General features: G+C 35.0%; 4 protein-coding genes and 1 long non-coding RNA gene across 10 annotated transcripts in view; 3 read left to right on the top strand and 2 right to left on the bottom strand.

The window, feature by feature from the left end:
- Positions 1–2161, top strand: part of LOC143445776 (uncharacterized) — a 20514-nt gene extending 18353 nt beyond the window's left edge. For both annotated transcript variants that reach the window (XM_076945091.1, XM_076945090.1), the window contains one exon: positions 1–2161. This exon is cut by the window's left edge and continues 222 nt beyond it. The gene's annotated coding sequence lies outside the window, so the exon portion shown is untranslated.
- Positions 2162–16921: 14760 nt separating this feature from the next.
- On the top strand, positions 16922–30082 carry LOC143446066 (uncharacterized). The gene is made up of 19 exons (XM_076945530.1): positions 16922–17054; positions 17240–17608; positions 18153–18332; positions 19829–20200; positions 22746–22931; positions 23305–23676; positions 25257–25442; positions 25806–26180; positions 26362–26550; positions 26670–26812; positions 27028–27157; positions 27421–27537; positions 27727–27806; positions 27985–28213; positions 28430–28468; positions 28636–28679; positions 28797–28845; positions 29102–29148; positions 29388–30082. Exons 1-19 carry the CDS (start codon positions 17006–17008, stop codon positions 29460–29462), a joined length of 3231 nt encoding a protein of 1076 aa, XP_076801645.1. The 5' UTR covers positions 16922–17005; the 3' UTR covers positions 29463–30082.
- Positions 30083–32901: 2819 nt separating this feature from the next.
- On the bottom strand, positions 32902–60471 carry LOC143446603 (uncharacterized). Its single transcript, XM_076946318.1, has 26 exons — positions 60449–60471; positions 60212–60296; positions 59049–59155; positions 54524–54889; positions 51209–51397; positions 50816–50958; positions 50358–50487; positions 46978–47277; positions 46590–46859; positions 45386–45691; positions 45005–45280; positions 44085–44201; positions 43260–43345; positions 41727–41961; positions 41448–41513; positions 41008–41052; positions 39712–39792; positions 39515–39610; positions 39326–39436; positions 39127–39240; positions 38038–38154; positions 37802–37906; positions 37605–37727; positions 37422–37523; positions 36901–36950; positions 32902–36377 (listed from the first exon to the last, which is right to left on the bottom strand). Exons 2-26 carry the CDS (start codon positions 60214–60216, stop codon positions 36357–36359), a joined length of 3561 nt encoding a protein of 1186 aa, XP_076802433.1. The 5' UTR covers positions 60217–60296; positions 60449–60471; the 3' UTR covers positions 32902–36356.
- Positions 60472–62438: 1967 nt separating this feature from the next.
- Positions 62439–72089, top strand: part of LOC143446609 (uncharacterized) — a 31196-nt gene continuing 21545 nt past the window's right edge. The window contains exons 1-2 of the long non-coding RNA XR_013113961.1: positions 62439–62669; positions 62785–62852. This is a non-coding gene — a long non-coding RNA (uncharacterized LOC143446609). The remainder of the gene's footprint in view (positions 62670–62784; positions 62853–72089) is intronic.
- The window catches only part of LOC143446604 (uncharacterized), a 31633-nt gene continuing 25955 nt past the window's right edge, over positions 66412–72089 (bottom strand). For 2 of the 5 annotated variants that reach the window (XM_076946319.1, XM_076946323.1), the window contains 11 exons: positions 71761–71841; positions 71516–71620; positions 71330–71437; positions 71144–71257; positions 70241–70360; positions 70005–70109; positions 69808–69930; positions 69596–69694; positions 69387–69482; positions 69076–69125; positions 66412–68518 (listed from right to left, as the gene is read on the bottom strand). In XM_076946319.1, coding sequence (XP_076802434.1) covers positions 68453–68518; positions 69076–69125; positions 69387–69482; positions 69596–69694; positions 69808–69930; positions 70005–70109; positions 70241–70360; positions 71144–71257; positions 71330–71437; positions 71516–71620; positions 71761–71841 — 1067 coding nt within the window. In that variant the 3' untranslated portion in view covers positions 66412–68452. The remainder of the gene's footprint in view (positions 68519–69075; positions 69126–69386; positions 69483–69595; positions 69695–69807; positions 69931–70004; positions 70110–70240; positions 70361–71143; positions 71258–71329; positions 71438–71515; positions 71621–71760; positions 71842–72089) is intronic. The other 3 variants (XM_076946320.1, XM_076946321.1, XM_076946322.1) reach the window with 3 other exon arrangements.

Genomic DNA, 72089 nt, shown 5'->3' with positions numbered 1-72089 from the left:
GCTGCATTAATTGTTTTTTCTTTTACCCCTTTATCTTTCATTGTTTGGTTTTTAAATTACTACAGTGCAGTTGTGGACTATGAAGTTCATCCTGTGAACTGTTTCTGTTTTATCCTGAATGTTTTCAATCAGCGAGTACTTTTATGTTCAACATAGTTTGTACTCGCGTTATGCAGAATACTTCATGCATTTCACCTCATGCATTTTTACTCAAATATTATTGTCAAAACATGAAAATCTTATTTTGCTTAAACAAATCGTAGAAATTTTGTAACAGCGATTATTTCTAATATTGGCATCTTTCCGAATCCACTCTTAAACGCCAGGTCGGAAACCGCTATCTTACTTGGCCTGGTACCATCAATGTATTGTGATGTAATAGATAAAGAATGCAGAAATACGTTTTTAAACTTAACATTCCAACGTGCATACGACGCATAGACACCTTAAATAGATATTTAATAAATACTCTATTTAAGGTGTCTATGATACGACGTGTGATTCAATCTGATCATAAATCGATCACACTACCTATTTATCACCCCAATCTTTAATATTCCCAATTAATTGATCGATTATTAATTATCGATTATTTAATATTCCCAATATTTATCACCCCAATCGATCACAACAAAATGATTGCCAAATAAGGAGATAGCACTTACATTGTATTTTGGACGTTTTTTTACTGGTGTTGTGAAATCTTGCGCCACATGTGGGCAGGTTATTTCATTTTATCTTTTCCGTGTTTGTAGCGGTCGCGTTTATCGCTATAGCGCCATTGTACTTAACAACTTTTTCCATTTTTCCGTCTGTTAATTAGTAATTAATAGTTTGAGTTTTATATTGTGATGTAAGACCGTTTAGAATTATGCTTTTGTTTATGCTCTCTATGATTAATATCGAAGTAATGGCCGATGCAGTTTTCATCAACATAATTTCATTTTAATATTCAAGTATTACGTGCAATCAGGGTTTTTTTTAAGGTTTGGTTTGGGTGACCGCTAAGTAGTTTTAAGAGACCGCAAGTGTTTCATTTAAATACCAAAAAATAGCCTGTAGTTGCAAGTCCAAATTTTGGGAAACCGCTGGAGAAATTTGGGGGACCGTTTCGGTCCCCCAAAACACTGCGTGCAATCATTGCATAAAGAGATTAATTTTTATGAATTAAAGCTATAAATCACTTTTAATTGAACTTAGTTTGATTGCTTTTATGTCAGTAAGTTCATTCATTCAGTAAGTTTTTTCATTATTGATTGTTTAAATTGCTGCGAAATTATCTTCTGAAGAATTTAAGTTGTGACGCAATAAGGTTTTGCAAAAATAAGGTTAGTCCTAGACCTAAGTGGCGACCTTGTTTAAATAACATATACCGAAGAGTTCGTCCACTTTGTCAAGTTTTTGAATAGTTTAAGTCGTATGTAATAAAGCATTTAAGAGTTTTTTTCTAAATGGTTGAATCTAAATGCCGCTGGTTGAAAGCTGCAAGATCAGTCAATGTACGACTTTTCACAACCTTCGAAGTATGAGTCGACCACATCCTTCTGCTATAAGCCTATAACCAACCAGCGGCAGACAGAGTCATGTGGCGTTCGGACAATTTCATAATTGCAATAATTATATATATTGGCATTGCATAAAGTTTGATTTTTCTCCAGGCAGATAATAATGTGCAAAGCTTGTAGCGTGCTGACGGTAGTTGCAGTATTTCAAGTAGCGTTGTTTTACGGCGTAAAGTTTGAAGTGTTTCAAGTACCTTGTTTTCGTGGTGTAATATGCGACACGTGGTTTATGGTAGCAGGTATTGTTCTAGTATCTTTAATCACAAGCGTAGTTTCAAACCAATATGTGATATAGTAAGTGTGTCAAGTGGTTTTTTTTGTAATGGTGTAAAGCGGTTTGAATGCTTTGTGAGAAAAAGGCTTAAATTGGAACACACGTGATTATGGGCTGATTGGCTAAAAGCTCATTGGTCAATATTTTAGGATATAAAACAAGTGTTGGATTTAAATCGCTCTCTTGGGAAATTCTCTCTTCTCTGAGTTATTTCCCTTGTTCTGTAAAATTGAAGTTATTACTGAATTATTAAGAAAGTGGGATCATGGTGTAAATATTGCTAATTCGATACAACTGATTCGGACAATATAACAACTAAATTTTATGAAGTTGGTGTTGATTTAAGAAGCAAATGAGACAGTAAAACGCAACGGAGTCAAAGACAATCATAGGAGTCAGACAATAAAACTGAAAGACTGGGTTTGGCTTAGGCCATCCCAAAACCATTACCACACCATAAATCCCATAAATGGTGACCCCGACTTTCTTCTACAACAAGGAGAAGAAAACGCACCTCTGACGAGCAAGCAGCAAGACGAGAAGTTCAAGGCCACAACGAACTCGGATTATTACTACTCTGCGACGTTGGCTGTACTTGGGATATATATATCGAATTGCTTAACTTCACGGTAATGTCTTTCTTATTATTCTTTCATTACCGTAGTAATTTTCTATTCATTTATTGTTAGTTTATGGCATCGTTTCTACCAATTTTCAGCTCTAAGTATAATTTGCGCTCGACTAAAAACAAACCTACGTTATCGCCTATCTTTAATAGGACAACGCGACCGACGCCTACCCAAAATTTTGTAAAGTCGCTTATAGAAACAAGTCCTACATCTAGAACCAGTATAATGTCTAACCCTACAACGGAAACTTTCGCTACTGTAACCTCCCAAGTAACTGTACCCGATAGTAGTATAAGTCGGTTGCCGGATTCAAATGTCGTTACTTCGGTTTTGAGTGAACTGACAGTTTCTCCATCGACATCGAGCAGACAAAACCCCGTCATGTCGACGTTCGTAGTCCCGCCACGTGGTAGCTTCGCTTCCGATGGATTACCAGTCGATAGAGGTGTACGCGCCTCAGGATCGTCGCTGAATATACCTAAGCTTTGGCCTAAGAATATTTTTGCCTGGGTGTCTGTGGTTGAAAACATCTTTGTCGAACATAACATTATATCCGAACGTTCAAAATTCTTACATGTTATTTCGGCTTTGGATTCTGGGCATATAGATCGTGTCAACCATGTAATTTTGCAACCAAACGCCGAAGCACCGTATCAACATCTGAAACATGAGTTAATCAAGCAGTTTATGGCCAGTGAAGCTTTGCGCTTGAACAAGTTATTGTCTGATACGGACATAAACAGCACGACTAGGCGTCCTAGTGATTTGCTGCGCGATATGCGAAATACACTTAATCAACATGGTCAAATTGATCCGATGGTGGAAACGCTTCTCAAAAAGCTTTTACTCGATAGACTTCCAGCGGATGTTCGCAAAATTTTAGCGGCTTCACCAGAATTAACTTTGAGTGAATTGGCGGATAGAGCAGATAACATTTTGCAAGTATCTAACCCACACATGTTTGCGGAAACGACAGAAGGCAAATTAGACGCTAAAACAAGGGTTCATCAACCTCCACGGGCGGATGCTACGCAAATGCTTATTAATGACAATTTTGAACAACGTATTACTCAACTTACTACTGCTCTAAATCAAAGACAAAACGATACAAGAGGTTCAGCAGCAGATAACGTGTACCGTTCAAATCCGTCTTATCGTGCACCACAAAGATATCGACATACGCAGGACCATGCAGGTCATACAAATTTTCGTCAGAGAGTTCCGTTTGCGCACCAAGCAACATTTCGTCCAGCTTTTCGTCCTGCCCAGGACGGACGTAGGGCTGGAAGTAGTCACTTCAACAGACCAGTTGCGCAACAGCATAACCAACCACCTGTATGCTATTATCATGCTATGTTCGGCCGAAATGCTTACAAATGCAAGGAACCATGTGTCTACCATGCCAGATTTGCAAAAAACGGCCAAGGTTCTCCTCCCGGCCCTTATTAAATTCGGTGGAGGAGAACAGAAGTCAAAGAGCTACCTTTTATGTATATGATTGTAATTCTGCCCTTTCATTTTTAGTAGATTCCGGTAGCGATGTCAGTGTCTTACCCAGTAGTTTTAAAGGCACGGGAGCCCGACATCCAATCACGATGCAAGGCCCCACTGTACACTCCAGCATCCGTTGTTCTGCGACAACCAAGCTCAAGTTGGATTTAGGTTTTTCTTTCTGCTGTCCATGGTCGTTTTATATTTGTGATAAATTACGCCAGCCAATTTTGGGAGCTGACTTCTTACGCCATTACGGTCTTTTGGTAGATGTTAAGCACAGACGTTTACTCCATCCATATTCTCATGAACAGGTTTCCGCCCAGTATTGCGGAGGAATCAGGAAGAAAATTGGCATATCTAGCACTGCTCTGGATCATATTATCAGTGACGATGACGTGGGCATATGTGGACCACTTCAAGCTTCAGCGGCGAATACGTCACGTTGCGACCGAAGCACTTCAGAAGATAAGGACCCTTCGGCGACACAACCCGTTCTGGACGCGAACAACAGCGATTCTAAGCCACCTTTGGCGCTCCTGGAGGAGTTTCCAGAGATTACTGCACCCTTACGGCTAAAATTAAACCCTAAACATAACATTAAACATTATATCAATACAACAGGACCGCCTGTTTTCAGCCGCTGCCGACGTATGTCACCGGAACTGGCTCGCGTACTACGAAAGGAGCTGGACAAGCTGCTGGAAGCTGGAATCATCACACCCGTTTCACAGGAATCCCAATGGGCATCACCCATTGTTCTCGTCAAAAAGAAAACCGGTTCATATCGTCTTTGTACAGACTTTCGTCAGGCGAACCTTCAAATTCCGAGAGACACATACCCCTTACCTCATCTGCAAGATTTTCTCAACGAACTCGATGGTAGTACCATATTTTCGGTTTGCGATTTAAAGGCGGCATTTCATCAAATCCCCGTAAACCCTGCAGATGTCATTAAAACTACTTTTACTACGATTTTTGGGAATTATTCCTATAATTCGCTTCCATTCGGGATCAAAAACGCGTCACAGACTTGTCAGCGCTTAATGAATCATGTTTTTCAAGGTGTTTCCAACGTGGCAACCTTCATTGATGATATTTTGATCTTCTCCAAATCGCCGGAAGAGCATAGGGAGCATTTACGCACTGTATTTGAACGACTTTCCAGATTCGGACTGGTGATTAACAGAGAGAAATCCATTTTCTTCCAGGAGGAAATTAAGTTTCTGGGTCATATGGTGAGCAAAAACGGGATTCTTCCCTTACGAGACCGCGTAGCTGTTATTCGGAAATACCCATTGCCCGACACGGTAAAGGAGCTTCGCCGATTTTTGGGTATGTTTGGATTTTATAGACGCTTCATTAAGCATTGTGCTGCCTTACTCATTCCCCTTAATTCGATGTTGTGTAAAGTCAAACGGCCCAGTCAGAAATTGGCATGGTCTGAAGAAGCTCAGCAAGCTTTTCAGGACTGTAAAGAACGTTTAGCTTCAGCGACGGAGCTCTGTTTTCCAAAAATCAATGCAAATTATGTTTTGTCATGCGATGCTTCGGGAAAAGCAGTTGGTGCTGTGTTAGCTCAATGCATTGACAATAAATGGCAGCCTTTGGCATTCTTTTCAAAAGCGCTCAACTCAGCACAAAGAAACTATAGCACCTTTGATAGAGAACTAACTGCTTTGTTTTTGGCCACCCGGCACTTTGCAGATATTCTGATTGGCAGGTCACTTACCCTGGTGACCGATCATCGCCCCATAACACAGGCTTTCCAAAAAGCCGGCACATCAATGTCCCCGAGACAAACCCGTCAGTTCAGTTACTTATCTCAGTTTACCGACAAGCTCATTTACCAAAGTGGACTTAGTAATGTTATAGCGGACAGTTTGTCCCGTATAGAAATCAATACTTTTCAGTTACAGGACTATACTATCGACTATGAACAATTCGCTCAAGATCAAATGGCTGACGCATCTGTAACAGCACTGCTGACCGACCAAACTGGCCTGAAATTGGAACGCCGTAAACTCCCGGATTCGGACCTCTCGATTCTGGGTGACATTTCACAGAAGAGATTTCGACCGATCGTGCCGACCACGTATCGTGACGTCATTTTTCACAACATTCACTCGCTCTCACACAGTGGATACAAGAGCACACTCCAACAGATTGGCGAACGCTTTGTATGGAGTGGTATGAAAACGGATGTCAAAAATTTTTGTCGCACATGTTTGCCATGTCAACAAAGTAAAGTTAGCAGACATAACAAAACACCTTTACAGCCGCACAGTGAACCCACAGAACGATTTCGGTTTATTTTGGCAGATATTGTTGGACCATTGGTGGAAAGTGACAATTGTCGTTACATTTTAACATTTGCTGACAGGTTCACGAAATGGGTTGAAGCGATTCCTATACCAGACGCCACTGCAGCAACCATTGCCAGAAATTTCCTGCTGCACATTGTTGGACGCTACGGAGTACCTGAGCAACTTCACACCGATCGTGGTCAGGTGTTTATGAGCAAACTTTTCACAGGCGTATGCAGGACCCTTGGAGTCAAGCTTGTTCATTCCCTGTCATTCCGGCCTTCCTGTCTTGGATTTTTGGAACGCACCCACCGAACGTTGAAAGGTGCCTTGAGAGCGTGTGAATTTCCGCAGAATTGGACGGCCAACTTGGGACTAGTTCTTCTAGGTTTACGGACATCGCTGAAGGAGCATGTAAATTGTTCCCCAGCTGAGCTTGTGTATGGCTCTACCTTACGAGTTCCCGGGCAGTTTTTCGAAGCCCTGGACGATGACACGCCTTCACCTTCTCAATATGTGCAACATTTAACGGACTTTATGGCTACCTTGCGGTGCACACCGCCAGTACATCACGATACTCCGCCAGTGTACATAGACAAAAGTCTTGCGGACTGTACGCATGTGTTCGTTCGCGTTGACGCTTCTAGGCCTAGCTTATCTCCTCCGTATGCAGGACCTTATAAAGTTTTGGCCAAATATGACAAGTATTTCACCTTAGCTATTGTAGGACAGCATCCTAATGTGTCAGTAGACCGTCTTAAAGTAGCTCATTTGCCTGTTTTTGATTCTGTAGATATAAGCATTCCGCCAATGAAAGAGACGGATATAGTTGATGAAGTGGTTCGTGATACTAAGCATTTGCCTGTTTTTGATTCTGTAGATATAAGCATTCCGCCAATGAAAGAGACGGATATAGTTGATGAAATGGTTCGTGATACTAATGATATCTCTATCGCTGCAGATTCTAACGTTGAGTTGAGTGGGCTTCCGACCTCTCCAGTAGACACTGCGGAAGACATTGCAGTCGACGACATATATCGGGACGCCTTAACCGACATTCCACCTTTACGCACCACAAGCCGAGGACGTCAAATTCATTTGCCGAAGCGTTTTCAAGACTAAGCATGTACGTGCCACTTGCCTTGTACTTGATTTGCATAGTTGTGGTCTCCCAACCGACAATTGGCCTACAAACCTTTAACCTGTGTCAACCACATTACAAAAAGGGAGAATATTTTATACCTCCGCCGGAACCATGTTTGCATAAGAAACATACTGCAATTCACCAATGCACAGCCAAAATTTATGATCCTAGTCACCGCCTAATCGACATCGAGGTTTTTGTATGCCGTACGTTTATAACTACCTCAATAGCAACCCATTATTTCTTTGGATCCAAAAGTCACGATGATAGTACAGTCGCAGGACCTGCACCTAACCCGGATGCTTGCGATCTTTGGAGAAGAACTTTTCAAGCACCAAATGTTGGAGAGTTGAAGCAGCAAAACGAATTCACATGGGCGACCAGAAACAAAGTCAAACGCAGTTACAGCTGGCCCTCTACTACCACTACACGAACAATCAATGGCATCCTGAACAAATCGATTTTAAAGTATGATCCGGTAACGCAGAAACTGATGTCGAGTATTGCCACTTTATCGAAGTGCCAAGTGTCTTCGGGTTCCTGTATTGTGGGAGCCAGAACATTTATATGGAAATTTAAACAATCGTTTCAATGTCCTCAGACTGTTCCTCAGGGAGTCCATAAACTGTTACTACATTACCACAAAGAGCATTTATACCGAGTGCAAATCAAAGCTCTTGGGATCAGTGTGCATCATCGTGCAAAGTGTGCTGAAAAGACATTTCAATGCTACAGCCGAAACGCTATTTGCACGCCTACAGGACTGATTCTGGTTCCGCAAAATTGTTCGGAGCTTGCAGCTTTAGACTTTTACAAACCCGCGACAATCAAACAGCAATCCAACGACGTACATAGCCGCTCGTCCAGTTCGGAAGCCGGTGCCCTTGCAAGATTCATGACGGAAAGCAATGACAATATGGCTGACCATGTGTCTAATCTAGTGGACGATATACATTACCTAGAGTGTCAAGTTGAAACACTCGTCTCATCTCTTTATGCGCTGGTCGCACGTCAATACCCCGGGGAAACTTTAACCGCAATTAGCGGACAGAAAAAAGCAGCCGTCACCATAGGTGATCTTATAACAGAAATTCAATGTTACCCAGTATCGGGAACCGTATTACGAAGTCTGGTATATAAGGGTCAGTTTTCTGCTAGGCCCTTAGTTGAATTCTTCTATAATAATGGTACCAAATCGCTCGGTCAAATCTACCGAGACGGAAATCTTTATAGAGGAGTTCGATATGTGGAATCCTATGTTCCTGGTCGCATATTCTCATTTAACATTGGTAACCAATTCTATCAATTTGAGAATTACTCTCTGAGTCAAATAGACTCGGATGTGCAAGCTTTACGGCCGTCTTTCGTACCAGTGAACTTTACAGAACCAGACATTGATTTTGAAACCTTTATCGATGATTATCCTTCAGAAGAAGACCAAGGATTTGAAGACATCCAAAATATGTTAGTGTCGATGAGCCATTTCAAGCTCGCACATGATAAATTTTACCATTTTCTAGATGCCAATACTGATCAAACTAGGGATTACGATTTCTCTAGCGTCAGACACACAATCGAGAATACCTTCTCCAATGTATTTTTGAGTGTTTTATCTTCTATCACAAATCCTGTTTTAGGCGGGATATTGGTTATTTTACTATTCATGGCAATGTTTTGGGGCTTTGTCTTAACTATTTGGGCAATTAAGTTTTACAGAGGACATGTAGTCGATTTGGCACGATCTCTCATCTCTCGTGTCCGTCGCATCCGTCAGCCTGCCATGGAAGAAAACGTCCCTCCCGACGATGCTCCAGAAAACAGAGAGGACTTAGTTGTAACGCAAGAGGTCCGGCATACCGATGAAAACCCCAATGAACCGCTATACCCCAATTTACGTCAGCATTAGGCCTTGTCGCGGCGTTGTCCTATACGGTTATGACGTAGGTACAGCGCGAACGTTTATTTCGAACGAATTACCTTTACATTTGCGTTTCCTCTGGTTCACATAGCTGATTCATACCTTGTGTTTGTGTGTTATTTTTTATATGTAGGTGTCTACTTATATGTAGTGTGGTATTAGGTTTTGTGTGAAATTACAATTACGATTCTTTTATGTTACTTTGGTTTGTGGTAAAAGCTATATATAAAAAAAAAAAAAAATAAAAACATAAAAAAAAAAAAAAATATATCAAAATATTAAAAAACCCTTCTATATAACATAGTATTAGTGAAGAATGTTTACTGCTATTTTTTTTCTATTGCATGTATCAATTCGTGTGACCTGTGATGACTGCACAAATATGACTGGAGGGAAAACAAATTCTGCATTCACATTGCAAGCTGCCAACAACAATCTTGCAACCTGCCAACGCCAGTATCCCTACCTCGAAGCTTTTTGGGTTGGGGGAGTTAATTGTGGCGTTCGGACAATTTCATAATTGCAATAATTATATATATTGGCATTGCATAAAGTTTGATTTTTCTCCAGGCAGATAATAATGTGCAAAGCTTGTAGCGTGCTGACGGTAGTTGCAGTATTTCAAGTAGCGTTGTTTTACGGCGTAAAGTTTGAAGTGTTTCAAGTACCTTGTTTTCGTGGTGTAATATGCGACACGTGGTTTATGGTAGCAGGTATTGTTCTAGTATCTTTAATCACAAGCGTAGTTTCAAACCAATATGTGATATAGTAAGTGTGTCAAGTGGTTTTTTTTGTAATGGTGTAAAGCGGTTTGAATGCTTTGTGAGAAAAAGGCTTAAATTGGAACACACGTGATTATGGGCTGATTGGCTAAAAGCTCATTGGTCAATATTTTAGGATATAAAACAAGTGTTGGATTTAAATCGCTCTCTTGGGAAATTCTCTCTTCTCTGAGTTATTTCCCTTGTTCTGTAAAATTGAAGTTATTACTGAATTATTAAGAAAGTGGGATCATGGTGTAAATATTGCTAATTCGATACAACTGATTCGGACAATATAACAACTAAATTTTATGAAGTTGGTGTTGATTTAAGAAGCAAATGAGACAGTAAAACGCAACGGAGTCAAAGACAATCATAGGAGTCAGACAATAAAACTGAAAGACTGGGTTTGGCTTAGGCCATCCCAAAACCATTACCACACCATAAATCCCATAGTCACATGACCATCAACTAATTATTACTACAATATTCATTGAAAAAAATATCCTGTGACGAACTTTTCAACCCACAATTTCCTTACAAAAAATTTTAAAACTTGGTGTTGTTACTTGGTGGTGTTCTTGTTGTTAAGAACTTGGTAAAGAAACCAGGGCTAAAGCTCAAGGAATCATCGAGTTTAAGTTGTGCCAAAGAGTTTTATTTTGTGCTCGGGGGCGCCCCATCATACGATGTTCAGAATTCATTTTCAAAAGTGATAATTTGTAACTCCTGTACTCCGAACTCCCGGAGAAAGTTGCAAACTGTTTCGAAATTTGCGTTTAGATAAAGAAACGATAACACAACTTTTTAGAACAGTTTGAAAAGAAATATTTGCAACACATTTGACTTAAGACATATATTTTTGATTGAATTTTTGAATTTCAACAAAAAATTAAATATAAAATTAAACGTTAAATTATAATAAAAAGTTTAGTTAAAAATGCTAAAAAAATATTAATTGTAAACACAAACAAATTAAATTTACTTTAAAATTTGTTGTATATTTCCTTTAAAATCAACCTCCGGAAAACACTAAGTGCAATCGTGTACAGGAATAATCTCTTATTTTTATAATAAATCAACATTGTTTAGAAGAAAATGCTTAATGAGTGCATCTGTGTTTGTCCGGACCCGGCCTTTTACAAGAATATACGGGGTCTTAAGAAAAAGTGAAATACCTGGATAGAACATAAAATCTTTGTTCTATTATAAGGTGAAATTACTAAAGAGGAGCAATTGATCGAAAAACAGATCTATCGCCTATATTTCGAGCAAGACCTATTAGCAAGACACTTATGACATCGCTTTGATAAAATGTTTTGAAGCCGGTTTTCCCTAAGACGCTTTTCGATCGTCAGCTCTGACTCACGTCACGTCTATTCCTTTTTTGAGCATGAGCATCTATATGATGACGCAGAACTACTGGCGAAACTGCAACTGGTAGATGACGTATGTGTGGGTTACTAATGTAAGTGTAGGTATAACCGCGTAGGTGGAAAACAACAGTATTATACACGGAAGTAGTCACATGCAAATATCGAGTAACTTATGTCAAAACTAAAGCGCTAAGCAGCTAACTGACTTAACTAGTCAAGTTACCAATTCGTTGAAAAAGAAAGATAAGAAAGATGTTAACAACTTGGTAAAAATACTTGATTTAAATCTGTTGGCAGCATCTGTAGTAGCTTTAGAAAAATCAAAAATTGTTCCGCAGTTGTTTACTACTGATAATAAGTGTATACCTGCCATGACGCAGGAGACGTAGTTAGGTCGCTATTCTAGATTATTAGTGTTTTAAACTAAATTTGTTGACGGCAAAGGACAGCAAACAACAACCTTCTTGGTCGGGTACCAAACCCAGATTAAAAGCTTATAAAACGTGAAATACTAAAATTATTTAAAAAATACTGAACGTTGCATAAGGTGTTACATCTATTATATCGGCAACGCGGTGTTACATTACCTTTAATGTTACGTGGACAATAATGTTACGTGGACAATAATGTTACCAATACAAAAGGTGAAAATAATCAGGTAACCAGGTGAAAATACTTTATGGACAAGTGGGGTATAGACAATAAAGTAACACACAGTTTGAAGTAGATTTAATGTGGTCATAGAAACCAGCAGAAGTGGGCAGTCGGTACTTTGAAAGCATCGTAAGTAACGGTACCAGTACTTTGCAAAAATGTACCGACGGTTCCGATATTGGGTACTATTTTAAAAAAGTAGTTCGGTACTTTGTCGGTACTCGGTACCGGTACTCTTTGGGTAAAATATGTTGCTGCAAATGCAATATTTACCCCTATTACGCCCCCGGTAAAGGTTACTCCAGGTCAGAACATATGTGACGTTAATCGCTTGCATTTTTACTTGACATTTCTAGATTTTAAAAAAATCAACAGATGCTAAAGTTAGTATTAAGGATTAATTAACATGTGTTTTTGAAAACATCCTTGTTAAAATTTTGAAAGTATCACGTGAAAAGTTCCGAGTACCGGGACCGACTGAACGTTCTTGATAAAAGTAATTCGGTACAGAAATCCGATACTTTTTAAAGTACCGGCGGTACCGCTATCGGTACTATAGTACCGCGGTACTGCCCACCTATGCATATCTGACAAAGTAAGTTCGTTAGTGCAACATTACGTTACAATTGTATTTACAATATTAGCTGCTCATGCGAATGCTGAAGTTTTGTTTGCCCAGGAAGGTTTAACTTTAGGTCACATATGTTTGATTAGCAAACATTATCCATCGCCTCAGCATTTAAACCGAAAGTAATTTGCAGGAGGTTGCTGGATTCTAAATATGTAATAAATGTTGAGAATACAGAGGAGCTAAAAATTAAGAATGTGTTTCATTTTTAAAACAAAGATATGAAAGACGAAGAGTTTTATGTCGTTGCAGTTACTTTGATTGCTTTCCTTTGTAAATAAGTGGTTAGCAGGGTTTAGCAAATGTAACAAATGTGACTATATTTAGTCTATGTTTGAGCAATAGTTTGAATTTTTTGCACCTCTTGAGTTATCGTTTGTCCATTTGTCTTATGTGGTTTATCAATTGGTTTGTTTGTTTGTTTTAAGTTCTTTTTACTCAAAAAGGGTTTGTTTTTTCAATATAAAATGATTGTTTTGTGTTTATATTGTTGTCCTGGAGCTTTGCATTATTATATTTGGTTTATTTTGCCGCGTGTAGCTGATGTGTTTGCTTTTAGTTTTACAGTAACGGGGTTTAACACGGTTAAAATTTGTTCTTGTCGCTTTTGTTGCCCGCACCAGTGGTACCGCCGGCTTCCCCCGCTAATTACAAAATTTTTGCTAATATGTTCAAAGTACATGCGTCAGTTCGGTTTCGAGTGTTAAGTCGCGAGGAGGGTTTTGAAGTAGTAGTAGTTCGTTTTATTGCCGTGAGTGTTCATCCCTTTTGTGAATTGTTTGTAAATTCATCAAACAACACTCAAGTGTGTCTCTGGTGTGGGGGTTCACCGCAAAAGGAGCTGCTATTCCTGGTTTAAATTGCGTTTTACGTAACATAAATGCTGCATTGTCCTGATATTATAAAGGTTTCTGCGCAAATAATTTACAAGTTGACAAATACAAATACTTGCAAGTATTTTGCTGTTCGGCAAAGAATACCGTGAAATACGATGCGCTTCATTGTATGTGTTTGTTGTGCTTCTGCCATATGTCGGCCTGTGAGTGTGACGCTGAGAAAAACATCGAAGTCCATGATTGTCACGTCTGACTTTGATCATGTCACGTCATTTCCTGTCTGTCATGTCTGATTTCTGATTTCTTTATTTCCAGCGGTCTAGTAACTCAGAACTAAAATGCCTAGAAGTTAACCCAAAAGAAAGATGAAGCAAATCTGGTAGAAATACTTGAGTTAATTTGTTAACAACATCTTTAGGTAATTTTGGATAAATTAAGAACTTTCTCATAGCTTGTCACTGTGCCTGGTTACAGTATTGTGCCAAGTACTCGCCATACGACTGGAAGCAGATTTCACTCGGTAGGTTATTTTAGCTCAACGTGTTTTGTTTGATTTTTGGTTTGATCGATATTTAAACATAACTATTTTATCGTGAAATACCAAGTACCCGGTTCTATAGTTTTATTGCGCTGTGACATAATTGCGTTATAATAAATGTTTGATGTTAGCTGCTTATCACAATGCTGAAACCTTGTTTACACAAAACGTATGTTCAAATCACATATTTGATCAGCAAACAACATCACTTTAGGGTTTAAAATAATAAAAGGTTGCCACTAGTTGCTATTTCATGTACGCAGTCACTGCTAACTGTTGAAGCCTCATAGTGAGTTAAGTTAAATATTTATCTTTTGGTTGTTGCACGGAGATATGAAAGACTCCAAATTTGACCCCAAAAGACCAAAAAGAGCAGTTGTAAGTAAATTAATTGGTGAAAGGATTTTTAGTATTATGTAGTGGTTACGTAGGCCTAGTTATTGTCAGAATGGTATTGCAAAGTTGGTTTCCTATTATGACGAAGACAGCGATAATTATGACGTCACAATGAAAAACGACATACCGGAAGACTGAGATTTGAATTAGGGATGATAGTAGCGGCTACTAGTAGTAGTGGCTAGCTACCGCGTTTTGGATGGAATACGTCTCCATCGGTAGGTGATTAGTAGCAGGTAAAGAATTTGCGTTTTTTTGCCACTTATTTATATGCAATAACTACTTAACCATAATTTATTAGTACAAATTCTTTCACCACTATATTTACTGACAACTACATACACAGTACCAACTATATTATATCTCAAGCCGACTTGTTTTTGGACTTGTCCCTCACTTTAAACGTAACTTTAACTTTGTTTGTGCATTTCATTACAGATATGTGGCGTTGAAATCAAAACCATAGCCAAATTTTCAAACTAACTTTTATTACCTTTTATTGTTTTTGCTTTTTATGAAACATTAATTTAGCAGAATTGTGTAATCTTTTACGAATAACATTAGAATTTAATAATTGCAAAACTCCCACGTTCTTATGACGTCGCAGGGCTAAGGTGGCGGAGTAAAACCTTCCGCTGAAAAACCTAACCTTATATTCTCACTAAGACATTCTTGAATTGTGGAACGATTCAAAATGAGAAAAATTCATAATTTAATTTAGTAAGGTGATTAAATAGTGAATGAATGAATAAATGAACGTTAGCTTAACATTTCGGTTTATTTGCAAAACACAATGTATCAAGAGTGTGATCTGTTTACTTTATGTGCAAGTTGTTTCTTAAAAACGGTATAAGTACTACAAGTATTACAAGCTAGTTTAAGGACGAAGTTAATATTACGAAGTACTTCGTAAGTAATCCAGTACATACTCTATGAATGTATTAACGTATTAACGTAATTTATATGAATAATTACGTAGGCCTACGTATTAACTAAGTGAGTACTACTGTACAGTAAGTGATTCATTTCTCAACAATTATTTTACTTTGTTCTTATTTTTCCATCTTTATCAGTCTAATCTAATAATATACCAAATGTAATGTAGTAATGTAAATAAGGTAAGTGGGTGACCGGTGAGAGTGTTTTATTGAGTCGATTCACTTTGTGCTGACAAGATACATTTGACTATTTTTGGTTAAGCTCGAATCATTCAGACAGTGTATTAGAGATACTGTGTATATACATCGCTCAATAGCAACGAGTATTAGTAGAAACGTAATTTGTATATTACCAGCATCGTATACATCATATTTTACTTTTAATTTTAATGCAGTATTTTGTCACAATCTGTTATTTTTTTAATGTTATGTTACGATGCTCGTTATTATAAAAGATGAACATGATATGAGTGATTTATTAGAATGCTAAAGTATTGTTTGCACACGAGAAACTACTCAACTAATGTTTGTTTGATCAACTCATAATGTAGAGTGTAGAATTATAATTTCAATTTGCAAAGTGAAAGTAAAGTATACTTAGCTACTAGCTTTTGTACAGTAAATTGTAATTTAAAATTTGAAATTACAGTTTGAAATATCGTCTTACTTTGCAGCACTTCCAAGAGTTGCAGCAGTACCACGATTCCATACAAGTTAAAGAAAAGCTCTTAATAAACACACATTTTGCAAAGTAACAATTGTAGAAGTGCCATCAGCAGATAGTTGATTGTAGTGGAACGGTATAAATATAATACCAACATATATATATTAACCTAACTCGACACAAATTAGAACAATGTTTACATGAAAAGTGTTTCTCATCATTATGGTTTTGAGTACTATTGACAGTTGGTTTGGTGATATTGACATTTTAATGAACACAGCTGGAGGACCACGTGACTGACGGCAGACAAAAAGGGTTTACCGACAGTTAATCATTAAACTATTAAACACACAGTCACTTCAACCCTCGGACTTTTTATCACCAGACGTCGGTGATTAAGTATCGCGTGATTAAATGTCTGTACATTGTCAAAAAGACCCTAATTTATATAACCTCATTTTGATGGACTCAATCACACAGTTTGTATTCCAAACCTATATATTGTACTTAGGAGTACATGTATAAGAACAAAAGTTTATCAAATTGGTTTACATCATTTAATGATTAACACTTGACGAAGAGCAAGCGGGAACAGAACTCTTTTTGCAATCAAGTTGTCATTCAAAATTGCCATACACATGCCCTTCATTGTCATTTTTAAAGGGTAAAGATAAATTAAAACTCGAAAATCAATTTGTGATTGAATAAAATAAGTTTAGTTACCATTACTACAGCAGGTTGTACTGCACATACATGTCTGTTTGTGATATATTTTCAATAAATTAACTTAATTTCATTTTGCTATTGATAAACGTTAATAGATGAAGTAATAGTAAGGTATAGAAGTTTTACTTTTAAAAACAATTAAATCTGTTTTAAAAAAACAAACGATGAAGTTGAAGATTGAAACGTTTGCAATTATCCTACTGGCTGTGAAAGGTAAATATAGTTTTCAAATATTATACAAATAAAGTATTTCCCTATTTTTTCCTGAATTTTATTTCCAGTTAAAAGTTCCTTGTCGGACATGCCTTATGTTTGTCAAGAAATGTGTAAAAATCTTCAATTCAAAGAGACATGATCTTTAATACTAGTGGGTAGCTGTTTACCAGTAGTTGTTCTAGGAGCGGCAGCAACCACAACAATCAGCACTGATCCTCCGTACAATCCATTGGCAACTGGTTTCAACAATCTCATTGTAACTGCTCAGTTTCCAACACCAACATCAAATACTGATTCATGCGCTTGGTTCTATGGAGGAGAGCTGGACAGTGGAAGTGGTACTTATTTTTACAGTGCCATATTTGGTGGATGTGACCCTCCAGCTCCAGGCACATATGACAGCATCACTTGCACTGAACAAACAATTGATGGCACAAATCACACAGTAACAACATTGACAATCATTCAACCACTTGTTGCTGGGAATTTAAACATTGAAGTGAGATGTTCGTTAGCAACCACACCTGGTCCTATCACTAGAACAGTGCAAAGTAAGCGGAGATATTTATATAAATAGTTCATGAATATTTCAGATTACTGTTAAAGTTGTATATGGAACAATATTTGCAAATATCATAAAGAAGCAAATGCAATTAAAACAGTTTAATCAACTTTAAAAAAATAAAGAATCCGTACATAAAAACACATGTTTGATACACACAGCATCAAAAATTTATTTGTTTTGCGAAGATGAAATCTTCTCTAATTAGAAATGCTTAAATTGTGGCAAAACTTGTTAACGTGGCTTGTATACCTTATTATTATGAAACGTAATTTTTGCAATTTCTATTTTGCTATTATTATTTATATTTATTTTTAACTTTTTGCACTCTTTTGTTACTTCTTTAGATAATAAATAATTACGACTTGTTGATAAATATTCATGAGTCAACAATATTTCGTAACCAAACCAAACACGTGTTCTAAATTGTTAAAAGTTGGTGCTAAAGTATTTGCAGCTACACTTTGTTGGTCTTTACTTAACGATTATGCGATTATGTAAGGATTATGACAAAAATTTAAGTTTCCTTTCAGATTGTCCATCATCTCTTTCCTATGGTGTTGTGGTTACGTCATCATCTCAAACATACCAAGCCAGTGGAATGTTTAGTTGCTCGACAGGGGATTTATTTTACTCGAATGGAACTTCATTGTCATCTGGTGATACAACATGCTTGGCAAATGCAGAATGGAATGGTCAAACACATTTACAATGTAAGTAGACCTATCATTTCACAGAAAACTTTTTATTTGATGCTTTTTCATGAACCTTAATACCATGTTTTAGCATTTTTCAGTTCCTGTTTTAAACCCAGTAAAACCGAAAATAATTATCGTTTTAGAAAATAACTTTATTGCTTATTGCGTCATATTGCGTTGATCCGTTTTGCTGGTAAATCGTTCGCGGTTTTAACTTCAGTGGGATAAGTTTACCCCAGTTTAACTTTACCTTAAACCTTTACCCCTATTTTGTCCAAGTGTGGCTGCAATGCAAACAAAAGCTAAAGAATTTGGTTTTGTGCAAGAATTGTTAACGATAGGAAGCTTAAATCTTCGGGCGTTTCCTGAGTGGAATCAATTATGTTTCTTATTTCTCGCATTTGTCGTACTTGCTTGAAACGTACTTGAACTAGCGTAAAATAGACATCTAAGTCAAAGCTTGCAAAATTGTCGTTTTTTATTTTCCAAACCCAAACGTTCCGTAGGCCAAAATGGCTGAAAGAGTCTTGAAAAGCAAAGTCAAAGTTTGTTCCAGATAACCCACAACCCAGTATCCATGGTTTACTCACATCATTTGCAAAACGTGTCTGAGACCTATTTTTACTTTTGTTTTACTAATAACAATGATAATAAAGCAGGTATATTTGTATGCAAATTTTCTACATGCTTTAAACCTATATGTAACCTAAATTTGCTTTGTGTTGTCTCCATATACTTGGGAAACTTCTTTTGTTTAAACAACGTTTGCAATGGTATCATATAATCAAGCAAAATAACTGTTGTTAACAATAACAATCTGTTACGTTACAAATAAAAATCTGTTACGTAAAAGATAAAAATATCTTCGTTTGATTGAAACTTATAAAAGTAAAAAATGCAAATGACATAATGACATGTAATTGTTGTAACAATTGTAAATCGCTGAAATAACAAAAACTTCTTCTTTCATTACGACCATTACGATATAATCCTGACATGAGAAAGTTGTTCGCAAAGCAGATTACACAACTGCCAATCAAGTTGATTGGCGGCTATTCAAAGAAATATTTTGAAAAATTGTTTAGATGAAGGTCAGTACCAAAACTATAACAAAAAAGTAAGTTATAAAGAAATCACAACAAGTTTCACAACAAAAATAATCACAACAAGTATAAGTTTCAACATGTTTCTAAAATTGTGCAAGAATGATCTCGGTAGCTTTTGTATTTTGTTTGGTATAAACCCACAAAAATGGTTACAAGCTACGCTTGGAAGGTTCTATATTCTATAAAAAAAAACGGTCAAGATAGATTAGCTTTTAAGTTTGACTTTAAATAAAAACAAATTCTTGCAAATTTACATAATATTTTTTCAGTAGCTTGGTTATAAGCAAATTATATCGGGCGTACGAAAATTTTATTTGGGCTGATATTACTATCAAACGCACAAACGCTTTCATTGCACAAAACCACGTATAACAAACAATAGTATGGAATTTTGTTTCCATTTAGGTGCATCAGCCACTGCTAAAATCAGCACCAACCCCCCAAACAATCCATTGGCAACTGGTTTCAACAATCTCATTGTAACTGCTCAGTTTCCAGCACCAACATCAAATACTGATGCCTGTTTTTGGTTCTATGGAGGAGAGCTGGACAGTGGAAGTGGTGCTCAGTTTTATTCAGGAATATTTGGTGGATGTGTTGTTCCATTACCAGGCACATATGACAGCATCACTTGCACTGAACAAACAATTGATGGAACAAATCACATAATAACAACATTGACAATCACTCAACCACTTGTTCCTGGGGATAAAAATGTCGAAGTGAGATGCTTAATTTTAACTAACACACCTGGTCCTATTACTAAGACTGTGCAAGGTAAGTTTTGTTTTTGAAGCACAAGAAAACGAGTAACTTCCTACAAAGTTTTATTGTGAGTTTTTGCGCAAAATTATATTGTCTTAAACGGAAAAGTATTAAACATATTTCTACCATCGTAGCTTAATTAAGAAAATAGTTGTAATAAACTAAATAAAATGCTTGGCAAAAGCGTAAATTTTTTTCATGCAAATCAATTTCTTGATTTCTTACTTTACCAATTGATTGAAATTAATCCTAATATTTCTTTTTGAAATGAAAAATGAAAATACTAAGAAAGTAAACAACTGGAAGCTAAAGAGACATGTTAAATTATTCTGAACTATAAAACGTTTCCAACAATATTTTATAAAATAGATGTGTTCGTCATTATCCAACAGAAATGTAAAATCACCGACAAATCATAAACCATAAAAATGTACTTGTTTGGGAGTTAGGACTATCGTACAAAATTGCCAGGACCTGTATATTGACTTCTTCAGCCTGACCCACAAAATTTTTCATTTAATACATAAAACATTTCCAGCGCACACCGAACAAAACTAACCTTGAATCGGTTACAAACGCGAACCAATATTCTAATTCTATTCAAAAAAGGACTTTCCACCAAATCTAGTGGTTTGGTGACATTTAATCACGCGACACATAATCACTAGGACATTTAATCACACATTTACAATTTCAAGTTTCAAGTAGCATTGTATTTTACGGTGTAACGTTTTGATGGTACTTTGGTCAAGAGCTTCGGTGACAATAGAATCCACATCGCCATCCCCACAGAGAGATGCTACTGATATTTCCTCACGCTTTTCCGACATCCAAGTGATTATGTGTCGCGTGATTAAATGTCGCGTGATTAAGTATCCAAGTCGCGTGATTATCAAGTATCCAAGTCGCGTGTCGCGTCCTAGTGATTATGTGTCGCGTGATTAAATGTCCTAGTGATTATGTGTCGCGTGATTAAGTGTCGTAGTGATTATGTGTCGGTGATTAAGCGTCGCGTGTGTAAAGTGCCGCGTGATTAAGTGTCGGTACACCAAATCTAGTAATGCTGCTATGAACTAAAGTAATGTGCATAAAAAAAATATACAAAACAATCATTGGGAAGTCAATTTACTTGGTATGAGCCCAGTATTTCAAAGAATAAGATTGAAAAATTTACGGGTTCGGCCTAAGATGTTCATACTTGACTGTGGGAGTTTATTGCGTTGACTTTGAAATTTGAATTGTCAGGGCAATTCAAATAAGCTCTACCTAATTTCATGCTTCATGTCATTTTCCACTTAAACTTGAGTTATATAAACTTGGTAAAAAGAATAATGTTTTACTGACAATTTGAAGATACAATGTAAGTTATTATTGTTGTGATAAGTAAAGTTGAGTTAAAAAGCTTTTAAAGCGCTTATGCTACGCAATGTGCTTACGTTTTGCTACGCGTAAGTTCTATAAAATTGTTTTGCACAAAGTGAGGAAATCGCACAAGTATAGGATCCAAATCAAATTGTTAGTTTTAACAAAGTTCTCCAAGAAGGTGTACCGACACTTAATCACGCGACACTTAATCACGCGACACTTAATCACCGACACATAATCACTAGGACAGTTAATCACGCGACACATAATCACTAGTACATTTAATCACGCGACTTGGATACTTAATCACGCGACATATAATCACTTGGATGTCGGAAAAGCGTGAGGAAATATCAGTAATTCAAGCTCGTGTGCATCCAACTGTGGGAATGGCGATGTGGATTGCTTTCAAGATTGGCCTAAAGCCAAAGGCTATTAGTCTTTCTTTTAGAACTCCCCGACGATTGTCTTTGACTCCGTTTCGCCGGCTTTCTCTATAATGTTTCTTTAAATCAACACCAGCTTCATAAAGTCTAATTGTTATATTGTCCGAAATAAGTTGTATCACATTAGAAACATTTTTATCATCTTTTCACATTTAAACAAAACTATAACTCCAATTCAGTAATGAACAGTCCAGAAGGTAAAACTGATATTATGTTTAGAGACAAGAAAGGGAGATTTTAATCAAACCTTAGTTTTTATTCAAACACATTAGCCAATGAGGAAATAACATGTCATTTTGCATTGCTACGTATAACCTATGTAATATTTAACATTATTCTATTGTCACCGAAGCTCTTGACCAAAGTACCATCAAAACGTTACACCGTAAATACAATGCTACTTGAAACTTGAAGTTGTAAATGTGTGATTAAATGTCGCGTGATTAAATGTCCTAGTGATTATGTTTCGCGTGATTAAATTTCCTAGTGATTATGTGTCGGTGATTAAGCGTCGCGTGAGTAAGTGTCGCGTGATTAAGTGTCACCAAACCCTCCAAGAAACAAAGTACAATTTTTCATTCAAAGATGTTTACGTCTTTGTTTTATTCGCAATATACAGCCTGCTGTATTAAGAATGTTTGCATTTACAATAAAACTTCTCTTCTCATTGTTCAACTACTACATTTTAAAACAACCTTATTTAAACGTGAGCATCAAAGCTTCAATATACGTTATGCTTTCTACAGATTGTCAATCATCTCTTTCGTATGGTGTTGTGGTTACATCATCATCTCGAACATACCAAGCCAGTGGAATGTTCAGTTGCCCGACAGGAGATTTATTTTACTCGAATGGTACAGCACCTTCATCTAGCAATACGATTTGCTTGGCAAATGCACAATGGTTGGCTCAGGATAATCTCCTGTGTACAGGTTTGTCACGCTTTTTACAAAATGTTCACTCATCAGCAAAGCATACAAAGTAAATCGGCTTGTTGTTGCATGAAATACTGCCTAATAATTTGCTACATACGTACTTAAAGTTAAACGTATTCAATTGAGAATTTTTAAATAAAACAATACAAAGATTTCAGTGAATAATGTTTGGAGCAACTTATAATTGGAAGAATGAATAAAACAGCACGGAGATTTTAAAACATTATCATAGGAATCAGCATCATCAGCATCATCAGCATTGAAACTTTTTCTAAATAGAAACGAAACGAAACATCTGCTTATCTTGTTTAGAATATTCTGGGGTTTTTTATGCTTTGAATTACAAAAATTAGAATTAATTCTGATTTAGGTGCATCGCCTGGAACTAAAATCAGCACTGATCCTCCAAACAATCCATTGGCAACTGGTTTCAACAATCTCATTGTAACTGCTCAGTTTCCAACACCAACATCAAATACTGATACATGTTCTTGGTTCTATGGAGGAGAGCTCGACAGTGAAGGAAGTGGTGCTTCGTTTTACTCAGGACTATTCGGTGGATGTGCTGTTCCATCACCAGGCACATATGACACCATCACTTGCACTGAACAAACAATTGATGGAACAAATCACACAATAACAATATTGACAATCACTCAACCACTTGTTTCTGGGAATGTAAATATTGAAGTGAGATGTACGACTGCAACCACACCTGGTCCTATCACTAGGACAGTGCAAGGTAAGCGGTGATATTTATATAAATAGTTCATGAATATTTCAATTAAATGTTAAAGTAATATATGGAGCAACATTTGCATATATCATAAAATAGACAAATGCAATTAAAACAGTTTAATTACAGTAATTTAAAAAAATAAAGAATCCGTACATAAAAACACATGGGTTTGGTGACACTTAATCACGCGACACTTGATCACGCGACGTTTAATCACCGACACATAATCACTAGGACATTTAATCACGCGACACTTAATCACGCGACACATAATCACTAGGACATTTAATCACGCGACACATAATCACTAGGACATTTAATCACGCGACATTTAATCACACATTTACAATGTTTATTTACATTTACAATTCACAGCAATGTTATGCATGGGAAATGTAAGCAACTGCACTAAAATCTCGCTTGACAGATAACTGTGTTTTGCACGCGCAGTTTCAGTGCCTTGTACCGCATTGGAATAGAAGGTTGAGTACCAGCAATTCCTTGCAGAAACGTTGCACGTTGCATTTGTGCACGTTGCACGTTGTGACAATAGAATAATGTTAGATATTAATATTACATAGGTTATACGTAGCAATGCAAAATGACATGTTATTTCCTGATTGGCTAATGTGTTTGTATAAAAACTAAGGTTTGGTTAAAATCTCCCCTTCTTGTCTCTACACATAATATCAGTTTTACCTTCTGGACTGTTCATTACTGAATTGGAGTTATGGTTTTGTTTAAATGTGAAAAGATGATGAAAATGTTTCTATTGTGATACAACTTACTTCGGACAATATAACAATTAGACTTTATGAAGCTGGTGTTGATTTAAAGAAACATTATAGAGAAAGCCGGCGCAACGGAGTCAAAGACAATCGTCGGGGAGTTCTGAAAGAAAGACTAATAGCCTTTGGCTTTAGGCCAACCTTAAAAGCAATCCACATCGCCATTCCCACAGAGAGATGCACACGAGCTTGAATTACTGAATTTTCCTCACGCTTTTCCGACATCCAAGTGTTTATATGTCGCGTGATTAAATGTCGCGTGATTAAGTATCCAAGTCGCGTGATTAAATGTCCTAGTGATTATGTGTCGCGTGATTAAATGTCCTAGTGATTATGTGTCGGTGATTAAGCGTCGCGTGATTAAGTGTCGGTACACTGTTCATGTTTGATACACACAGCATCAAAAATTTATTTGTTTTGCGAAGATGTAATCCGCTCTAATTAGAAATGCCCAAATTGTACCGAAACTTGTTAACGTGGCTTGTATACTTTATTATTATGAAACGTAATTTTTGCAATTTCTGTTTTGCTATTATTTATATTTAATTTTAACTTTTTGCACTCTTTTGTCACTTCTTTAGATAATAAATAATTAGGACTTGTTGATAAATATTCATGAGTCAACAATTTTCGTAACCAAACCAAACAGGTGTTCAAAATTGTTAAAAGTTGGTTAAATTGTTAAAAGTTAGTAAAATTGTTAAAAGTTGTTATAAAGTATTTGCAGCTGCACTTTGTTGGTCTTTAATTAACGATTATTAAGGTTTATGGCAAAAAATTAAGTTTTCCTTACAGATTGCCCATCATCTCTTTCCTATGGTGTTGTGGTTACGTCATCATCTCGAACATACCAAGCCAGTGGAATGTTCAGTTGCCCAACAGGAGATTTATTTTACTCGAATGGTACAGCACCGTCATCTAGCAATACGATTTGCTTGGCAAATGCACAATGGTTGGCTCAGGATAATCTCCAGTGTACAGGTTTGTCACGCTTTTTACAAAACGTTCACTCATCAGCAAAGCATACAAAGTAAATTGGCTTGTTGTTGCATGAAATACTGCCTAATAATTTGCTAAATACATACTTAAACTTAAACGTATTCAATTGAGAATTTCTAAATAAAACATTACAAAGATTTCAGTGAATAATGTTTGGAGCAACTTATAATTGGAAGAATGAATAAAACAGCACGGAGATTTTAAAAAATTATCATAGGAATCAGCATCATCAGCATTGAGACTTTTTCTAAATAGAAACGAAACGAAACATCTGCTTATCTTGTTTAGAATATTCTGGGGTTTTTATGCTTTGAATTACAAAAATTAGAATTAATTTTGATTTAGGTGCATCGCCTGGAACTAAAATCAGCACTGATCCTCCAAACAATCCATTGGCAACTGGTTTCAACAATCTCATTGTAACTGCTCAGTTTCCAACACCAACATCAAATACTGATACATGTTCTTGGTTCTATGGAGGAGAGCTCGACAGTGAAGGAAGTGGTGCTTCGTTTTACTCAGGACTATTCGGTGGATGTGTTGTTCCATCACCAGGCACGTATGACACCATCACTTGCACTGAACAAACAATTGATGGAAAAAGTCATACAATAACAGCATTGACAATCACTCAACCACTTGTTGCTGGGGATATAAATATTGAAGTGAGATGCGCTATAGCAGTCATCATCCCAGGCTCTGTAACTATGCTGGTGCAAGGTGAGCATTTTGAACGATAACTACAAATCGTGCTGCGTAAAGTTTCTGAAAGTGAATATGATTTTGATAAATTAAATATTGTTTGAAAGTTTTCATAATACAAGAAAAACTATTTTTCATTTGAATTCATTAAATAAAATACTGGTTTAAATATTTGTAAATATTAACCTAATCAATGCAGATTGTCCATCATCTTTTCCTTATGGTGTTGTGATTACGTCATCATCTCGAACATACAAAACCAGTGGAATGTTCAGTTGCCCGACAGGAGATTTGTTTTACTCGAATGGAACCGCACTGCCATCTGGTGACACATTATGTCTAGCCAATGCAGAATGGAGTGGGCAGAACTATTTACAATGTTGGTCAGGTAAGGTAGTAGTTTGTAGGGGTGAGAGGGTATTTTCTCTTGATAAACTAAATTTTCAATCGCCACACACTTGTTAAACGAGATATTCTGTTAAGCAATTTACTAGATCTACTTTTTAGCTTCCGACCCGTTAATGACTGGAAACCTGATCGTTTCTGAAGGAGATACCACAAGCCTGGCATGCAATTATGATGAAACCGTTTTTCCTGAAGTAACATCCTTGATATTTTATTTTGATGAGCTTGGATATGTAATATCAAAGGTAAACGTTTTGCGAAATTAACACACCTTCTAATTCTAATTTTGATTTTATTTATAGCACTTTTTATCCTTTCGACTAAACTAAGAATAAAATTATTTCTTTTTGTAATATATCTAAAGCCTTGGTTTTACCACAACAAAGAATCTTGCGTTTACTACAACAAGTTAATGTTAACATAGTTTATGTAACGTCTGCATTTTGATGTAATTACGTAGGATGAAATGTTTCACGTCAAACTAGAAAAGGAAGACAACATGAAACCCATATCATGTCAAGTGGTGACGCCATATACGCAGATTTACAATGACACCGGACGATCCAGGGTAGAGCATGTTAACGTACAATGTAAGAAATAATTTTAATCCAAAGGTATCGTTGTTGTGGCTATTAATGAGCTTTGTTTTTATGAAATAATAATGTTAAAAACATATATAACATTTAGCAAAATACTTAACGTTAAACACAGTTTCAAAATTTATTTTATATTTTGAAAGTTGAAAAGTATTTTTATTACAAATTAGAAATTTAAATTTTTTTCTTAAAAAATTCCTTAATTGTTTTCATGCCAAAACATTCGAGACAGTGTTAAAAACAAATTTTTTCATTAGATGCTTCTTTTGGAATGGAAAACATTTCTTGTAGTTGGACAATTGATAAAACAGAAGTTTGTGACATTTCGTTTTTTTCAAACCCAGAAATGAAATTTGTTTTTTTGTCTTTAAATGGTTGGTTTTGGCTGTTAATTTTATTCATGTTACTATTCGAAACAACTGTAAATATTATCGTTAAGTTTAAAGTACCCGTGACAACATTATTGTGTATATGATATTTTATGGTGTTTATGTGATATTTGTTTATTAAGTGTTGTTGTTAAGTTTGAAGCATCAGTCACATATGACATTTCAATTATGCAGATAAATCGGTCTCTAATGATGGAAAAGATATTGTTTTCAGCAACGGCTATGAACACCACTATTTGTATACAAGGAATCAGGTAAGGGTAATACATTAAAGTAAGGGCATTGCATTTGACAATGTATTGCACACCATGCAATACTATACTACTACACTACGCAATATATAGCAAACTATTTATCATCCGGGTTGAAATTTTTGAAATGTTCCAAATGATAAAACGATGCACGAAACTAAGTTAAAAATGAACTTCACAGGTGACATCCAATGACGAAGGAACTTACAATCTTATACTGAGCCATCTCCTTCCACCATACAACTATTTAATAGAGTTTGACGTCACTGTTGTCAACATCGATCAACCTCCAACTCCAGATAACACAGGAGCAATTGTTGGAGGAATCGTTGCCGCTGTTGCTCTCATCTGCATTACAGTTGTGCTCGCACTTTATATTACAAGGAGGCAACCAATACTGCAACCAGAAGGTAGGAAATGTTACCCGACAGCAATCGCAAAAATTTGTAAGATTGCACAAAACATAGTGCTCAGAAGGGAATGAGTTACGTAAAAGAGTGACAATCATCAGTTTAAAATTGCATAGTTGTCGTCATGAATTACTTTGTTGAGAAAGTTTGATTGAAAATTTCTACTTTATATTTTGTTGATAGTTTTGCGTTAAAAGTTTGTTAAATTTCTGTTAGATAAAACAAAAACTTTCCATCACACAATTCCACAGATGGGTGAGTTAAATAGATTAACTAAATAGCCTGTCATTATATATGTCAGTTTATAATTAAAAAAATTAACACGACTAAAGAACCATCAAAAAGTGTTCACATTATTGCTGCTATTTATTTTCACTGCTGCTTTTACTTACCTTACTGGTATTTGCTTTCATTTTTTCCAGTGAATGAGGAATATGTTGAATTGGAGAACCATGTGCAAGGCAATGTAATTTTAATGAAAACTTCCTTGTTGGTCCACTACTGCATTAAATGCTACTTATGAATGAAATGAAAATTTAAGTTTAAAATAAGTTGAACGTTAATTTAAATGCATATTTTGCAGATTGATAGGACAAATGGAGCTTATGAAAGCATAGACAGGCTTAAAGAAGGTATCTAAAACATGTTAAGATTACTCTAAAGTTTTTGTTTAAAACAATTCTACAAGCTGCACAATCTTTGTAAATGAATTATAAGTTAGCTGCTAAGCCAGTTTATAATCTTGTAGTGAAATAAAGTTGTCTTTGTATAGGGTGTAAAGTGAACTACGTTATATCCTTAAGAACATTTAAATCCACGAAACACTTTCGGAAGACAATAGAAGTTTCGGAAAAACAGTTCAAAATATCTTATATTTTCTTTTATTAGGCAAAGATGGCTACTTGGAAGTACACACTGGCCAACAACAAGCTACAGTAAATTTTTAAAATAGTGCATGTGCATTGTATTTTTTGTAAATACAGTAAAACCTGAATTTTGTTGTCTGTACATCATAAAGCATCACACTATTGTTATGATTACATCATTTATCGTTTTGCATGTGAAACATAGTCCAAGGTTAGATGGTGTTGAAAAACCAAATAAATTTATTTCAGCAGTACATGTAGTTATTAAGATTGTAAATTGATTTGATTTTTTCTCACTTTTGTGTTAGACATCAAATTATGAAAACACCGGAAGAGGACAAAACTATGAAAATATTGAAGGACCGTATGATGGCGAAATTTAAATTTAAGAGCTCATGTCAATGGCCGCCGTCATTTTCACAGATGAGTCAATCTAAAAAGAGCACACGAACTTTTCATGAGCTGGCATAGCTACTTCATTATCATCATTGAAATATGACATGATCCTCGAATTAAGTCTCCTTCATCACTGCTGGTTGCCATTACACACTCACAAACTCAAACAAGACGTTTGTGGGAAAAATCAATACAAAATCAATACCTATCTATGAACCGTAACCATCTTCCTTTTGCACATTATAGTAAATATGTTATTATCACCTAGTTTAACTTCTCCTGTCTTTAGCTTTCATCATTAATGTGTTTAAATACTATTGCGTATAACAATCTTGTACACGGAAGTTTAGACTCTAAACGTTAGACTTTAGAGGAATGTTCTCTTATTGGCAATGTTGAATTTGTAGATGTTTACCACACCTTATCTCTTAGTACACTTGCAGAGGCGACTCTTGGCCATCAGTGGCAATAGGGCTTAGATACAGTACTGTACTTTGCACAACCTTCACGTCAAATCAATAGCTAAATGTGTTACGTTTAAGGCAGTTTATAATAATTTATAAGCCCGATGGAAAACTTAGCAAAAGGGCAAACATACATATACAACGTTAACAAAAGACAGCAGACCTTAAAGCCGCGGTTACATGGAGTGAATACAAGCTTGCAGCGCTGAATTATTATTACGTGTTTGGCGTTACAAAGCAATAATAGTCAGTCAGTCAGTCAGTCAGTCAGTCTTCACATCTGCGAAGTACTGCAATATTTCTGGTTCCTGTAAAATAAATGTCCAAAGAAAACCATTCGTTAATCGGGATTAAAAATTCTGGGCCCGAGCGAAAAGCTTTTGTTTCAAAAAATTCTTGGAAGAGCTCTAATAGGAATGAGTTTTTCACACAGATGACAAACTCCAGTCGCTGAACGAAAATATATAAACTCGTTAAACTGCAAAAAAGTATACGGTAACGAGCCGGAGCTAGTGGCTTGAATGCATGTTTTGCAGAGACTTAGGCCTTGTACACAAGTACCATAATGTATAATCACTCAGACCAAGCCGGAGCCACCATTGCCGGAGTCTATTAACAGTCGTCCTCGAGATAATCCATAAACGTTAAAAATCGTGGAATGAAAAGCAAATGACGTAGAGTGGTCGAAGCAAAAAGTTTTTACCTTGAAAATGCATTACCATAAAAATGATAGCAGACTTATTTTTTTGCTTTTTCTCGGTTTGAATAGCAACCTACATACAGGTTATTGGAAATAGAAGGCTGACGATAAAAATATTGAAGGGCGGGAATGAAGTATTGTTTCTTAATGACATCCCAGTCAGAGTTTATTATTATAGTTATATATATTATATAATATTGGCAGTGGCGTCAACTAAAATAACAAATTCAACCACAAATGTCTCCTTTTCTTCTGAAATAACCATCCCGGCATTAAATATGAAATAACCACCACCCAGAGGTGAGTTGTCGGTGTTTTGAAAGTACCGTCGGTACCGGTACTTTGCAAAATATGTACCGACGGTTCCAGTATTTGGTACTGTTTTAAAAAAGTAGTTTGGTACCTCGTCGGTACCCGGTACCGGTACTTTTTGTGTAAAAGATGCAGCTGCAAATGGAAATGTTTGCCGCAATTATGCCCTCGATAAAGGTTACTCCATGTCAAAACATATGTGACGTTAATCGCTTGCAATTTTACTTGACATTTCTGGATTACAAAAAGATCAACAAATGCTAAAATTAGTATTAAGAATTAATTAACATGTATTTTCGAAAACATACTTGTTAAGATTTTGAAATTATCACGTGAAAAGTACTGATTACCGGGATCGACTGAAATTTCTGGAAAAAGTAATTCTATACAGAGATTCAGTACTTTCTTAAAAGTACCAACGGTACCGGTATCGGTACTGAAAAAGTTTCGCGGTACAGTAATTCGGTACTATTGTACCGCGGTACTGCCCACCTATGCCACCACCAATAATAATTGCCCGCACTACGGGTTTACCCTGCGACCTCCTAGAATGGTATAAATACAAAATTACACAAAGCGAATAACTGGTTTAACTGCGCCAACTAGCGTCAACAAAGTAATGCTTTTATGGCCACTGCATAACATCTTGCACGCCAAGAAGGAATGGGTAACTAAAACTTTTTGTAGCATTATAGAATTCTATGACATACTTGAACGCACAAACAAGAAGATATTGTAACATTTTACAAGCATTTTTTTATTCCCGAAATTTGATCAATGATGACAAACGTCTAACAACTTTATCAATTGTCAATGGAAACTAAGGCACTGTTGAAAATTTATAAGCGAATAACAACGCAAGTGTGAACCATCTGGGCAGAACATTGAGTATACCTCCTTCTATCAACCAAGCTGTATTAAACATGCGCAAGGCTTTGTCACGTTACCCTCGCCGCAGTCCGCCTGAACAGAGCTTCGATTCTTTGCGTGGAGTTAATTTTAGTGTTTCTTCCACCATCCAGACGTGAGCGCCTCACAATGATGCAAGTTTCTTGTTCCAAGTCCCGAATTCGATACCCGGTGGCGTCATACCATTGTAATGGTCTTGAGCATGACGGTACCGACACCAGCTCCTGTTAAGTGGACCTGGTAGACAGTTCAAAATTCTGATAAAATTATGTAAAACAAAAACAATAAAACAAAATAAAAAAGGTGTGACAATCGGAATTTGCACAAGAGATAAACGAGACTCAAGAGATGACGGATCATCGCGAGGTTTAAGTCGTGCAAAGACTTTGCTCAGTCAGAGGACAAACATTACCCTACTTTTCCATATACCACATAGAGGTCCATCCTGCTAACTGAAGCATAAGAACAAAAATATTCTGCCAAGCTACTGTACTACTGTAGCTTAACCCTGACTTTAATTTGTGTCCAAATGTGTACTTATTTGAGTTTTGGTACCCGGAGCTAAAGCTATAAATTTGTAATGATTTTTGTTACTAAGATACACGTTTTTGCTCATTATAAATTTAGGTCTGAATTTTACCTGCCTATTTTAGGCGAGCAATGGATCACAATCGCATGTTTAGGCAGTCAGTCACAAATAATCACAACCGCATGATTGTGTGCAAACATAACGAAGCCTACGTTGTGCTATTTATCATTAATACCGGCACCGGGATGTGTCATCACGTGTGGGTATGAGGGCAATATTCACATGCGAAATGGGAAAGCGTGGGTATACGGAAGTAACTAATATGCGGAAGTAAAGTTAACTCCGTTAATCCTCTTTGTTAACTGCTATGGACTCACAGGCTAGTTCATACTTTTACAATCATTTCTTTGCATAATGTTTTTTGTATCATATTTATTTTACAACAAGCTTTTCGAGCTCCGATTAGGTTGTAACGCTACAACACAACACAAAAAGCTTATGAAAACTTCGGATACTTGATCATGCCAACTAAATTCATACAGGCTTATTTAAACCGCTTTAAATTTAAAGATGCACACCTGAGTGTTGAGCAATATGTTGAGAATTTAAGATAATCACAAGCGTTTAACGATCAGACAAATGTAACTTATTGGACCTAAACAGGAAAATCAAGCAACATTTTACGGCTGACAAATATGCAAAGATACAGCTGCGTTATAGAGCAGGAAATTGCCATGACGAAAAAAGATGGCCGCTTTAATTCAAATTGTGGTCAACCATTGTGTGATCACACACATCATTACACTTTACGACATTGGGTCTATTTCATTGCTATAAAAAGAAACTTTCGATACAGAAAAAATTAACTTGTTGAATATTTACGTTATTATTAATGGTATTAGGCTATTAGTAGGCCTATTGTTTGATTTTCCAAAGTGAAAGTTTACGAAATTATATTAAATTCACATCACAGTACACAATAAAACCGCTTGATAAAAGTTAAACAAACACAAAAGTGAAAGCAGTTCTTTATGGTCCACATTCTGTCGCAGATGCCTTTGAATGGATTTTTAGATTAAACAGGACCAGATGTCTTGAAAAACCGGCAGAAAATCTTGAGCTAACATCACTACCGCAAAGCACATATGCTCTCCTGTATCGGCAATAGCTGGGCTATTTATGGTGGCATGAAAATGAAAGCAACGCAGTCAACATATCAATTTACTACCAAGTAAAACAAATATATAGACAAACGTAATACGAAATATCACGTGAGTTTCGTTTATTTTAGGTGTCGTGTGTAAATTCGTATGAAAAACAAAATACCAAAACGTTCATGTACGTAGCACACTTTACACAATCGCAGCTTAACTTTTGTTTCTAATTCGAGAAACGCTGCCTGCATTCTGCGCGCATGGAGAACGTTTAAAATAAAAAACGCAGAGTTCTACTGCCAGTATGAACAGGAATGTTTCAGGTATTCACCGTATTTTACTTATGCACCGATGTACTCCAAACATAATGCACTGAAGTTTACCGAAACTGACTTTGCACAGATTATGAGTAACTTTTTTTAGGAAAATGGATTGCCTGCAATTTACGCAGCCAATAAAACGCACCACAATTCCTAACAAATGTCATTTTTAGTTCTATGATGGAGTGTTAGTATATATAGTTAGTGTATATTAGTACACTATAAGTTAATATATATATATATATATAAATATATATAGTTCTATGATCTGTTAACAAAATGTAAAACCGCAAAATGCCAGAAAGCCATCATTGAGGAAGCAGGACTTTAAAAAATACGTCACACAAGGAAGTGCTACTGCGTGGCGTCACTAAGTAGTATTTGGCTGTATTATGAATACGAGAACGGTGAATCCAAAAATACCTTTGTAGTTGTTGACAGTTGCAACGTGTCAACACAACGTTTGTTATTTTACCTATTCAATTTAAAACAAGAAATCGAGTAGATCGATAAACTGAGGCCAACCTAACGCTTACTAGGCAACACTCACATCAATGAGGGTCGCACATTGAATAACTTATTACACTTGATAAAGTTTAAAACAAAATATATGCGGAAAAAATTATCTTTCTTATTTAAAGAAATTTTAATTGTGCAATTTTTGTGTTGGCGACTCGCTTGCAATCACATTGCTGAAAAATACCACAAAAGCTAAGTATGCGCAGCACAACAGTAAGTAAAATTAGAAAGTTTTGAAATTGTAACACCTACAGGCAACAGCAGCGGTTCCTATTCTGGGGTCAATGAATTGTACTTAAATTGTCACAGCTATATAAGTTGTAATCTGGCGAAGTCTGTAACAAAATGTTGTCACAGAGCATCGCTTGATAAACCTTTCAATCAGTGTCTTCCACCTAAGATCCGTGAAGGTGCCACAGCGAGCCAGGAATCAGTTTTAAAGTTTGGTTTGGTAAAGTTTGCGAGAAAGGAATTATCGAAGTTAGGAGTTCGCAGGAAAATGTTGGAGCCACTGGTGAAGCCCAATTGCGATGTTGTTCAAGGTTAAAATGGATTTTTCCTACAGACCAGACCAAAATGTTTCGACAGCTTTTTGTTGCTAATTAAATAAAAGAATGCTAGGACACATAACAACGAAAACTTCCAATTGGCCCGCATACGGATTAAACATTAAACATGGCAGGTTTACGTCAAACTTAGTCTAAATCTGGAAAAAATTTTTTGCAGCATTTCACAATTTTATTCCAAGCCAAAACACTTTTAACGAAACACGGGTCAAGTGGGCCGCCAACATCAGGCCGTTTGAAGAATCAAGAAATGAGGACATATGAATTCCATTCGCAAAACTTACTATGTCCAAACCGTATTCACGTAGATGACGCTGATATTAGGTGTTTTTGTGGAATACAATGGTAACAATGCAACGATAATAATTCTATGAATATAAAATTACAAATGCGATTATGTGAATACAATAAGAATGGATGCATATTTGAAAAACAAGAATTCATCTCTTACAAATTATGACAACGTTGGTCGTATCACTTGTGTACACCACCAAGCATAGGATGATGATAATCCCGTCCCTACCCCTATCCGAGAGCCCACTGTAACTAATTTGGATTTGCCCACTAACAAGGAAGGAAATTTAACTCAACACCGCAATAGAATTCCTTAGTACAGTAAGAAACAAAGAAACAGAAACAACGGAAGTTTTAAATTCAAAGTGTGATGCAGGTTTTTAAAATTTTTAAGCAGTTTTCTACAGCATAAAAAAGCGGACTGGGTCTCCTATTTCAAAGCCAACATAGTCATAAACAATTAGGGCCAAATTAAAATCTTCAAACACTTAGCCTTCAAACACTGCAAGTCGGACCAGTGTCATTAGTGCACAGTAATGCACAACCTTTGAAACGATTAGGAAATAAAATAGTCATAAGTTAAAGTGCATCAATTAAACTGCGACTGTAAATCACACTTTAGCAACAACATAACAAGAAAGATTGTTATTCAAATTAATCAACAGTTTCTGCTAATTTACTTATTTCAATAATTGTACAGCGTGTAAATAGCAGAGCGCTTTGACAGAAAACGAAAGATTAAGTGTAAGCAATGTAAAAACTCATTCCATATAGCTCTAAGAAAAAAGTGATAAGAAATTATACCCCTAAACTCGTTGTGTGCACTACGTAGTAACAAGGCCAAACACTCTGATACAAAAAATATGAAAAAATTACACTTTTTGGTACAAAATACTGGGCTACATAAATAACACAAAAATGAAATTAGCAAAAAATGAATTGTTAGTATACAATACTACAATGAATATGAGTGCACAACTCATAGTTAGCGGTTTATCAATTTAAAATAAGGTGTCAAAAAGATATTAATACATTAGCAACAGCCATCCATAAATAATAAGGCGCTGCTTTAATTTTATGACCATTCTTGTCTGCGTTGAGATATGCCATGCAGTTACTTCTGTGGGTCAATTTTCTACAAAATAAAATCATATTAGCAACAAAATACATTAAACTGCAAGCATAAATATATAGTAGCTTTATACAGTCAAATTAAAAAGTATCGACATGGCTGATGAAAAAAAACTGATGAAGAAATGAAACCAAACTGCATGCATGTGCCGTACAATGACCTCTATCAAATATATGTTGAAGTAATAGACCGTGTACTTAATATATGCCGCATGCAGGAAATTAAAGTACAGAGCTCAATTGAAAATTAACATGAATGCTGTCATGTATTCTACTTACAAACGTGATTCATCGTAATTGCTAGGCATGTGCTTTGGTTCAGGCTATTTTGGCTAAATTAAATATTTAGACTCAGTAAAGGTCAACATAAAACAGAAAGTAGTTTACGTCTGAGCAAATATTAGCAGAAAGTCATATAAATCGTAAAAATATATTTATCGCACAGCTTTGTCAGATTTCTAATTGCCAAGTTTTAAAAGCAATTAATTTTAATTGCAATCTTTCTTGATTACCAAAACACTACTTACAGTGGAAGATGAACCATGCAAGTCTACATCGTCATAACTTCCATCCCCACCTACACAAGTATATAGTTTACAATGTTATACCCTTGTTAAGCAATTATGTAGACAAAGAAAATCAATAATCAAGATATATGTTATTTCAACAATTTTGACTTTTTTGAAGTTTTTTTTAAAGATTTTTAAAAGCACAATAATGAAACTTTAAAACAGTGGTACTCAACCGGGGTGCCATTTACGTTTCGCAAGGGTGCCGCAAATTATTGCGCACTAATCACTAGTCCAGGAAATCGGTTGCGAAAATTATTTTTATTTAATGCAGAAACTTTTTGGTTTGACTGTGGGTGCCGCCAAATCGTTTGGTTGTTTGCAGGGTGCCGTAAACCAAAAAAGGTTGAGAACCACTGCTTTAAAATATAAATGGCATGAAGCAACTAAGAGCTGATACATAACGTAGTAACTACTTTCCTTGCACAGAGTAATACTAGTAATACACAGAGTAGTACTTGATAATCTCAATCACATACCTGCAGTGTTTGCTCTACTTGGTGGTGGTGGCTTCTTTTTCTTCTTTGGTTTGTTTACTTCCGCGTAAGTAGCATTAGACGACGCTTCATTCTGGGTAGTATCTATGTAATCAAGATTATGACAGTTTGTAACCTATAAAAACAAACCTGCCTTTGTATAAACACTAATAAATGATAATTCACCTTGAGCGGGAAGTTTTCGTTTCTTTTTGCTTTTATCAACCTCAGCATAAGCGGCTTCCACTTGATCTTGTGAGGATGATGCTTCATACAGAGGATTGATTCTCTCTTCTTTCGCTGATTGTTCTAAATCACAACATGAACGTTTCAACACACCAGCCACACACAACACAATTAATGACTTGAAATCAACAATTTACTTTTCTTCTTATTTTTATCCACTTCAGCATAAGCAGCTTCTGTTGGTTCAGGTTGGTCCGATGAAACATAAAGTGGGTTCACTTTTTCCTCTTTCTCTGATGAACCTAACAAAATTGTGACAAAACAAACAAAACAATAAAGTTAACGTTAATGTGAAGTCTGTTGCATTCAACCAGTTTATGGAAATATATACAATATAGAAATTATTAACATTACAAAAAAATATGAAATCCACCTTTTTTATTTTTCTTCTTCTTTTTCTTGTCAACCTCAGCATAGGCAGCTTCAACCTGGTCAGGAGATTCTGATGATCCATAAAGTGGATTTATTCTTTCTTCTTTTTCATCTGAGCCTGACATGCAATATCATATTTCATGTTGAATAGATATAAACACAGACATAAAATGTGCAAAATGTCATTGGTTTGGTAACAGTTAAAGTTTTATAACTTAGGGAGAGTCAAATAGTTTAGCCATAACAAACTGTTGGAACTAATTGCAAACTAATTAATACAATAAATGCTGGTACATTCATTTTGCAATTAATATCTGCACTTTTGTTTGTTTTAGTAAAAAGACAGACAAAGAGAAAATGTGGCCTATACTACAAAAGAAGGTTTAAAACCTCAAACTTAAGCAACTTTATATTTCACACCAAAATTCTTTTTGACTTCATTGCAATGGTCACGACTGAAATGGTTGTACAGTATAGAAGCTTCATACAGTGACATAACCAGTGGCAATTTATGACAACTTTGACGTGCTCTATGAAAAATATATAGTTTTGCTTATGAAAATCTTCGTTGATTATAGCCAAATATTAAATTTTATAACTATAGATTTACACTTTTATACTTTTTCCTTTTCTTCCAATGAATAACATGTTGTATTTGGAAATCATTATTTAGTTTCAAGGGTTTTACCCTTATCGTCTTATTTTCCCTTGCGTGTGTTTTCCAGCAGCGTGTTCTTCCAACGTGTGTTTAATCTTTATACCTTTACATGGGTGCTACAACATACTGTAGTTGGCATTCATATCCCACAACGCTGTAATATTATATTATACAGTTGATATTTTCTTTTGTGTTGATCAGGTTTCTTGATAAAAACATCTTTATCATGCAATTAGCCCATCTAATAATGATCACAACATGTTAGTTTTTCTTTTGTGGTCAAATGCGTTGAGACTAATGTGGTTGAACTTTGCTCCCAGCGATTTCGGTTATTATCAACAAGATGGTCTGATCTCAAAGTGTTTGTATTAAGTGACTTCAGCAGTAGCTATATAATTATTATCTCCTAGGAATTACAAAACTTTTTTCCACCTTTTTTATTTTTCTTTTTCTTCTTGTCAACTTCAGCATAGGCAGCTTCAACCTGGTCAGGAGATTCTGATGATCCATAAAGTGGATTTATTCTTTCTTCTTTTTCATTTGATCCTTATGAAATAGTTAATATTTAGAAATTAATTAGTTTAATAATAATTAAATGATAATTGTGTTTAATCAAATTGCTCAAAATCACCTTTTTTCTTTTTCATCTTCTTATCCACTTCAGCGTAAGCTTCTTCTATTGGGGCTGGTTGGTCTCCAGCTTCATATATTGGGTTCATTTTCTCCTCTTTTTCACTGGAACCTTCAATTACATTAACTTTGCAATAAAACTATAACAGACATCTTGTTCATTTATATGAGAGAAGATGTTACCACAAACCTTTCTTCTTCTTTTTCTTCTTAACATCAACTTGTGCATATGCAGCACCAGGCTGATCTCTGGAAGTTGAAGCTCCATTTCCACTAAAGTTATCATCTGAAAAGCATTTTGTTAAAACGTGGTTAAACATCAATCAAATTAAGTAAGTTTATCAATCCTCTCATTTAATCTAAAGAACAGCGGTCAAGCAAACTTACTTTTGGATTTTTTCTTTTTGTCAACTTGAGCATAAGTCGGACCCCCCGATGCGTAAATTGGATTGATTTTCAGCTCTTTTTCTGTAAAATGTAGAGAAATAAAATCAATATTATTAGTCAATAAATTAGATCTTCTCAGATTTGTTCCATAAAAAATGACTTAAATATTCTTGTTATGGGAAGCAAAACAGTAACATTGCGTGACAAATGAAAATATAACAAAGCCAATAAAAACAAGAAACGATGAAAAAATTTTTGTTACATACAAATTTAAAAACATTTGCAATTTTACTCATGAACGTTTTACAATTGGCCAAAATGAAAAAACTTCCAGCTGTCTAATGTTAAAAATGGCCGGGAGTCAGATTGGCACACCTCTCAATATGGGATGAAACAATGTAAAAAGTTCTCTGGTCCACGATCAAAAGGTTTTGTATTTTTGCTTTCTACCTTACTGCACCACTTAAGCCATATTCAACTTTCAATTACAATATAACGGCAAAAAAGCATGCATTAATATCTAGCATGCTCCTTTTATTTGTAATCACATTTACATAGCTTGATTATCAACGCAAAAATGAACATTTACGAGAGCCACTGCTTCATCATAAATCAATAACATTTGCATACTGATATGGCATGACCATGCTTGCTACCTACAATCTGTTTGGTGGATACGAGTTAAGTTTAAGACTTTGGTTATTGTGGTTGCAAACTACTACATGGTTTGCAAAAGGAATGCTGTAGCATGTTACCAACATTGCAATCATTGCACTCAACTAAACCTAACCTGGGTAACAATAAAAAGTTCAATAAATTCGGGGCTAATTACGCTGCAGTTGCAAGCACGTTGTTCTTATGTTTTTCTCACTTCAGACATCACTGTTAAACAGCCTATCTGGTTAATAGCTCATCAACAGACTGACCGAATGAGGAACTGACGAACCAACGTATGAAAATACGTGCATTTTACAATAAATGTTTTAATTTATCTGAAACGACGTGTTCTAGGCAGTAGAGCAGTTAGAGCCCATGGTTTATAAAAACGTGAACTAGGTTTGATTCTCAGTTGCACTAATTACTGTTGTAATAAATACCCTTGAGCAAGGTATGTACATCTCGGTAACCAGGAACCAGGTTTGAAAATTCGGCAATCTGAGCTCAAGCAATGAGGAATCATCTACAAGTTAAAGTTTACTTTCCTCAATTCAAGAACAAAAGCTTTGATAGCATTCCACCCGGTTTTTTAAGAACTGAGCTATTTTGTTAATGATATAAAAAGTAAACATAACATACCTGAATCTTCATTAAATGCTGGGTTGGAATGAGTAGCACCACCACCTGTCAAAATTAATCTAAGTTAAATCAACCAAACAAAATGTGCTAAAAGGATAAAATTAAGAACATCCTACACTATTCGCATGATAGCAGTAAAAATGACAACAATAGTTATTAGAACTTATTACATATTGTTAGTGCAAACAAACTGACGCATAACAGAAAAAAAAAATTATTGAATCGTTGAAAAGATAAAACCATTTTATAGCATTGTACCCGGCATGTACAGTATACAAACATAAACAAAATTAGCCTAAGCACATATGTAAACATAGACGTCACAGCTGCGAGGGAAAGCAAGGCCTAAATAGCAATAAGTAAAAACACTACAGATGTGCAGCTAAACAAACTGTAAATATATAAAAATATGATAAAATGTTTTATGGTAAAGCACTCACCTGCCACATCATCGTCTGCATGGTTGTCACTCTCGGTAGGATGCAATTCATTGGACTGACTTTCTTCTGTGCAGATATCAACAATATAATGTAAAGAGTTTATAATTTTACATTAAGAAGTCTGGCAAGGGTTACATTACATCAGCCACAAACATATGATAAAAGGTAAACAAAACAATTTGTGCAAGATAGCTACAAACACCAAAAACGCTAAAAATAAAATGTAGACTTTAAAAATCAGTTTAAAGATAATTATCACATAAAACAAAATAAACAAACTTTTCTTCTGAGATCCTCTTCTCCATCTATAAACACCATAACCAGCTGCACATAAAATGACCACCACAACACCAGCAATAATCCCAGCAATTGCACCAGTGGAGAGACCAGGAGTGCCGGGTGGTTCTCCATTGCCCTCAATGACAATGTTAAAGTATAAAACACTATTCGGGAATAAACTGCTGTTGGAAGATTTCACGGTAAGCTCATATCTTCCAATATCTGAACTTGTTACCTGGAGAAATAAAAATCTTCATTGTGATGTAATTCTTGTCATAGCCTGGAGTGATCCGGGGCTTGAAGTTAATATTTTATATAATGTGGTATTGGCACAAAGCACAACCTTCTACTGTTTATTACTGAACAAAAAGACTACTTTATGGTAAGTAGGTCATATAGCCTTTTGTAATAAACAGGAAATTAAGGACCACCACCTAGTTTGACGACAAGCTAAAGCATTTTGTTGACAAGTTCTGCTGAAGAAAACTTCCGAAGAATTGTAAAACGAGGTCAAAAACTAAAGTTCTGACTAATCAAAAAAAAATGACCAAAAATAGGCTTCATAAACCCAAGTATGTCAGCCAACTCAGTGGCAGAGCAGTTGGAGTGCTGTGCTCGCAATAATGCGGCCTGTGTTCAATATCCAATAATACCACAATAGTAACTCGAATGATTAAGGCATTAACAATGCTTGCTCATGATCAGTAGTGCTGGTGAAAAGCTATAAATTTGGACAATGCAGAAATAAGCAAGAGCAAAATTTTAAAAACTGTGTAGAACTACTGGAGCTTGCATAACCAGAAAAAACTTTAAATGTTATAAAGATTTTCCTCAGTCCAAGGATGAAGTTTCTCATACCAAACCAACATATCATTGTAAATTATATCTGATTATGTCAGGAACAAACAACTAGCAAGAGTTTGACATAATGTGGTTGGGTGGTTGTAAATCATGATCGCATTATTACCTGCTGATAGTTGATTTATCAGCACCCTAGTAGTTAGGCACAATTAACCATGATCTGGCCGCAATGTCAAAAAACGATCTAACTCAGGTTATTCATTCAATGCATAATCAGAAAGAGGTTTTTCTGACACAAAAATGCTGTTGTTGCTGTCTACCAGCTTACACCTTCGCAACGCTAAGATAAACACAGCTGGCTAAGTAACTTAGTGGAGAAATAAATAAAAGCCCGAATGATTAACCTTGTTTTAAATCTTTACAATTTTATCCAAATCAAAGAAAGCAAAGTGAGGTACATTTGTAGTTTTTATTAGAAGAGACTAAAACAAGACAGCAATTGGAACAGGAAGCGTTTATCGAAGCGTTTATCTACTACAGTTGCTTTCTTTCCATCATAGATTACAAAATATGTCAGATTTCTGCTCCAAAAATCATTTTGTCAAAGCATACTCAAACTTGGACCAATAGAGCAAGTAAATCTTATGTTTTGATTTGTAACAAAAAGATACAACTATACATGATTAAATGTGATTCTTAGTGTACGTAATGCAAATACTTAGTGCAACTTACGTTTGTTCGTTTGAATGTAAAATTTTGTTGACCGTAATCGCCAGTTGAATCTATGTTTGTTGAATCAAAATTTGTCACTGATGACCCTGGTAAATAAATTGGATACTTGTTTAATTCTGAAAGCAGTGTAAGCAGCAGCTAATCACGCACTGCACCAGTCCTGTGTTAAATTATTCATAAATCAACTATAGCAAAAAATATTTCACAATATTTTTTAAAAATAAAAAGTGTGAACAGTTCAGTGATCAACTGCTTCCATTAATTTTGGCTCCATTAATTTTAACTCTGTAATTAAACCTTAATTAGCGTTTATTACTTTATTCTCTTGTAACTACTGCTGTTTATCCATGTTCAATTTAATAACAAAGTTCAAAAAATATATAGTGCAAGTTTTAGTGATGCAGTAAATGTTGATCGCTATTTAAACTATCAGTTTGAAGCAATATCCTAAATTTTGCGCTACTCTAAAACTGGTAACGTGCCAACTGGAATGAGATTAGTGTCAAAAACAAGATATTTAGCAAACACATACATCACAATTCAAAGAAACGCGTCACACATGCAACACTCTTAAAGGTGATTAATCCACATCTTAAATTATAGGTGAGGAAACCAACCTACAGTTAGATTTCTTCAATCTTCACCAAAATATGTGCAAAAAGATTATAACACACAACATTTTAAAGTGAAATTAGGTATAAATTTAAACCTAAATTAAAATGCAAAAGTTTTAACTTCAAATATACGCTATAATTAGCTTAATTAGGATTTAGAACATACCAAAAATTCAAAGGTAATAAAAAACTAATACAGATCAGAACATACCATTTTTGTTTAACGAAAGAAAATGAGAGTTTGGATTTGAGAAAAACACAACAAAGCAGATTCCAGTTTTATTCAAATTCCAATTACAAGTTGGAATCTCATCCTGTGTTGCAGCGTCTGGAAATATAAACAACACTTCTATAATGCAAGACCATCACAACTTGAATTGAAAACAAAAGTCCTACTAAGACTATAAAACAACAGCCTTGCATTTTTAAAACCTTCTGACTGTCTGTGGGACATTTTGACAAAAACATCCTTATCAAATATATATATAGTTTAAATTCTTTTGCAATACAAGCTTTAAAAGTTCTGATCAAATGCAAGAAAGCAAACAAGCATTTGATAATATTTCCATTTCAGACTGTACGTTGCACACGTTGAGATGTGCAAGTAACCAGATCTACGTGCCCTAATTGATGATCAACACTTAAATATGTGTCGTAAGTTTTAGGTCATAATACAAATGTCCTCATTTTTCAAGTTATTAAACCTTCTGTTTAAATGTAAACTTTTTTGCAATGTACAAAGTTTAAAACGTTTGCTTATTTATAGAAACCATATTTGTCAACATTTTTCAAGCAATATTTTTTTATGCATAGAATTAAATTTTATTGCGCACATACTACCAAAAATTTAATTAAACAAAAAATAACAAATTCAGCTTATTTTTTTCTTGTAATTATATTTTGTAAAGCAACAGCTGCAATACGAATTTGTAAATTTATGCACATTTGCATTCGACAAAAAACAAGTAAATTAAGTCGAATTACAAACTAAACAACTCACTAATGAAAGGCGAACAATAAAACTTTAAACTGAAACAAATAGTTTGAAGCAAACCAATTAACAAAAACATAACCAACTTTACAGACAACATCAACAATTCAAACACATTTTTACTTCAAATCATAACTTACATAAAATGTTCAAGTAAATGGCTGCAGTGAAGTTTCCAAACTGGTCGTCTGTTTTGCACACAAAATTTCCCATGTCAAAACGTGTTACAGCCAAAAACTGTTTCGAAGACTGAACAATTACTGAGTTGTTCGGTAATGTTATATTGTGTGTGGTGTTCAGCTTATTTTGGTATAAGATATTACAAGAGACCATGATACTTTCTCCAAGATAAGTTGTCAAGCTACTGTTGCCATTGTTTGTAACATTGCTGCCAGTGACATTGAAATAAACTTGCCCTGTAACCAAAATATTTACTTAGTTAATGATAAATTTGTAAGAAATGATTAACTGTGTGTTTGTTTCTTATTTACGTATTTCTATCATTTAATAATGTCACTTACTCTTTTCAGGAATCACATCAACAAGTTTCTTCGCACTCGATAAATTGCCAACTATGTTTCGAGCAGTACAAGCCACATTGCTTGATGCATTGAGACCAACACTGATAAGACAACCACCATCTGAGGTGAGTGTCTGGCATCTTGAATCTGAGCACAGTTGCCAGTTACAAGTTGCTGGTGGGTTTGCATCACTTGGAGAGCAACTCATTGTGAGTTGTTGATCTGATCTTAACAGGTAGTTGCTTTCTGATGCCTTAATCACATACTGCGATGTTTGTATGTTGTTAGTCACTTGTGTTGAGATATCTGTTTAAATACATAAATTTCTAATAAAATTGAAGTTGAAAGTTTAGTGAAATTAAGAGAAAAATATTTTTAGTAACTTATTATTATTTGTGAATTTTTTAAACCATATATAGAAATACCAATTGTCTAACACTTATATGCCAACAACAAACTGAAGAAAGCAAGCATAAAACTTCATTAAACTGACTGCAACCAAGTTATCACAGCCACCAGAAATTAAACATGACAAACGTAATTGAGTATGAATGACAACATAAAACTACAAACACGACAACAATATTAAAATCTAAATTTAAATAAAATTTATTGTATTCTGCTTCAACAATAAAATATAGGTGCACATTACAATCCATTGTATACTGTAGAATGCAAAAAAATATTAAAAACAAAAGTAACGAAATAACATATATATATAACAGTTTTGACAAAATCATATATATAAATAAAACTAATTTTATTAAACAACTGTAGCTCAAAAATTTATTTCTGTAACACCGGCTTGTACAAACACTACAATTGCACCATCTCAGTGAACTCAACATAGCATAAACCTTACATAAACTAAGCAATTAAATGCAATATTTCATATTTTTATTAATAATGTGAGATTCCACATAGACCAGGCATCATTAACAGATAAAACAAATAAAACAATATTTCAAAAACATGTAGATATTGTTGTAGGTAACCACGATATTGCACCTACACATATTTTCAACAATAGGTGCAATTTGCTGAGCGTTAGCATTTTTTGGCTGGTTCAGTCGCGATTATCAAGTTTTAAAGTTTAAAAGTTTTGCATGGTTGCAATTTCACGGAAAGTGATTTTGCACAAAAAGAAAAATTATCTCCGGCGATATCATGCTGATAGGTTAAAGCCACAAAAATTTTTACTCACATAAAACATCAACATATATTGATGCACTGTAATTTCCAAAACTATCCATGCTTGTGCAGGAATAATTCCCAGTATCGGGAGGTTTCAATGTCAAGTCCAAGGACTGATCAGTTTTGTGACTTTCATTAGGAAGCTTGAACTTGTATGTTGTATTAAGCTCATTGCTGTAGTTAACGCTGCAGAAAAAAGTGACATTCTCCCCATGATATGATGTCACAATTCCTCCACTGCTTGCGATATTACTACCAATCACATTGAATTCAAGATTCCCTAAAGCCATGGTACAAATTACTGAACTTACAGCTGTATAGCTTTTTATTACATACAAAGTTTGCAACCTAACTAACCTAGCTCTAATGTAGACTAAGCAATGCAACAGTACACTCACGTTGTGCTGGGACCACAGTGATGGTTTCATTATTGCTTGACCTTGAACCAGCTTCATTTCCAGCAGTGCAAGAGACCAGACTTGATTGGTCAAGGTCATAACTTATGCTGCAACCACTGACTGAGCTGACTGTGTTTGACTGAAGTAGATAAAAGTTCCAAGAACAGTTTGCAGGTGGATTTGCTTCACCATATATGCACTGCATGGTGAGATTTTCATCTGATCTCAAAAGATATCCTTCTTTTGCAACTATTGTATATTGAGAAAGCTCAACTTTGCTAACAACTGTGTCTGGTGCATCTGAAAATTTGAAATAAGATACAAAAACGCAATAAACTATTAGTGGTGTTGTGGTGTGAAATAGATAAAAATTCAAAATGTACTTGAAAAATGTGCATTACATCATATATAACTACAGGTATACTTGCATAGAAAAAGCTAGCTCTAATAATTTCCTGAATACATTACAAATTATGACTATTTTTATAAAAAAAGGTTTTATATTAAATATTATGGTTGATAACAAGGTCCAGTGGTTAACCATGACCACTGGCATATTTTGTTGGGGCATTGGGTCCCCCCTCACAAGCCCAATGAGAAAACGGGCAAGTATACTGCATTTCAAAATCGTTATAGTCTATCTACTATATTCATCTTACTAAACTATTATGTACGGCATTTCGAAAGTGTACAACACAAATCGTCAGCTACTATACAGATAAATACTAGAATATATTTGACTTCAAGGCGTTTTAAAGCTGGTTTTGAAAACACAAAAAGCATGGAACATTCGAACATTTTGGACGGGGTGGACCATTGTGGGATTTTTAGACCGAGCTTTTAAAAACTTTTGGCCCTTTTCAACGCAGTCCTAAACATGCCACTGCTCATGACCAACCAACACTGAAACACCCCGTGGGTTGCAAACCACTATTTGCGGACACTTGCCGAAAATGCATAGTTGCATGATAATGCTAAGTAGCATACTTGACATAGTGCCTTATGCTCAAAGCAAATAAAATCGCATAACAGCCAAAACCAAGGCTGCAAGTTTTTCTCTTTCCACACAAATCTTGTGAAAACAACAACTAATTATTGGCTTTTTCACAGCTGTAAATGAGCTTCAAAAGACTTCAGATAAAACAAAGCAGCTGATAAGCTGATAGCTTGGTGTCAAGCTCAAAAACGTAACATAACAAAGATAACCGCTATAAAGCAAGATCGCAAGTGACTGAGCTTAAAGTGACAAATAGGTTATTAGGATCAATATTTCTACTCATTATACTTTATCAACAAATGCAAAAACTCCTACCTGCAACAGCTCTGTAAGACAACCTAAGTAACCCTATAAGGCAATTTTACTTTGCTTACAATTTTTGCAAAAATATTTTCTAAATTTCATTGGCTTATCTAGTTCACTGCATGCAAGAATATTTTACAGTACTGGTATAAAAAACATGATAAACAGTTTACAACATATTATAACATAATATTTAAACATATTAAAAGATAACATGATTTGACATCACTGTCTTCCTGTGGGCCAGATGTTATTCGGCAGACTAAGCTGAATGTCGGGCATAAGTCTAGCAGCCACTAGGCTGTGCTGTCCTACAAAACTCGCGAGCCATGCATATTGTGGGGATATGGAGATAGAACAGTCGGATATGACTGGTCTGTGGTTTGTGCCTCATAAGCCGCATAGTGCCAATCTCTATTTATACAGAGCTGAGTAAAAATGCCAAACATCGATTAAGCCATATCCAGGCCATCTTTGGCAGTGATAGGCGTTGGTAATGAACCTGCAAAGTCTAGCGAGGCTTTCTGGCCACTACGCATTGAATTCATGGTCCGCTAAAAGAGTCGTAGTGATGCCTGAGTTCTCAGCTTGTTTTAAAATTTTCAGTTCGGCCAGGAAAAATAAGTGTCTTCATTTAAATTGTCAGATTAGTTTATTTACTGAAACAAAAAGCAAGAAGTTGAGCAAATGGGGTGCCATTGGGACCTAACGAATAAACTAGAGTCAGAGCTTTGGATGCAGAACTAAAAAACAAAGGCATCGATGTTAACTTTGAGCTCCTGGTTTCCATCCTTGTTGTTAAGATAACACCGCTTTAGATTTCATGATTTTTAATCTCCATTTTTGGAGGTCGAAAAAGTATTCCAAACAAAGAGTATATAATTTAACGTCAGATTATTTGAAATCATTTTGTATCAACTTATAAGTGTTCTCTCGCCTTCAAGATACATTACTGAGTGATGTTGCTAGAATAAAGCCAAATAGGTTACCAAAGTACAGTTAGCACAACGCAAAAGAATGGTATAAAAGTTAATACAAGTTACTGTGACAAACTGCAATCCATTGCTGTTAAACAAATGCAAAAACTTATGCTACTATGAACTTGATTTTACATTCATACCAAAGCTGCTTTACTATACTTTACTATAAAGTTCAAAGTGGTCAGTATATCAAGTGCATTAGTTGCATCATATTTTATTTTTTTCGGTTTTGGTTAAATTTACACTTTAGAATAATTTCGGACATTTCGAAATTACTCTGAGGATGTTACTATTCTGATATCGACAAAAAACACTTCCCCTTTTCGACAATATGCGAGCATACACTTGTTTTGAAGAGTAGACTATCGCATTACACAATAGACCATGGGTTTCCTAACTTGGTTACATGAACCCCTTGGAGAAGCGTGAATCTATCTCAGAAGGTTTGTGCAACATTTCTGAATGTGAAAAATAGATTACATTTAAACGTTTTCAGTCCTTTTTCATCATTGCATTTTCTTGCTGACGGCTCCTTTAGGGCATGCTGCATTAGTGCACTTAAATGGTTAAAGTAAAATCATCCAAAAATATTATCCAATTAACATGTAAATCCCAGTTTTGTTGCCAGGATGACAGCACAATTAATGGGAGCCTTCAGGTACGCATATATAAACCGTTAGGATACTTTGAAAAGGCAAAAACTTGCCTTCAGGTTTCCCTTAACAGATTATATACCATAATAATATAACTGTAATGTTCAGTATATACATTATAAAAACTGGCACTAATAAATACACTTGTTTTTATTTTCATAAGGTTAATACTTAACGTAGGATTGTAAGTAAGCGCGTAAGTGATGAGCAAAAAGTTAGGATACCCCTGTATCGTAAAGCACAATTAAGCAATGTGTCAGAAATTCATGACGCCAATGACTCAGACCATTATACAACGCACAAGTTTGTAGAGTTAGGAAAATTTTGGAATAATGTGATTTCAATTTTTCTTGACACAAATCCATAAAATTTTCTTAATCACTGATTAAGCAACATGATGTTTAACGTAGATCCTGACAGAAGTTACATTGCTTATATATCACTTACACAACACATTCACAGTTTCATTCAAAGATCGTCCAGTGTTGTTGTATATTTCTGTATATGGAGTTATGGCTTGGCATGATATTGGCTTCATGTTATCTTCTCTTTGTAAATGAAGCGTGAATGCATATTCCTGCAGTGAAAGTAACAACTTCGAATAAACTGTAAACTTCAACTTTAAATTTAAAGCAGCTTTTACCTTAAATTTGAACGATAAACACAAAAATTTGTGTTTCACCACAGATATCATAAAGTAGTATAATTTGTTATATATCAATATTCTGCCCTTTTATAATAAAACATCGAGTAATCTCCCCAGAATATATTTTTGTTGTCCTGCCAACACTACGTGGTTATATTACAACCTGATAACATGTTAAAAAAGCTAAAGAGAAAAACGATCAATTTTCTAACCATTCAATACATTTTCAAATACCCAACTTTGCCTGACAATTTGTTACCTTTTCCAATGTGTATCCTATATTATCAAAATAAAAGATTGAAGATGTCCCACTGGGTATGACAGTGACATTATAATCACAAGTCAGCGTGATGTCATTATTCTCAACAATGTTCAAATCACCAGTTAATGTCGCATTAGGAGCTAAAAATATATTGAATGCTCAGTTAGAAGAAAATAATTGTGTTTAAAATCAGCAGCATCAGCAGTGAAAAGACTAGTTAAGTTTACAATTAGTTAAAATTGTATTAAGTATGTATTAAGCAGCAATACTGGTTACTGATCAAAAATATTACCATGCCATAATATACAATAAAATAACTTGCTAAAAATTTCCAAAATATAATTACCCTTGAAATACAAGTAACTGATTCTAAAAAATCTGTCAGCTCACCTGTCCAACATTGTAAATTGTCCTGACCCCTCCACTCGGCATTCGTTAAGCATGTTGTGTCACTAGATGGCAGTGCAGTTCCATTTGAGTAAAACAAATCTCCTGTCGGGCAACTGAACTTTCCACTGGCTTGGTATGTTTGAGATGGTGAAGTAATTGTAACACCATCAGAAAGAGATGTTGGACATTCTGCAATACGTTTGGTTAATTTTGATAAATATTTTACCACAAATTGTATAATTTGTCACATTCATACGAAATGTTTTCATGAACAGAAAGCAGAATAAAATGTCCTGTTTAGACAAATCACACAACACATCTTTGCTAAACTGGACATTTTATGATCAGTTTTTCAAGATTGGAAACTGAAGACAAAAGAAATTGTACAAGTCCATAACTTTTAACTACCGCCTAACATAAAGTTGTAGACAACCGATCGCTTTTTCTTCTTTTTAACACTTAACACCGTCTTTATCTAATTTTTACCATTATTATTAATTTTATTACAGTCGATTTTTTTCTTTCATATTAAACTGGTTATAAATCTCGACTTATCATTGGTTCTCTAGTACATTGAAAACGGTTATAGTAGCAACCATAACATCTGGGAAGTAAAATGTTTTCTACTGTTGTGGCTTTGCTATGTAATTTCTAGTAAAAAGTTGTCAAGCACAATTCTTCAGTTTTTCAAATTCAAATTCAGGTGTTTCTTTAGTTCTTTAGTTTCTCAATTTCTTTTCACTACTGCAACATGATACATTAACAGTTTTTGGCAAAGATCTGTAAAGATACATCTATTCAACATAAATGGACAAAATAGTAAAATTTGACAACAATCAACTCTGCAAATTGTATTTTTTAAACTTTGATTTTTTAAAACACCTTTCAGTCAATTAAATGATTTTATATGTAAACCAAAAATAAGCATCAACAGGGGAATGTGAATGTTACCAACAAGACCCTAAACCCTAAATTTCTGGTTTTGGCAACATTAACATTGCAATACCGTAATTGCGACTACAAGTACATACAAACAAAAATAAAGATATACAATTGGTCACAGGTGTACTTCAAAAACCTAGAGAACCAAAACCGTATCGACTTTCCTTTGCTAAAATAGTAAAAAATAGGAATCGATCGATAATAATTCGCATTTTGACACATATCACTCCAGAAATATTGCTTCCCAAGTATTGTCCCAGTTATATACAAGGCAGAAATAGACAGCCAATCAGCATTTTGCATGTACAACTATCTAACTTCCAAATTATTTTCCTTTATTGTTTTGTGTTGATGGTGTAAGCATTTTCTTGCACCACATGCTTTTGAAACAATTGTTGTTTGATAAGTATATAAATATAATTCAAAAAAGTTAAGTGTTAGATTTTGTATTGCTCAAAATTTTGACAGCAATATCTTTCGTTTTGCTACAAATTAATATTGGTTTCAAATATCTCTTATCATCTTTTCTGACTTTTAAATAATCATTATCGGTATCTGCCCTGAAAAAAAATCATATTAATTGATCTCAAGTGAAAAAGACCACAAATATACCTTGTTAAACATTACAAGAAGTTAACGATAAAATAAGAACTAAGGTAAAAACTGCAAGTGCTGCCTTAACACAGAATACGCAGCACATTGCAGGGTCCAAATAGATGGGTATAACAGATATGCTTATACCATAAATAAGTTGAACTTGGGCGAATTCCGGAAAATAAACTTTGTGCTTACATGTTAAGAAATCACCAAGAGATTTTTAAAGACTTAAATAAACTTTCAATTTTGTTCATTTTGACTTTTAACTTTTAACGCGTTTAAAAATCAACATCCAGGCCTCCGCACTCTTAAAGTTGATGCCGATGGTTGTCACTAGTTTGAGCAGAACTCATTTAAACAACTACCAGTTAAATTTCTTTTAAAGAAAAATAACCTCACCAGCAAGTTAAAATTCGGGATCTAATATTCACTAAACAAGTGCCATTACCACTTAATTATGAGCTTCCTATATTGTAAGTTATGGTGTGCATTATTACAACATGGACTTGGTTATTACGACACTAATAGTATTATCAACATCTGTTACCATTTACAAAATAACGCAAAGACAGAACATGTCAAACATTATTTATCCAGTGCTAAATGAGATTTTTAAAACATTTCGATTATAACAACGTTTTAATTACATTAGAATTGTTCATTGTGGATTTACTATTTATGTACAACACATATGCGAGGTTTTCAATTAGTTTGTAGTCCAACCATGAAGGAAAAAGCATTAGGTTTAATTAAAAGTGTTTAATTTTATCTGTTTCATTAATCGTGATAAAATTTCAGTTAATAACGACCCCTTGGCCCTGTAGAAAAAGTTGAAATTTGCTGCTTGGAACTATGAAAAAGATATCTTCTTCAATGGACGCTGTTCGTGTTATTAGTTTCATGGTACCGTAGAAAAAAACCTGAGGAACATTCATCAGGATCGGTCACAACATTAGGTGACTAGTAACCTCGAAAAATGACGTCTTGATTTTTGGGTGAATAAGTCTGCCTGAAGTAGATACAACTATGACCTTGTTCGACCTGATGCAACCATGCAATATTAGTAACATAACTTAAAGCATTGAGTTAAAGTAGTTGCTAGAGTTAAGACAGGTTCACTTGACACATAAAAAAGTCACAGGTTACTAAGTTACTACCGATACAAGTCTCTAATTACTTGGCTTTTGGTTTATGTTGACCACTTCAGTGACAGGTAAAAGTGTCAAAGACATTTGTCATGAAAGACATAACGACATGATGTTTCTGAAATGAGCATGCCTGTTGTATCTGCTTTGTGCCTGGGACATAATATCAAGATGAAACATGATGACAAAGCTTGATGTTTGACCACATTAGGGTAGAGGCGAGTCGACTCCAAGCACTCGATCAAGTATTGTTGTTATTATTTCCAATACTCAGGCTATGTTTTTTACAGTGGTTACTGTATGATATGGTATGGTAATCTTTATAGTAAAACTGAGGAAAGTATTTGCCATCTTAAAGTTGGCAATAATTCCTCATCTGACCCGGTTACCAAGTTTGCCATTTGTCAAGTTTCCATTTTGCAATTTAGTCATTTTTTGAAAATTTCATAATTTGAAATCAATTCTGCCTAAATATTTTATTGTATTCATTTTTTTCCATAATGTTATAGAACTCTCAGAGTCCCAACAAAAACAAAAGTCAAGACAAAGTCAAAATCAAATATACGGGACAATTGTTTTATTGACACTCTTTGAATAAAACAGAAAAGGCAATCAATAGCTCTACACTTACCTTGCACTGTTCTAGTGATAGGACCAGGTGTGGTTGCAGTTGTGCATCTCACTTCCATATTAATATTCCCAGCAACAAGTGGTTGAGTGATGGTCAGTGTTGTTATTGTGTAATTGGTGCCATCAATTGTTTGTACAGTGCAAGTGATGCTGTCATATGTGCCTGGAGCTGGAAAGTCACATCCAAATGCACCTGAGTAAAACTGAGCACCACTTCCACTGTCCAGCTCTCCTCCATAGAACCAAAAACATGAATCAGTATTTGATGTTGATGTTGGAAACTGAGCAGTTACTGTGAGATTGTTGAAACCAGTTGCCAATGGATTGCTTGGAGGATCTGTGCTGATTGTTGTGGTTGTTAAAACATCTAATAAAATAAGTTACAAGTTAACTAAACTAATGCAATACCTTTAAATGAAATATCTACAATGTACCCGAGGGCCGTGAACCAACATTTAAAGTTGTAAAAAAATTTAAATTTCAAGTGTTTTATAAATTGTATCATTGTTTGTCGGCAGGGATGATTAAAATAAAATATTCCATGATGAACCCCCAAGTCAAATTGTCCAACTTGTCAAATGCCAGGGTTGGAAAAACAAATGTGTTAAAACTTAAAAGCCTTAAGTATTGATTGCTAACCTATCATATGAGACTTTTGATTATTGCTTGTTTACTTGCTTAGGCATCTTAATTACTAAACACATCATGGTGATAAGAATTCTCTAAATAGAGAAGGTGCTGCTTAGAAACCAGTATCATGGTTCCAACCACAGTAGATTTAATAAGTGGTAGTTTTATTAACCGACACACTTAGATCAACAGAAAAACAATAATTTTGAATGTTTAAATGCTATCAGTCTTCATCAAAAACTTAACTAGAGTGCTAATTGTTTCTCAAACTGTTTAATCGTTATTCAAGTCCGGATGAAAAACCTTGCTCAACCATTTCGAGTAGCAATCTCTGCTCCAACTCACTATTCTCATTGAGTTGATAATTTTTGCGACTTTTTGCTTTTGCGAGTGAGTATTGTATTTTTTGTATTGTATTGCTAATTTTTTGCCATTAACTGTGTAAAGTGAAAGTTACGATGCTAACCGTTGTAGCTCATATATTGAGGCTTTAGCACAATAAAAACACATGCTTACCATCTAAACTAAAGGCTGTCGGCTAGGTATAGTTTAGTAGTTCCACTGTTCCAGTTCTTGAAATTCACCCAAACTTCTATCGACAACTACAACTTTTTTGTCTTTACTTTTCAGTTTTTATTACATCCGCCCCAAAACATCCCACTTTACCAGCCATGTTGGTTTGTTTAAATTTTAATATCGCAAGAAGCAGCCTTGGATGTCAACGGCATCACCTCTCATGCATGACCAATACCATTGTGTGTGTGTGCACTAAATGCAAGAGCCAATCAAAATTGAGACTAAACTGATCAACTGAGACTAGTTTCTGATCGGTTCTCAAACTTGGAAATTGAAAAGAATTTAGTGGAGCTCGATGCACAAGTTTAAACTCATGTGAGTAAAGTTTTTGACTTAGTCATAGCTGTGACCATCACTACATCATGTAAGTCAGTCATCGCATCACAAGATAAAAGCATTACGCCATCGACTATCGTCGAACAACGACAAAGTCAACAATATAAAACTGCACGGACAATCAAGCAAACATCACAACAATTAACAAGCTCTCACCAAACCCAGGAAACAAGCCATTCTTCTACATGAAGCTGCAGTTATACAAGACAAAACATGTGTTTGTTCATTGAAAACACAAGACTTTAACTGATGGATGCTAAGATTACATGGCGCCATTCGCGAGTCTTAATCACGGCAACTTTACAAGACATGCAGATACCATTGCAAGATGATCAAAAATGCACCGGACGTTGCTAAATAGTTACTAATTACTCCTTACTTCGTGTTTTATGGACGGTTTTGATTGGCCCCAATTTCACCTTTTATGGAATGATAAATTTAAACTACTAAGTGGCAAATTATTGGATCCCCAAATAAAGACTTATATAAATTTAAAGTGTTATAAATATTTAATGTGAACAGAAAAGTGTGTTTGAAACTTATCCAGGCTGTGCAGCTGCCATAATATGCATACTGCAGCATGTTGATGGTTTACTTTGGTTTTTTACTTTTCCCACATTAATAATAATCATATCCATGTCTTATTCATAGCATGTACAGCACATATAAAATTGGAAATGAATCTATAAAGAAGAGTCTGGATTTATTAACGGGATATCTTATGATGTATTTTAAATAGAAAAAATCTGTCTCAGGCAAAATGGGATTTAACAAACGAATAGATTTAATATCCGTGGACTTATTAAGCAGCTTCTACTACACAGTACTTTATCATATTACTTTATATGGTTCGCTTCACGATACGACTTAAAATAACTCAAATTTTTAAAAAACATATCAGACTAAACCATGAGAGAAGCAGGCAAAAGCAAGAGAGCGGATCAAGCTAAACTTGCCAATTTACATCAAACAACTAAGCACATTCTACATAATTATGCAAACTTTTTTCCCAGAATTCGTTATAGAATATTCCTCAATGACTTCACGCTTTTAGGTAACACCATGTTAAAGCACATGCAGAGGTGGATCTAAACAATTGTAACGATGGTGTTTAAAACGGTTTTGCACCGAGGAATTCCCCTATATAAGGAACATTCCTAAAGTTTGCTGGAATATTTTTCCAAAACATTTTTGGTTATTTTCTTTTACACACAAAGCCCTTTTCGCCAGCTCCGTGCTCTCTTTATTCGATACGTGTTGTTATGCAATTTGCATGATTAACGGTCCATTGCCGATCGTTGTAAGGAAGAAAGAATTTTTCCATTACACTACTGTATAAAACCTATTATAAATTTTTGTCTACAGGCTGAAGATTAGGGGTCACAGCCAAAACTCGGAGAGGGTCGGTAACTTTCGCGTAACTTATGTAATAAAACTAACCCCTATAAACCCACAATTTTGCAAAAACAGGACAAAAACGTCCTTTGCAAGATTTTTTTCTTACGTTTTTACTTTCAGCATTTATGAGTTATTTCGGAATTCAAAATGTCACGCAAGGCTACTTGCGTTTGTTACGTCACAATGCCAAAATTGGTGATAAAAGAATGTCATTTTACATCTAAAAAAAAACATTTTTGCTAATAGCATGTCGCTATAACATGAAAGTTCATTAATAATATTGAAACTGGAAGAAGTTTTCTACTATATACGGACGTATCAGTTGAACGCGTATCTTTATGCACTAAACGTTTTAAAAATAGAGATATTATCTGCTTGGTGGTGGGAGGGTTACAGCACCTAGCTCATAAAAATGCAAACCGGATTTTATTTTTAATTAAGCTACCGTTCTAGTACCCTTGAACTTGAAGCAACTTGGTGGTGGAAGCGTTACAGTATGTGCTATTGAATTTGTTAGGCCAATAGTGTTCAAAATCGCACACAATAATTACATGCCATAAAAGCAGGTATTTTATTTTTATATGTCGACTTCTGACTGGTTTTAAAAGGTTCTTAGGACGAATTTATAGGTTTTATGAAGTGGAGCCATCCAGTCTCATTTAAGAATGTCACGGCCACGGGCAAGGCAGGTGTTAATTTTTGGAAGGTTGAAGTTTAGGATTTTGAATTCATTTCTACGTCATAAACATTTTAAATTATTTCTGGTAAATCGGGTTTATCAAAGGCTCAAAACTAAACAAAATTTTGGAGAAAATTTCCCCCAAAATTTGATGGTGTAGAAAGGTAATTAATGATGTTACAGCTTTTTGTCTCCGAAATTTCTGCTTTAGGTGAACCTTAGATTTCTGAAGAAAAGTGTTTTTTATGGCATGGAAATCAATCAATTGGTGACCGAGTAATTGTTTTCACCAATTTTGTCGAGAAAAACGCCGTTTTGTTAAATGAAATCTTGCACAAAATCTTTACATTTCCAAGTTTAAAAAGAAGTAAAATTTGAATTTTTATAATTGTTTTATGAAAACTGTTTAAAAATCGAGTAGTTTTTGTTAAAAAGGAAAGAAAAATGTTTTTTTTTAGTTAAATCTTTTTAGGTATTTATTTTCAACGCCTTAAATCATAAATCAGCAAAAAATGCATTTCTCCAAATTAAGTTCTAAATGTCGAGGAAGAATCACTCTTTTCCAGTATCTGCATCTTTCGTTGATGTATTATTATTCAGTGCATACTTTTGGAGTTTTTTGATTTGCATGAATTTTCTTTGGTGCTATTTTCTCCGTTTAATATCAGCAGATATATTTATGAAAAGCTAAAACACACAAAAAATTCAGGGTTAATACGTTGATTACAGCCTGAATAAGCAAAAAATATCGGTTAAATAAAAACAGGTTTTAGCTGGCTTGATGCAGGTTACTACTCTGATATTTTACGATTACTCGTTATACTTACACAGTAATGTCACCACTATAACTTTAAAAATGAAAATTACAACGTCAAGTGATCCTTAGATTTACGATTTAGGGACTTACCATTTACGAAACAGATGAGCACCAACAAACAACACAAGCCCTTCTGCAATTTCTCCGTCCCTGCTTTCATGACAGCACTTTTTAAATGGATTCGGAATATATTGTATCTTTAAGAGGTAATTAAAGGAGTTCTTACATACATATAAGTCACTTAAGTAAGATTAACATGTCCTATGATAGCAACTTCGCAACAACAATGCTCAGTAACTTTTTATTAGCAATTTTACTCAACACATCATTGCACGCTTTAGTGCACTATATGCATATCATATCGCCTCTGTCTTCCATGAGATAAAAGGAAAACTACAATTTGCAAGTTGGTTCATGCTTAATGCAGGTCTGCAGATCATCACATAGATGAGTGCTTACAAGATATATTTTTCATCATTCATCATGAAACTACTGACAGGTGATTCCGAAAGTTCCTGCATTAGTTATTTAATTGCACAAACGCAAGGTGGCGCAAGAAAACCACGCAAACAATTTCCTCTTGGAAATTGATTTCAGTCAAATTGTGACCTGTCTGGACAAATTCATGCGGTCCGCGGTACCCTATTGAATATAGCTTAAGTTTACGCGGAAAAGTCTTAGGCTATATCACTGAATCCTACCAATGGTTAGCTTATAAGCTTGTAGACCTATACACCATTCTTTGCTATGGAGTAATATCCAGATAATCTCTTCTTAAAAACACAAATAGTTGATTAAACTGGTGAAATATCTTTAAAACATTTCAGCTATTAAGTAAATATCGCCAAAATTGGTTACAATGTGGTTCTTGTGACAGGTTTCTTGACGATCGTGACGTCATAAGGCAAAACCAGGGTGCTCGACAACACGACGATCGATTGCAATCAGGAAACTGACGCAAGTTTTGTGTCGAATGAGAGGAAATGCACAGATAATAAGCATTGGGTGATGACGGAGTAGGATACAGGAATATGTTGAAGGATTTGCATCAGTTTACAGGTATTGTGTAATTTAAAGCAACAGGTTCTTATGGAATGCAGCAATCAAGTTAGAATACATTATAAGTAGTGGCATAATGCGTTAGGTTATTATGCAACAGATTGTACTTTAGCCTTAGTGTTTAGTTATGGGCAGATTTTGAATGAAATCGATTTAAATTTAACGTTCATTAAATTATTTTCTGCGCATATTACCTCATGTACAAAACTCAGCTACCACGTCGTTCTTAGTCTCTTTCCTCAAGCAACCTGCGCCAGTGTCATGCTTTGGGATCTTGCTCTATGATGTCATAAGGAAAATCAATTTTGCAACATGTTTTTGAGCAATGATTTTCTAAACTCGTAGTTTTTGTGACAATCTTTCACCAACTTGTTCAGTTAATATTACTTTCTAATATAAATGGAACTATCCTAATCCCGGAATAAACTCACACTAAATACGATCCTCCAACTGCTGTACAGCACTGCAAAGAACCTGCTATGCGCTAGTGTCTGTGTGTGGAGTAGTGTTGAATGTTGGATAAACTCTTTATAAAGACGGCAGGCATTCGAGATTGATGAAAAAGGTTTATCAGCCCAGGTTTATTTTAAAATGTTTGTAACGAGTCAGTAGCTCACCAGTATCGTGCTACAGCTCAGGACCCAGGACCAATCACCAGCAGCTCTTAGTCGGTGAGTGAGTGAATTAGTGACCGTAACGCAGTTCCAGTTAAACAAAATGCCTTTGTTAGATGATTTTAAATCTATTTTTGCCAGTGAGAAAAACTCAGGCCAACGAGCTCCGAGACTACATGTCATTGACGTAATGATTACAAAGTTGCTTAAACGCAATGGAGGTAAAAATTTAATAAAGAAGCGAATTAAAATGTAGGTGGCATTTGAAGGGGTAATCTGAAAATGTTTAAGCCGAGTGCAAACATACTGTGATAACAAGGTTGAGTGATAACAGCTTAAAAATATTTAACCATAACTTTAACTTGAAATTAGCTGGAATGTTGGTTGCTCTTTTATCAATGTCAGTGAGAAATCCTTGATGACAATAAGAAGGCTTAAAAACTCGGTTTATACAAATGGGTTATTATATTTGTTTTCACAGTTTAAAATGAAATAATTTTCAATAGTTTAGCAGCTTAAAGATTACGCTGTTATTGGTTATTATTGCAAGTTTTATTTCTTTCTAAACTTTCATGCTTATTTTACTCATATGAATCAAATTTATATTGTGTTGATGTGATTGTAACGTAATTATCGTTATCAGTAAAATTTGTTGATTTCTGTGATACATAAAACAGAAATTAGAAAAATCTTATTTTTAAGTTGCCCAAAATGTTGTCGTATTTCCATTTAGTAATCTGATCTAACTTAATCTAAATTAACCCTTTGCGGACCAGTGATGCCATTTGGAATTTTTAAACTTTTATAGCAGTAATAAGTTCTGTGTAAACCTCATAAACTTTTCCTTTGATGTAGATTTATATCATATCATACATACAGTATCATTCAGTCCTACAAATAATTGAAAATCTTACTTCTTCTGCAAACTAACAATTTTTACACAACTGATTGAATGCACCAGTATATGCTTTTTTCAAATCTTGTTATGGTTCAAATTTAAATATCCTTCTATGACGTCACGATATGCATTTTCGTTTGAAACAAAATTTGTTTGATTTCAATCGTTATATATTATCTTTTTGTAATTAATTCATTTACCATTGTTTACGGGCATTGTGCACTTATTATATTTTTGTGATTCCATTTGGCATCATAGGTCCGATATGGATGTAAAAAATATAAATCTTAACGGTTTAACGGTTATAACGGTTAGACCAGAAACGTTAAACGGTTACTTTCTACCTTTTTACTTACTTGAAACAAGACCAAGGTATATTTGCTTGATATCATCTGTTATGTTGTTGGCAATTATTGGTGTAACCAGTTTGTCTCTTGACATTTTTTTAAACTTGGTGTTGCCGTGAGTTCGTTTCAAAACTAGCAAATAAGAATCCGGGGAAATTTTTGCAGTCCAGCTTGAGCTTTTTATTTAAAAACGAGTTTTTGTAGCATTTTTGTTGTATATGTTCCTGTTTAATGTCGATTTTGTGTCCGTTCAAGCGCTGTCGTAATGTTCAGCTGGTTCCAATCTACAGATAATATTGATGGAAAGGCCAATATTATTTTTGAGGTCGTGCAATTGATTTGTGACTTCATGGCTGCATCCCATAATAATGCTAATGGTATTCATGCGTTTGTGCAACTGGGAGCAGGTGCTTTTGTGGAGTCAGAACCAGATTTCTGCAGGTTGGTCACGTGATAAGCGGCCAGTTGCCTGTATGCTTTTGAAATTATAGTATAAAGACCTGATGAATTTAAAGATGCACTCGATTTTATTCCCTCGTATAATCATCGATTTGTATTTTGGTTAAACGAGAACCGTTAACTAAGTTGTGATAATTTTTATTTGTGTTCAGTGAGTCATCGATGAAACAAAATAAGTTGTATATGGTTAGTTTTCAATATTTGTTTTTAACATAAATACTGTGATGCATCAATAAAATCGATTAAAGTCAATTGGGCCGCTAAAAGAACACACATGGTGTCAGGTTACGACAGATGATCCAGTTAATAGTCGGCTCACCGATGAATGCTGCAGGTAATAGGACTGGAATGTGGAATTTATAAATTTGTAACACTTGGCGTTAAAATGTTTAGTCCACCAAGAAAATAAAGAAAAGTTGTGACCTAACTCTATGTTTGTTGAATTATAGCTTTTTCATGAACTTAAGAAGAGCAAAGACCACAGCGTCGAGAAAATAAAGAACCCGATCTCCTCACAGTAAGTTATCCCATTATTTTGAAAGCATTATAATACAACTATGCTTTTTATCAAGCTAAAATAGTTAGAAATTGAGCCTCAATTACTTAGTCGGCTCCGTGGTTAAAACCTGGTTTGTAAAACTGCAAACTGGTTTCAATACTCAATGTAATGGCCTAGGGCGAGTCATGATCGACGCTTGCTCCTGGTGAACAGTTTCAAATTTTCACAACTCACTTACAGCAAAATTACTAATGCCAACAAATTCCCTTTTTTATTCTATTTGAGATATATTTCTTGTCTGTGTTGGAAACAGCTAAGAATATAAGTTATGTTTTTTATTCAAACACCAATGAGTAAATATTATTAAAGATTCTGGACCACCAGAAATATATTTAAAGATTTCACATAACGTGGTTCGCTGGCGTGTTCAAAGCCGTACTCATCCAAAAATCCAGGGACGGTGCTGGTATATTTCCGAAGCTGGTTACTGTTCGGCCTGTTTAGCTCTTTATGATAATTACAATGTTTGGGATAAACTTTACAGTGTTGCCAACAGTAATACTCCATGAAGTACTTGAACTTACATTCGATTTGTTCCATGTCTAGTTGCTGGTCGGTTTATCTAATAATGGTGCAGTTCAGAAATTAATGGTGTTTCATTACATTTATTGATCAAGTATTGTTGCCACCATTCATAAATGTGTAAATGAGACACAACAATAGATTATATAGTAAGATAAAAGTCACCAGTTTGAATTAACGAAAGGACCAAAATTCATACAGCATCAGCGGTTCCTCCAATTGCTTAAGGCTCTTCGGTTTTCCATGCTGCCTTCTGCACATTAGGACGTTAAAAAATTTAATCAGCTCATATCTAGGGAAACAGTTGGAACCCAATGAACAAAGTGAACCAAGAAGAGTAAATCCATAGAACCGAGTGAAGGCAGATTATTTAGAAGTACTTCAACATTAGGGGTAAAAATTTTGCCAACAACTAGATGGTATCAGTTATCAACCTTTCTTTAGCTAGGGGCTTAGGGCCCAAAGAGTAAGGGTGAGCTAGCAATCGATTTTCCCCGAACTGTAATAAAAATGATATGGTATTGCAAAAGAATACAAAAAGGTACCGGTATCGGGTTTCTTTTACTTTTGCTCTCCCATGTCAAGATCGAGTATTGCGAAATTATTACATTATACTTTTTGTTCTATTACCTCATAATTGAGTCAGTAAAAAATGATGTGAAAAGATTCCTGGTTAAGAGCAAAGCTGCCAATCTAAAAACTGTAATGGATAACGTTACGTTACCGTAACAGCGTAACCGTAATGGTAGTCGTGGCTGACAGTCGTGGTATACTGGCGACTGACACGTGTTTTGTGGCGTCGATGTATTACAATTTATATTGGTATGGCGTTTACATGTGGCACGTTCATGAAGGCCTGATATGACTTCTAGCCTAGGGTTGTCATACGCCCCTAATTTTCCGGACATGTTCTGAATTTTGGTGTTCAAATCTGTGTCTGGAAATAATTCTAAACAGTGCTCTGATGTCCGGAATTTTAGCATTCAGTAACACGTGTTGTGGAAATAAAAATTTCGACTTTTTACGGACTCTAGCTCCTAGGCCTAGCGGCTACAAGCCCTCCCTAGCACTAGTTTAGTGCGATTTTTCAGTTAATTTTGCTTTGTGACATAGTAATTTTCATTAGTTGGTAATCATGCGAATTCATTTTTTATTTTTCGAGTCATTCTACTAATTTATTTAGTTTGATAAATTTTGCTGTTTACATTACAGTAACTAGACCTAGACCTACCTTAGTATTTGGTAACTCTTAAATAGTGAATGTAGCAAGTTTGGTGTTATTTTAGTTAAGCGCAAAGAACAGAAATTTGTTGGACTAAACAATTGTGACAGTTTTGTGCTTTTTTCTCTGTAACTGTGATGCAGTTTTGCAAAAAAAACAAACGTTTTGATTGGTAGGATGTAGGAACATACTATAAAATGCCGTAAAGCGCGTGTTTAGTGTCGCGAAAGGTGGTCATTGAGACCGTCAGGAATATGGCTTTTCAAATGTGGTAACCTTATTCTAGCCTCGCTCTTTAGTTATTCTATGAGAAAGGTTCTATAGAAACCGAAAGCGGGTCGCTTTTACTTTTGCGCTCACACATTGGGGTCTAATGTAGAGTTTCAATTCCTCACCACTGGATCCAGATATCATAGAAGAATACAAAAGGGTACCGGTATAGGCATGACATAACGTACAGGGCCCATCTCTGATAAAAGCAGTTTAGATTGATGCAAACCGGTAGGCTAAATCGAAACGAAAATAAAACGGTTCATTGGAACAAAAACGATGCTTTCAAGCACAAATTATATCATTTAAAGCGTGCAGTGAGACATAAGGTTAAAAAAATTGGTTTGCAAACTCATTATGACTAGGCTATGTGTATTCGGTACTATTGAGTTACTCAATCTGCGGAAGCGTGGGAATGCGGAAGTGACGTGCTAATCCTGTTTTTCATACTCCTACAGGTTTGCGTTTAGCGGCTCACTCATTCACTTCCCATTCTTTTTTGAACTACGCATCTTGATTAAAATTTATTCTTCGAAATAGTTTACGAGAGCTAATTAGGCTTTGAGTGTATCGTCACAATCGAACATAAAGGAACGTAACAATGCTATGACGTATAGAGGTAAGGTAATTTACATACCGACAGCGAAATAAACATTAAATGAAATCATATATCTCAAACAATTGCGTCTTTATTACTCACAAACATAAAACATAAGCTTTAAGCTATCCTAACGTGTCGACAATTGTAAATAACTCGCATAGAATAACCTGTTTGGTTGAAAACAGTATTAACTTCTCATTTTTGTAAAACCTAGATTTTCACTCTAGCTGCAGGATACAACTTGCATGCACTCACGTTGGCAATTTACTACTCAGGACGCCTGCAGTTTAAAAAGGAACCTGTTTTAACAATTCCCAGAGTTATAAAGAACAATAAATCGATTAAAGCTCATCATGGAACATATTTGACAGTTATGATGATATTATCTTCCCAACATCTCACATGATACAATGTCCAATATAGGGTAACACATTATCTAGGCAACCATGAATAATGTAAGATGACTTATAACCTGTTTTATAAGCTGCTGTGTTTGGCAATTACCAGATTTTAACGTTCACGCAGTCGCAGTTGTGGAAGTAATAAGGCTATTGCAGCATGTACGTTGTTGTTGGTGGCATTAGGTCCTAACACGTATTGTAAATAGCATTGTACGTAGGTCTACCAGTAGTGTTTGTTTTACAAAGTGAAACTTTACAAAAGCTGATCAAATTCACGTAACAATACACAATAGCAACGTTTGATAAAATTTAAACAAACACAAAAGTGAAAGTAAATCTTTATGGTCCAAATTCAGTCGCAGATGCCTTTAAATGGATTTTTAGATTAAACAGGACCAGATGTCTTGAAATATCGGCAGAAAATCTTGCACTACCGCAAAGCAATCATACTCTCCTGTCAGTAGACGAACAATAAAGAGAGACCCTAAATGCTATAAAATCCTAAACAATAGGCCTAAACCCTGGTTATTTATGAAAATGATAGCAATATAATCGACATGTCAATATATTAAGGCAAAAGAAATACGTTGAAAAACATAATACAAAATATCACGTAGCCTACGGTATTATCGATCGCGTTCAACGCCACTTTCGATTTTGTTATCGTCGATGCCATTGTTATCAACTTGACCAGAGCTGCATTAACATGAAAATATACCCATGTGAAATTCACATACATGAACACTTGAAAAACTTTTAACTTTGATAAAAAATCATCATTTGCTTGATAAGATATTATTTAGGATTAATCCAGTTAAAAATTGCAAAAACACAATAAATTATTCCCTGTGGCGCATTACTGTGGTTGCCTTGGGAGACAGCGCACAACAGCAACAAGAGGTCGCTCAAGAGTCGTACTTTATACAAAAACAAGGAACAACAAAACATTACGTCACACAAGGAAGTGCTGCTGCGTGACGTAAAATGTGGTTGATGACTAATTTTAAAAGCAAACGTTGATTCCAAAAATATCTCGTGCTTGCTGTCAGGAGACATCGGTAGTTACGTAGTAGTTAGTTATTTGTTCTCTGTTTAGATCACAACCGGAAAGCAAACAGGATTAATTTAACCTCAGGCAACGTTTATTAATACATGCGTCAGAGTTAATCATACGCGGAAAAATTACTTACTTGGAACGTTTCATAGTTTCATTGAAAACCCAAACACATGTCACGAAACATAAATTATTATACTGGAAAGACTCAACAAATACTGATGACAAAGCAACTTTGTTTGCTTAATTTACCACAGAAAATAACAGTCGATTGTTTGAAACGAAACACAATCAATAAAAATATTACCGGTTCGATTGAAGCCATCGAGCAATTCGTTGAAGATAAAATGAAATATAATGAAGAATATTTGAATATATAGAAATGACATTTTTTAAGTATTTTCTTGGAACAAATTTCAAACAATAAAACGGTAACAATGCTATGAGTATGACAACATTAACAAATGCTTCGCGATAATAATAAAAAGTGCAATTACGTGAATACAATAAGAATGGATGCATATTTGAAAAACAAGAATTCATCTCTTACAAGTTATGACAACGTTGGTCGTATCACTTGCGTACACAACCAAGCATAGGATGATGATAGTCACGTCCCTACCCCTATCCGAGAGCCCACTGAAACTAATTTGGATTTGCCCACTAACAAGGAAGGAAATTTAACTCAACACCGAAATAGAATTTCTTGGTTCATAAAAGAAGAGCAGAAACGTAAAGTTTCAGAAACAACTGAAGTTTAGGAAACTTATTTGAGCAAGTTCAAACAATGTAAACATGGGGGATTATCCGGCCCATCTTAAACTAACATAGTTGTAAATAACTTGGATATTATTTTCCAAACACTAAATTCAACAAACTTGAGCCTGTCCCACGATGGCAGGACAGAATTATTTTTGGCAGCCTTATATGCATATTATTTAAAACGATTTAAAAATAAAATGTTTAAAAATTAAAGTGCATTAATCAAAGTGCGATTGCGTTTAAACAAACCTTAGGTATATAAAATGAACCTGCACATAAGTGACCATGATGAAGGCTGTTTTACAATTAAACGTGTACCGGCTGTCATTGAAGCCTGCCAACAGCAGTAGGGTAACAGCAAACCAGGAATACGATTTCACTAGATTTGAAAAACATACAGAAGTATCGCCAAAAAAAAGAAGTTACAAAAACTATTAACTAACAGATCTGAAGTGTGCAGTAACACGATCCTGAATCTCTGATTCGAAAAATATGATGAAATTACACTTTCTGGTACAAATACTGAGCTACGTAAATGACACAAACTTGAAGTTAAAGATATTAAATCATTAAGTGGACAAATTACATATTATTACGGAATGACACAACAAAAATGAGTGAACAGCACATATCTAGAAATTTCTCCAGTTAAAATAAGATAAGGCACAAAACAAGGAAGTAATTACAAGGCTGTGAGCAGCTATCCATGACTAACAAGGCGCTGCTTCAATTTTGCGACCATTGTTGTCTGCGTTGAGATATGCCTTGCATTAACTTCTGTGGGTCAATTTTCTACAAAATAAAATCATGTTAGCAACAAAATACATTAAACGGCAAGCAGAAATATATAGTAGCTTTATAAAGCTAAATTAAAAAGCATCGTCATGGCTGATGAACAAAAACTTGAGAGTCTAAACTGCATGCATGTGCCGTATAATAACCTCCATCAAATATATGTTGAAGTAATAGACCGTGTACTTAATATAAGCTGCATGCAGGAAATTAAAGCACAAAGAAAACTCAGCTGTTTATGACATGCATTTGTTTAAATTATGAACAAAATTAACATGAATGCTGTCATGTATTCTACTTACAAACGTGATTCGTCGTAATTGCTAGGCATGTGCTGTGGTTCAGGCTATTTTGGCTAAATTAAATATTTGGACTTAGTAAAGGTCAACATAAAACAGAAAGTATTTTACGTCTGAGCAAATATTAGCAGGAAATTGTATAAATCGTTAGTTTTAGAGCAGCATTTAAACGACACTGGCACACAGCTTTGTGAAGTTTTTGATTGTCAAGTTCTACCCCTGGTTTATTGCATTACTGATTACCAACACACTACTTACAGTGGAAGATGAACCATGCAAGTCTACATCATCATAACTTCCATCACCACCTACACAAGAATATAGTTTACAATGTTTTAACTTTGCTAAGCAATTACGTAGGTAAGAAATAAAATAAAGCAAGATATATGTAATTAAAATAAATTTTACATGCAAAATTTTCTCAAACCAATAATATTTTCTTGAGCGCAATGAACAGTGAAGCATTAAAGTTGCCAGAAATTGTCTTTGTAGATGAAGGATTTGAAATAATAGAGCTGTGACTAATTATGGAAATTATTTCCTTGTACAGTGTAATCTCAATCACATACCTGCATTGTTTGCTCTACTCGGTGGCTTTTGTTTCTTCTTTGGTTTGTTTACTTCCGCGTAAGTTGCATTGGACGACTCTTCAACTTGTGTTGCATCTGTGTAGAAACGAGATACTTGATGATAAATGATTTACATGAGAAAACCTTAAAGCTTGAAAACAATGACATTCTTGGCTGAGTAAAATAAACCAAAAACCTCATTAACATACCTGTAGTCTGTCTACTTGGTGGTGGTGGCTTCTTTTTCTTCTTTGGTTTGTTTACGTCCGCGTAAGTTGCATTGGATGCCTCTTCAACTTGGGTTGTGTCTGTGTAGTTAATATATGTCAATCGTATACAGAATTATACAAAACACAATTAGTCCATTCTGTACAAGAAAACACAACAACCTTTGTATAAATATAAATAAATGGTAATTCACCCCGAGCAGGTGTTTTTTGTTTCTTTTTGCTTTTATCAACCTCAGCATAAGCGGCTTCCACTTGATCTTGTGAGGATGATGCTTCATACAGAGGATTGATTCTCTCTTCTTTCGCTGATTGTTCTAAATCACAACATGAACGTTTCAACACACGAGCCACACACAACACAATTAATGACTTGAAATCAACAATTTACTTTTCTTCTTATTTTTATCCACTTCAGCATAAGCAGCTTCTGTTGGTTCAGGTTGGTCCGATGAAACATAAAGTGGGTTCACTTTTTCCTCTTTCTCTGATGAACCTGGCAAAATTGTGGCAAAACAAACAAAACAATAAAGTTAATGTTAATATGAAGCCTGCTGCATTCAACCAGTTTATGGAAATTTCTACAATATTGAAATTATTAAAATTAAAAGAAAATCTGAAATCTACCTTTCTTGTTTTTCTTCTTCTTCTTCTTCTTGTCAACCTCGGCATAGGCAGCTTCAATCTGGTCAGGAGATTGTGATGATCCATAAAGTGGATTTATTTTTTCCTCTTTTTCATTTGAACCTGTAAAAGACATTTTATATTGTATAACTGGGCTAAAGTTTTAAAGTTTTGTATAGTTTGGAGAAAATTCGCAATCACTGCAATAAAGTACGTGCTTTAATTCTATTGCACTGATTGTCAGCACCAAACATAATATTGTAAGAAGAAATACAGTGTTCTACAGCATATATGATAACTTGATAAGCAGCAATTTTTAACAAGAGTTACAACTGAAAATAATTTCGAGTGTAGATGAGTAGGCCTATGTTATGTGAGAAAGAACAGTGCAAGAAAATTCTGAATCCAATACATGGCTGAAATAGAGAATTAAGCTAACAGTCAGTTTGGTATATGAGATGAAAGATAAGTTTTAGAAAAACACATGAATACCTATTTTATGCACAGCCAAATATGATTGATTGAACATATTAATGAAAACCCAAAGTTAAACTGTAAGACAAATACCAATATCATCTTAAAGTCATACAATGTGAACAAGGCATGGAAATGCTACTGCTACAACTTGGGGTATAGCCCAGGGGTGATATTTATAGAAGGATTAAAACAAACGTTTCCATTAAAAAAAAAAATTATAAAATCTTTAACCTGAGATAAAATGATAAACTATTTCCATTACTATTTCTTTTTGCTTTTTATACAACAACATTAGTTTCAAAATAAAAAAATACAAGCGGTTTTGGTTTTTATCAACAAGATGGTCTGATCTCAAAGTGGTTGTATTAAGTAACTTGTGCAGTAGCTATGTAATTATTATCTCCTAGGAATTACAAAACTTCTTTCTACCTTTCTTGTTTTTCTTCTTCTTTACGTCAACCTCGGCATAGGCAGCTTCAACCTGGTCAGGAGATTCTGATGATCCATAAAGTGGATTTATTCTTTCTTCTTTCTCGTCTGAACCTGACATACAATATTCATTTCCCAATAATCATAAACCAAATCATTATTACAATATTTTAGCAAAACTTATACCCTTTTTACTCTTCTTCTTATCCACTTCAGCGTAAGCTTCTTCTATTGGTGCTGGTTGGTCTCCAGCTTCATATATTGGGTTGATTTTCTCCTCTTTTTCACTGGAACCTTCAATTACATTAACTTTGCAATAAAACTGCAACAGACATCTTGTACATTTATAAGAGAGAAGATGTCACCACAAACCTTTCTTCTTCTTTTTCTTCTTAACATCAACTTGTGCATATGCAGCACCAGGTTGATCTCTGGAAGTTGAAGCTCCATTTCCACTAAAATTATCACCTGAAGCATCTAAAAGACACATTTATCCAAAATATAGACAATTAAGACATATAAGAGGCATAACATACCACCAGGTTATTAAAGTAGCAATTTAAACAAATTAAAACAGCGCAAATGTAACAACAAATAAAAAATGACAGTAATATTACTTTTGGATTTATTCTTTTTGTCAACTTGAGCATAAGTCGGACCCCCCGATGCGTAAATTGGATTGATTTTCAGCTCTTTTTCTATAAAATTCAAGAAAAACCAATATTATAAACAAAATAAAATTTTTCACCAAGCAAAATTTTTTGAGTTACAATTTAATATGCAGTCATCACTCTGAAACGGCATTAAATTCATTCACTCATATAAAACCAACTGAAAATAAGGTAAAACCAAATAAGACAAATGCATAATTTTGATAGAAAACATTTAAACTTTGCCTAAGATTTCTTTGAACATTACAGTAGACAATATGGTTTATAAAATTTGA

Source organism: Clavelina lepadiformis, chromosome 2 (genome assembly GCF_947623445.1).
Source record: "Clavelina lepadiformis chromosome 2, kaClaLepa1.1, whole genome shotgun sequence".
NCBI classification, from domain to species: domain Eukaryota; kingdom Metazoa; phylum Chordata; class Ascidiacea; order Aplousobranchia; family Clavelinidae; genus Clavelina; species Clavelina lepadiformis.
The sequence above is the reverse complement of the archived record's forward strand: the minus strand, read 5'-3'. Positions and strand labels throughout refer to the sequence as shown.

Bases quoted from the DNA above. Each gene is read 5' to 3' on its own strand.
- LOC143446066 (XM_076945530.1), top strand. From the start codon at position 17,006: ATGAAGTTGAAGATTGAAACGTTTGCAATTATCCTACTGGCTGTGAAA. The intron at 17,609-18,152 runs GTAAGCGGAGAT...GTTTCCTTTCAG, and splicing joins TATCACTAGAACAGTGCAAA to ATTGTCCATCATCTCTTTCC. The intron at 27,807-27,984 runs GTAAGGGTAATA...TGAACTTCACAG, and splicing joins ATTTGTATACAAGGAATCAG to GTGACATCCAATGACGAAGG.
- LOC143446603 (XM_076946318.1), bottom strand. The intron at 47,278-50,357 runs GTAAGTGATATA...TCAAATTTTCAG, and splicing joins TGAAACTGTGAATGTGTTGT to ATGCACCAGACACAGTTGTT. The intron at 36,378-36,900 runs GTAAGTAGTGTT...TTTATTTTGTAG, and splicing joins TGCATGGTTCATCTTCCACT to AAAATTGACCCACAGAAGTA.